This window comes from Haemorhous mexicanus, chromosome 4, assembly GCF_027477595.1.
Source record: "Haemorhous mexicanus isolate bHaeMex1 chromosome 4, bHaeMex1.pri, whole genome shotgun sequence".
NCBI lineage: Eukaryota > Metazoa > Chordata > Aves > Passeriformes > Fringillidae > Haemorhous > Haemorhous mexicanus.
The window spans coordinates 72,891,356-72,963,444 of NC_082344.1; positions in this window are offsets into that span (position 1 = coordinate 72,891,356).

Sequence of the window (72,089 nt, forward strand, 5' to 3'; positions counted from 1 at the left end):
TATTGAGCCACTGCATTTAGAATAGAGAGCATTATTTCAAAATTGGCAAGGGAGGAATGTTTTTGGTGGTTGGGTTGTTCTTTCAGACCAGCTGTGAGGTTTGTGCCTGCAGTTTACTCAGCAAATTTCAGAGCACCTTTAAGGTTTTATTCATGTTCCTCTAAGCCTTGGCCTTGAGATTCAAAATGACCCAGTGTCTTAGGTTGGAAATGGGGGTGTGTATTCTATTCCTGTTAGAGGTAGGGCACTTATCTCTGTTTATTGGGCAGTTTTCTTTATCTCTTCCACAACCAATCCTCCCTCCAGGAGATCTCTGCTGCTCATGGGCCATTAATTATTAATTATCTTCTGTTCATGGCCACTGAGTGTCCCTGCATGGCTGATCAAATTCCAGCATCCCATGGGGAGATGCTCCGCCCAGGGGAGGAGCCAAGCATTCCTACCTGGATACAATCTGAGGTTTGGAACAGCCCAGCAGCCTTTGCCCACTGCATTCCCAGAGGAGCAGCTTTCTCCTGCCCTGCATTCCCAGAGGGAGAGCAGGCCCATCTCCAGCAGCCCTGGAGCTCCAGAGGAAAACTCCCCCCTTGTGCAGGATCCCTGCTCCAGCAGAAGCACAGCTGGCACTGCAGGAGGGCTGAGCCAGCCTGGGATGGGACTGTGCCACCACCCTGAGCCACCCTGGGATGGGACTGTGCCACCACCCTGAGCCACCCTGGGATAGGACTGTGCCACCACCCTGAGCCCCCCTGGGATGGGACTGTGCCACCACCCTGACACACAGGGGGCCAGGGCCTGCTCTGACTCTGGCAGGGTTGCTCTGTATCACTGCATTGTTTATTTTATTTTATTTTTATTTTTCCTTAATAAAGATCCATTATTCCTACTCCCATTTCTTTGCCTGAGAGCCCCTTAATTTCTAAATTATCAGAATTCAGAGGGAGGGGGTTTACATTCCCTATTTCAGGGGAGGTTCTTGCCTTCCTTAGCACACACCTGTCTTTCCAAACCAAAACACCCAATGTGTGTAGGCCAGGTTGGATGGGGCCCTGAGCAACTTGATCTGGTGGGTGATGTTGGAACCAGATCTTCCTTAAGATCCCTTCCAACCCAGACCATTCTATGGTTCCATGATACACTTCCAGTTTAGCACAGTCTCAGAACTAACTGGATAACTCTGTATAATCCCAAATACTCCAAGTGGTGCTCTAGGGAACCAAGTGAATAATTTTAAAGCCTCAAAGCCTCACACCACATCCCAGTATGGACACCAGGCCGTACCAGACCTGCCACTCATCTGCAGGACTGAAGAATTCAGCTGATGTATTTTCAGGCAGGATGTACACACCAATTCCACAGGTTAAAGAAGATCTATCTCAATCTGCCCTCTTCCAGTTTAAAACCATTATCCCTCACAAAACCATTGTCCCATCACTACATTCCCTTATAAAATCCCTCTCCAGCTCTCCTGTAGCCCCTTTAGGTACTGGAATGTGCTAAGAACACCTCCTTGGAGCCTGGCTTGACAACCCCAGCTCTCTCAGCCTGCCTTCAAATATCCACAGCATGGATTGGTGCCTGTCCCACATCTTTCTTATTCAAGAACACAGGCCAATTCATATTTTTAGTTCTGTTAAAAAGGGCTGCATCCAAGCATATTCAGGAAAGTTTGGAGGAGGTCTAGAGCATCCGGTTTACATGGCTGAAGAATGTAGGCAGTGTTTCTTTGGGGGTTTGAGATTTCTTTTTAGTTTCTGGTTTTATTACCATGCCATCTTCCTTCCTATTCTGGCTTCCCTGTAGTGGAACTCACCAAACTAATTTAAAATGCTCAGGATTCACTATTGCTCATTTATAAATTGAGAAGGTTCCATTCATTTCTTGCACAGGCATGGGCAGAGATCACTCGCTTGTTTTACAAGTGTTATGTAGCATTCAATCCCTTTGTTCCAGAAGTTAAGACCTCAGTTACAGACATTTTACTTTGGATTAAAAATTGGCATGCACTGCTTCCTTCAGAAACATAATTCTTTTGGCAAAATGCCCTTCTATACTTCAACAAGTCTTCCTTCTTGAACATGGATTTTTACTCTCTGCTTTTTTCACTATTAAAAAGCCCTTTTAAAAATTTAATACACTTGGACATATACATATACTTTCTACTTCATAGCAAGGCCTCTGCTTTATTCTTGCTTAATGTATGGTCAAGGGAAAATTATTCTCCTTGATTTTAGTCATTATCAAACTGTGTAGTTTTTTTTCTCTTTTCATCTTCAAATGTATGATTGACATACATCCCTCTTTGTATCTGAATAAAAAAATTAATTTTAAAATAATATTTAATAAGACACAAAATATGTGTGTCATTGCTAGGCTGTATTATAAAAACATTCATGAAATGAGGAGCAGAAACACATCAAGAAAACAAAACAAGTAATGGTGGGATAAGTGATGGTTTTCCTCTTTTCCTGACAATAAATACCTTCCAGTTCAGAGTCCAAAGACAACTATACGTACTCTGAATTACCCAGAAACAGTTTGTAGAGGGTGAAGGGAGAAAGTAATCTAACCCAGACTCATCTAAAAGTTAGATGAGTTCATCTGAACTACTTAGCACATTTATAACCACTAGAAAAAAAAAAAAAAATCCCCTTTATAACTATTGGGGAAAAAAATAAAATAAACAATCCTCAGAGGGAAATTCATCCAGTCTGTGTAAAAGATCCCTGCCAGTGTGTGATGGGCCTTTCACTGGGACAACCCAATTCCTAGCAGGCACTCAGACATCTAACATTTAAACAACAACAGAGATGAGTCCTATCCTGGATTAAAGCTTTATACAGCTTTTTTTCCCCCATAATTCTGCTCCCCAAGTATATTTATACAGAAGAATGGACAGATTGCCCTCTTAGCCTATGTATGCTGCTTGACTTGTCAAAAAATGCCATTTTCATTTTACACAAGGCTAGCTGATAAAATTTGACAATTTTGCATGGGGTGTGAAATTATTCATATAACTCTGGATTTTCCTGCTTTTCAATGCCATTTTTAATTGAACCACCTTTACATATTTATTAGCTTACTCAGCTGGTTACAGGAATCAAAGGATAGAAATCATTGCAGAACTGGAGATTCATGTCACAAAACACTTAATGAAGTTCAGACCAAAATAATTTTATTAGTGTCCAAACATCAAATCACTGTTTAAAGCAAGGAGAAATGGAAAGACAGTCAGACCTAGGCCATTACCTGTGACCATGAAATTTGTGTGAATATTTAAAAGAAAATTTCCTTCAATATAGAAATTACTCAGCTTTCATACATCACCCAAAAAGGTCTTTCTTAAACTATTTCTTTAATGATCTGTTCCCATTTCTTTTACCTCTATTGCAGACTGTAACTTTACCTGCTGCAGCTTTTGTACCACACATGTTTGTTTTCATGTGTGCTGAGAAAAGACCAGCCCTGTAAAGCATGCTCAGGGACACAAATATCTCTCTCTCTCTCTCTCTCTCTCTCTCTCTCTATATATATATATATATATATATATATAAAATATATTCTCCTTCCCATGTGACTCTCTAACCAAATGAGACAGCTGCTATACTAGGCAGGAAGCCAGGCTGGGATTTAAAGGCAAAAGGAGACTTTACACTAAAATAATTATTTTAAAACAATATACAGCAGCTGTAGTCACCAGTATAACCTGAAGTTCAGTGTTATTTCACTGCAGCATCACACTCCAGTGCTAGACTCTTCATGTAATGAGAGAAATCAACCTGCACTGAGCATAACTTAATTATTTTTGCTGAAATTTGGTCTTACAAATGTCCAGAAGCTTTTGCTTGTTAATTGTGTGTAAAGTTAATGACATGTAAACTGCTTTTTAAATCTTCTTTTGTTCTTTGTGTTTCAAAACTCCTGTCTGTCAGAATTCAGAGAGCTGGTGGAAGAGGATTTAAGCAAATAGTGTAGCATGAGAAAATGTTATAAATGCATGAAACAGGCACAAGATGAGTTAAAGACATTGATCCTTCATGTCCTTAAGCACAATCTAAGACCATTGAATTTACACCAGAAATCAAACTTGCCCAAACATGAGAGCTCATCTCTCCTTTCTTCCTTCTTCTTCCTCCATGAGAACAGTAAGCCAAACACAAAACTTCTGTACTCATAAATAAAATTCCCATCTAAGCAAGATTTCAAACGTGGAGATGAGTTTAGCCAAGTTCTATCTGCTCTACCTGTTATCACTATTGTTTGGATTTCTGGATGTCCAACAGTCACAGGTGCACTTTGCAGCAGTTTCTGACCTGTCTTATGAGTCCTCTCTGAGACACTGGAATATCAGCTTACTTTGACCATGGCTGCTCTTGCCTGCAAAAGCTAAATGAAAAATACTCAAATTAAAGGAGCTTGTCAGCAGATGAACCAGAAAGAGCTGGACAACCTATAGCTCAGAAAGATACTCAGAAAATTACTCCAAGGCTTACAAATACATATTGAAATCCAAATCTGACGAGAACTGTTAGTGTCAAGAAAAGAGGATGCAGCTTATATACATTCTACCCATTATAATTTTTGCCTAGTTTTAATATTTAATTGCAAAATGCCATTAGTTGAGATTTTGGTGGTGATATTTTTTGGCACATTATTGAATTGGGAGACTATATTTATTTATAAGAGGCTTATGAAGGCCATGACCTAGGATTTCTACTCAGAATGGCATTTAGGAATCTGATTAGATCTCTGGAAATTTAGTAAGTGTATAAAATTAACTTTTCCTGAATCAGGATTAAAAAAAGCTGTTATTTTCTGTTTGAGAAAGCTTCTACTAACTGGCAGGAATAGCTTAAAGAGATAAAAAGGAGCTGTCAGTCTCAAAAAAACCTTGGCTTGAAAGGAGGTTAATCTTGCTAAATCCTAGATTGACAGAGATCTTGTATGGATTCCCAGAGCTGAATATCCATCCAGATAAACAGAAATTCCATTTCAAAAATCTCTCAGAATTAGCCCCAAATTTTCTAAAGTATTAATCCAAAATCCTTCATCTGTTTGTTTATTTATTTATGTAGCCTGCTTTCTGGAGAGGAGCTTATACCCATTTCTGTCCTGAAACCAGCCAGTAAGCTACAAGCCTGTTCAAAATAGATGGTTTAATAAAGGTATAATTGAACTGTGCTTTTGACACAATTAAAACATGCTACTTCTCTGCAATCAGGATCAATTTCAAAGGTTTTCCAGCTTGTACAGTGAAGTCTGCAGGAGCTGTGACTTGTCCAGCCAGGTCTTTCATCCTCAGTGTTTTTCCCTACAACAGTTTCACTGAGGAAGCACCAGACCCTGGTGGATGTCAGTTTTAATCTCACTGTTTCAATCTCACTGCCAGGTTTTCTTCAAGTAAGGTGTCAGAGGAGTTAAATTCTTCTGGACCACTGATTTAACATCACCTTCTTGTCCTGGAAAAGATTTCCAGGCACAGCAAAGAGGACAGTTATGCCAAAGTGTCTGTGCTAGCTCATTGTGTGCTGGGTGGCACGTGGACATGGTGTAGTGCAGGCAACACAGGCAGTTTAACAATGTAGGGGAAAAAAGGCAAAAAGAGAGAATAAATCAGAAAGAAAATAATTATATCAAGGAACTCAAGCCATTTCAGTGTCAGGTGGGGTTTTTTGTTTGAGTGTTTTTAAGCCTTCTAGATTGGCAATTCATGAAGTTGGGATTGGATGCAGAGATTAGAAGGGAAACTAAACAAATCTAACAGGACTGCCAGGACTGTTAATGCCAAGACTCTTACTCCAAACAGCTCTGCCTCGCTTGGCAGCAATCTATTCCATTTGTGAAATGGGACAGAGAAAAAAAATGAACAGAAAAGGACTGAGCCATTCAATGATTATCAGCTGAGATTCAATTTAGGGAACAGCTGAGAGAAGGTCACATCAAATTAGAGGAAAAAACTCAATGATCTTCTGAGCATCTCTGATGTGCTGTGTTGGAATGAAATTCCCTTTGCCTTTCCTTGGAAGAGAAGCAAATCCATTCATGTCAGGGGTACCTGGGATTTCTTTCTTGGAACACCAGTTCCTGGTGCTTGGTGAGGAACACAGGTAGTGATAAAAGCAGTTTGGCTACAATTTAGCAAACAGTTACACTGTTTCCAAGGGGAATGGAAAGCCACAGATCTGAATAATCTAAATTAACAAGGACTTTGGAGCAAAGTTGAAAAAGAGGTTAGCCAAGACCTTTGCTGTTGGAAAACATGGAGTTTATGGTTGTGTATAGGCAGCTGTGTGTGTCTTTAAGCCTTTGTCAGAGAACCTGAAGCCAAAGGTTGATTTGCTGCAAATTTGTATTCCAGGAAAGCAGATTTAAGATGAATATAGTATTTTGTAGCATTCCTGCTTACATTAGCCAAAAGAAAAAAAAATTGATTAAACTTTAGCTCTTACAGAAGTAACAGAACATTTATTCTTGGAAGGGCAGGGGGTTGGAAGGAGGGGAAGAACAGAGAGGAGAGCTGATGGGGAGCATTTGTTGTATGCAAAATGCACTGCAGTACAGGAAGCACTAAACTGTGTGATTACACAAACCATGTGCCACATCTACTGAATCAGTTCTTCTCTGTGCCTGGTAAACACAACAACTAACCCCAGTGTTAAAGTATTTCATCATTTGAACTTGTTCAAATAAACCATTCCTCCTTAGACTGCTTAAGGAAACTACTTGGAGCACCTTGCCAAAGCTAAATCCTGGGTCAAACTAATATTTGTTGTTGCAGCTGAATCAGTTTTTTAATTCCCTTCTCTACCCTCTTTGAGCTCAGTCTGGTGCCCTTTACTTTAAATTGGAATCTGGAATCTTTCCAAAAACGAATAGAAAGTTCTCTGAGACAACATTGTGAGCACTTGTTTGATTATCTAAACAATTTCCCAGCCTCCTCCAAACAGAAGGACTCTTACTAGGAAGGGATTCAAGAGCTGAACACATTTAGACTGGTGAAAGGCAGTGAAGAGGGTATTAAATCACAGTTTACAAGTACTTATGAGGGATTTAAGGCATTGCAAGGATTCACTAGGCATTGCATTTTTCTATTGCAAAATACATGGAGAATTTAATTTGTCATTTTACCTTCAGTCTGCTTGCAAAATGCAGGAATTACTACTTCACAAAATACAGGATTAATGACTACCCAAGCAGTCAGAAGGGGCAGGCCAGGGAAAGCTGCAGTACTCATCACAATCATTTTAAAAGCTTTTCAGGGGCCCATGAAATAAGTATATGTTTGGATAGATAAAATAGCACAGATAGTGATACCAGATTTTTTTTTTTTTTTTTTTTTTTGCCAGGGGAGCTTTTTGAGTTCAACATATCTAATCAAGCTATTGAAATAGAAAGAAAATAACTTACCCCAAACTGTTTTACTTTCTGTTCCAAGCCATTGACACCACAGGAGAAGCAGAAGAAAGTCTCTTTGTCCCTTAAAGGCTGTTCTCACACACCTTAAATAAGCAAACAAATAACGAAAGCAATTCATTTAAAGACATGGGGCATAATTTCAAGAATTCTGTGACACTTGTGTCTAAATCAACAAGTGGTGAAGGAGGTGAAACCTGCATTATGTTTGTGGTGTTACACAAAACACCTGCTGAAAACACCAGACAGTGCTCAGAGTGCTGTGTCCCTCCAGCCTTCCCACCTTCTCTCATCCTTTGCCATCTCTGCTGCAGGATGGATTTATAGCAGCTGCCACAAGAGCTCTCTGCCACAAATGTGTCTGATTTTGAACCAATTCAGTTTCTGACCTTCTGAAAACCCCATTGAATTCCACTTTCTAATCATATACTGGGTAAAAAAAAATATTATTTCTATCAGTTTCAGAGCAGCTTACTTGGTTTTCTGTTTTTGGTTTTATTCTGTTTTCAAAAGTGAATAATGTGAGAATTTTCTCCTGACCATTCCTCTTTCTCCATGCAGCTCATGATTTTGTTGGTCTCTGTTATACTCTCCCTCACTTTTCTCATCTGAATACTTACTTAAAATTGCAAATACTTGCTTAAATTGGCAAAATCGCTCAAAATAATTTATAGAGAAGATTTTTCATCACTTTGCTCTTACCTGTCTATTTTTTTTGCTTCTATCTCCTTTTCCAAGTCAATAAAAGAATTTATAAGCAGGCCCAAAGTCAAGTATTCATCTTCATTTTTTTCCCTTAATAATTTTGGTTTTTAATCTCTGCCATTTTTAACAGCAGTGCCCTATTTGCCTTCATGAAAGCTCTTTATTACTGAGCAGGATTTCTGAAGAGACCAGAAGCAGTGACTCTGATCCTTTTCAGACTGGCAAAAGTTAATTTAGCAGTTGCCTCTCTCGATGTACAGTGAGAATTTCTGTCCTGTTTACCCCTTTGCATTTAACAAGAACTGTCTTCCATCAGCAATTGCAGCTCTTTATCACCCAGCTTCAGGAAAACCTGCTGCAATTTCTTCCATGTCTTTCAGTTTAAAATGTCCTGAATCATTTTCTGTCATCTGCAGATTTTGTCACTTCTCTACTTGTTCCCTTTTTTGGATCCCTTATGAATATTTCAAACAACACAAGTCTTGCACAGATTTCTTTAGTGACAACTGTAAAAACTGAGCTTTTTTTTCTCTAATCTTGAAAGGGTTGTAATTCTGTCTCTCTTATTCCTTTTTTTTTTTTTTATAATACCCTCAAGTAAGTAGTTGGGTTTTTTAAATTCCAGCTGTACTTTAGAAACCACAAGAGATTTTGAATTTTGTTTGTTTGTGAGAGGGTTTGTGGTTGATTGGGGGTTTTGGCTAGTGATGCACTAGACAAGACCTGTAGGATGTGAGAAATAACTTTTGCCTGCAAAATCTTTTTAAACTGTTCCACTGTGTCTTAATTGCACACATGACTTCGAATTCTGCTGACAATTCTAGGATATATTGGGTTAAGCAAGTTCTCTTCAAGATTACTTCCTGATCTCTTAAAATATTTTGGTTTTGTTTCATTTTCTGGGCTGAGGTGATATGGAGATTGATGGCTCACTGTGGAGACCATTCCTATGGAAATGTAAGTTCATGAGAACTGTCAAGAGCAGCCACTTCCTTCCTGTTTCAAAAGGAAAACTCCTACTGGGCTGAAATATTCATATTAGTTTTTTGTTCCTAATTAAAGACAAGTTTGATTGTCACATCACCAAGTCAAAGGGTTAGAAGAAGTGTGGAATTTTTGTCTTATAAAAATCAGTGAATGCAAAGAACCACTGTAGAATTGTACTCCTGGAGGAGAATTCTGGTGTTCCTCAGCTGTGCTCTTCCTTTGTTTCAGCTCCTGAGGACCTCAACCAGCATTTTTGCTTTCACTGAGAGTGAATTTTGATTTCAAGCAACAGAGCAGTTTGCTTTTGTGATCACCTGAATTTTTCACATCTTAAAATAGATCAGTTTTAGTACTTACCTGTTAAATCAGTGCTGAAACAGGCAGCACAGCATCACTGAGAGCCAGAGAGGAGCCACACCAGCCTCCATCTCCCTTCCCAAGTGACTGAACCAAGTTATAAATAAACTCACATTTGAATTGACTGACTGGTCCTCCCATTCCTAATTTGGTTACTGTGTGAATTGATTTATTTTGGTGCAGAGTAAAGATGAATTTATGACAATTTAAGAATCAGAAAAGCAAGATGGCTCTGGCACTTGATAAATGAAACTGGGTAATGTTTTCACCATGTAGCATATCTGAAGGAGTAAATGAAAATTAAATTTATTGAGATGAAGACTCTAATGTGTTGGTCATTGGTGTGGGAGAAAATGGGATGTCAAATCCCAGGTGCTTAGGGGTGATACAGAGAGAAGTAAATCATTGTAGGTTTCAAGATATTTGGGAAATCATGACCAAAATGTGGACAGAGATTTTCAGCATTTCCTCCCAAGATCAGGTATTTGAACAGTTTTTTTCAAAGCAATGTTTGCTTTTCTACCTGCATGCTTCCTTTCTCTCTTTCTCTTTAATTCAACTCCAGGTATCAAATGTGAACCTAGAATTTTTTTTTTCCAAAATATTGCTTAGGGTAATTCCTCCAACAAATTCCTAATTTTCCAAGTTCTTCATGTCCTTTCTAATAATTTTTAGTTTTTTTTCCAAGGAGTAGGAAAGTACTGGTAAACCAAGAGCTGAGAATCCAAATGGGATTTTTCTTTTCCATTAACAGGTCATAATGATAATAACATTTACTTAAACAACACTGTTATCAGTAATGCTAAAAAGTTAAGTTGTCATGACTTTATATAAACATTGTAAGAACAGAAGTAGCCGACAAACAAGAACCAACAATATAATCTCATTTAATTTCCTGGGCATGCAATTCTAAAGGAAAAAAGTTACTTTCATCAGAAGGAGCAGAGCCTGAACTGCTGGAATTTGAATTTCCCTGTGTTTCTCTTCCCACCAACCACTGTCACATCATTGCATAAGGGGAAGCAAAGGCACAGCTGCAGCTTGGTTGCAACATGAAACAACCCTTTGTTAAGTGGAAAGGCTGACACTTGAGCTCTGCCTCCTTTTTGCCAAACTGATTAATCTTTCCCTCCCTAGCCACCTGCCCATCTTTGTGAGGCTTTGCAGTACTCAGTTATCTGCAAAACTCCTGTCCTTCTTTCAAGCCTGATGAAATTGGTCAGCAGATCAGATGCCAGCACCCAAGGACAGACTGGTAAATGAACAGCCAACACAATCATGTCAGCAAAAACTTCTCCAAGAGACTGAGCCACAAGCAGTAAAAAGCTGCAAGCAACAGATTAATGGAAATAAATTTAGCCACCAAAATGGGAGACCATGACAAGTCTTCTTGCTGAAGCTACTCCAGCTTTAATGAAAGAATTAAAGATTCATCAGGCTACAGGGAAGGAGCAAAAAGAATCATGACTCTGTCTGGTGGTTAGGGCACATGCCTGGCTGAGGAAGGATGTGAGCTGTAATTGCTTGGAAAGCACCAGTGCTCAGAAGATGAGTGATGAGAGTTGCTCTCACCAGGTACTTTTCATACCTGGCTGGCTGCAGCATTCATCTGTGGTGTCTGGTTTGTCCCTGCAGGTGAGGAGGAAACTAGATATTAATAATTTTTTTAATCTTCAGTAACACTTTCCTCATGTAATTGCTGCTGCTGAAGCAGAGCCCAAAGTTCTGTGTGTTGGGCATCCTCCCTGGGAAGCTCCTGCATCAATCCCTGCAGGGGAGGTAAAAGGAGGGAAAGGCACCTGGGACTGTAGGCAGGACTTCAGCAAGATCCCAAAACCCTGCAAAGATGAGGAATTTTCAGGCTTTCTCAGGAGGAAAGAAACACACTGCAACAAAACCCCTTGCTGATTGTCAGCCATGGGGTGGAAATCTTCATTGCTCATATCTGTATCTGGAGTGAACCAAGTGAAATGATTTTAGTCTTTTGGGAATAACAGAAGGTTTGGGTTGGAAGGAACCTTGAGTATCACCCAGTGCCACCCCCTGCCCTGTGCAGGGACACCTTTCACTATCCCAAGTTTCCCTGAGCCCTGTCTAACCTGGCCTTGGACACTTCCAGGGATCCTTGGGCAGCCACAGCTTCTCTGGGCACCCTGTGCCAGGGCCTGACCACCCTCACAGGAAAGAATTTCTTCCCTATATCCAATCTAACCCTGTCCTCTGGCAGCTTAAAACCATTCCCTCTTGTCCTAATATACATTCCTAAGTTGGATGAGCTGTGGAAAACCTCATCAGCTGTAGGATCCCAAACTTTTCTCCAAGAAATCCTCCCCCTGGACTGTTGTATCTATCAAATAATAACTGTACAAATACTAATTTCTACTTATATGTAGACTACTAATGATTATTTTATCACTGATTTGGATTGGGTTTGCACCAGAAGCAAACCAGGAATGACAATTTATTGCTTCCCAGAAAAATAAAAAAACTACCTTGCATCAATTTAACCACCATTTTCATTTTAATTACAGATGATGCTTGCATGATATATGGAAGTAACATTTTTGGCTATGGAGATAGCCAGAAATGAAAATTAGCTGAAAATGGTGTATTTGGGTAAAACAGAGTGAGATTTATATTAGATAATATCTAATCTAGGAATATATGGTAACTCAGAAATCATTGTAGCCTGTTAGCACAGAATTAATCACATGCTGTTGGCAGGGCAGTGGGAAATTCCTGGATAACCCACCTATGTTAACCCCATTAGTTACACAACCATTTAACACCACATGGATTTGTATCACCAAGCATTACAGAATATCATTTATGATTGGTTGATACTGTTGAGCACTTCTGAAGGATCCTCACTCTCCCCACCCAGTGATCAGGGCCAAAATCAGCCTGCACAGGTCAGCGAGGAGTGCAAAGAGGGACTCAGTAAATGCCAAAAACCATCCTGGGCCTGCCTCCCACCCTCCTGTGCAGCAAGACAGCAGGGAATCAAATTCACAGGGACTATGTGCTTCAAAGTTGGTTTAGCTTCACTTTCTCTTTCTTAGAATTTACCCTGTGTGGAATTTAGGAGGGGATACAGTGCTCTGTGCCCATGGCAGAGTCCTCAGCAGTCATGGGACAGGAGCAAGGCGTTGCTCTTTTAGCTGCTTTCACATCACCAGCTCTGGGTGTCAGGAGGCTGCTGAGGGATAGGTTAGGAGAATTCCAGAGAGCCAGGGAGATTAAAAATGTGTGTAAAAAAAAAGTTGTTAAATAATCAAACGAGCACTGTATGGTGCACTCAAAAAAAAAAAGAAAAGGAATTAAAAAAGAGACTATAAAAAATAAGGGAAAGGAAAGGAAGGGAAGGGAAGGGAAGGGAAGGGAAGGGAAGGGAAGGGAAGGGAAGGGAAGGGAAGGGAAGGGAAGGGAAGGGAAGGGAAGGGAAGGGAAGGGAAGGGAAGGGAAGGGAAGGGAAGGGAAGGGAAGGGAAGGGAAGGGAAGGGAAGGGAAGGGAAGGGAAGGGAAGGGAAGGGAAGGGAAGGGAAGGGAAGGGAAGGGAAGGGAAGGGAAGGGAAGGGAAGGGAAGGGAAGGGAAGGGAAGGGAAGGGAAAGGAAAAAAGAAGAAAAGGAAAGAAAAAAGCAGTCCTGACTTCAACACATGCCAACTCAGGTCGCACATCATAGTGAACATTTAGCAGGAGATGGATGTTAGATGAAGCAAATCCCCTCAAAAGTTTTGCTAGAGCAACTGCCTGCGTGATAAAATTTCATCAGGGAGAGGAGTATGACCCTCTGGTCCCTTTTTATCCAGGGCAGCAGCTCTGCAAGGGGATGGCATTTCTCAGGAGAGCAATGTCAGCTGGTGAGTCTGTCCCAGCATCATGTGCCTGTCAGCTGCTGGAACAGAGCAGCCCAGCTCTGATCTGCAAGAAGCTGGCTGGGAGCACTGGCTGCTCATCTCATTTTAATTTTGCAGAATTACAGCAGGTAGCTCCAATTTCACACCCTGCTTCCCTCACAACATCGCTTCCCAGTGAAGGTCACAGCCTGCTCTGGGTGCACAGGATGGATTTCTCCTCCAGTCTTGCCATCAGCAGCAAAAGCAAGATGGAACAGGTGCTTTCTGTGAAAAGTCTGTCCTGTGCTCAGGTGTGTGGCTGGGGTTTGCAAGATGCCCAGGCTAGCTTTAAATTAGCTGGCTTAAATACCCAAAATATTACAGAGAGTGGAGTGTGCAGCTGAGGTTACAAAACTCTCCTGCCATCCTCAAACTGAATTCAGGAGCTGCCTTGTGCTGAGCTCCTGTAGTTCCATCCCTACCAACATTTATCCAGCAGGGCTTTCTAAATGGATTCCCATGGATGTTCCAAGTCCAGCCCTGAATGGTGTATGCTTGCCACAAATCCCCTGCAAGTGCCCTGCCAATAAACTTTCTCTATTTTTTTTTCCTCTCTACCCCACTGTATGGTGGTAATGCCTTGTCATCACTACAAATAAGAAAGTCACACCTTGAGATATCACCTTGGGATGGGAGAAACAACTTTTTACACCTAATGGACTTTATTGATCAGGGATAAGAGTCAAGAGCTTGAATATAGTTACCTACCATCATTTTAGGCTGTGTGGAGCATCCTGACTGCTGCTTCAGCTGCTGCTCAGCAGTGGCAATGGGCCAAGGTGCACTTTTAACTACAATTACATTAAATATTAAAATTCAACCAAGACTAGCTACCACAACAGTTTTCTTAAAGGCAGTCACTGATGGAATTCCCTGCCTAACTTTCAAGGTCTCTAGCAGGAAGACAAGCCAATAAATTCTGAGGCAATAATTGAAAACAACCACCATAACAGCCAATTCAATTATATTTTCTCAAAGGATGAAGGATTCAATTCTTTGGATCAGTGGGTGAATTTTTCCATGTACTTTTTGTGTTTTCCAGGGGCACATAGAGAGCAATATTTGCTGGCAATATTTAACCAGCACACCAGAGTGGGCAGATGAGCAATCAGAGCTGTCCCAAACATTAATTTTTTACGAGTGGCAGAATGCTCAGCTCAGTAAAGAAAACCTTTAGCATGATCATGGCTCCCTTCAGGGGGAAGGTGGACACATTCTCAGTGTGATGAGAGAAGGACAAGTCAGTTTAGAACAGGCCATGCACTGTGAGTGAGGGTTATTTAATCCAAAAGAGGGTAAAGTGAGGGTAATTACTATAATTGCTATGAATACAAGAACACTTTTCCCCATAAAAGCAATACTTGTGAATTTACTCTCTGTACACTGAATTTGCAATCCCAGATAAGGAGTCTCCCAGAAAACCCTAGAGAGATGTAGAGTAAGACTTGATCTTAGAGTGCACAGATGAGATGCACTCAAACATCTACAAGAGGAGATGGTTACCATCTCTGAATTATTCAGAGTAACATCACCTGTGAGTGGAACAATGCATCTTTCTGTTAAAAAAAAAATCACCATGAGCATGTACTCTGAAGAGATCTCTCTGAAGTGTTCATTTCAAAAATATTTTAATAATATCATGGTGGGGAGGCTGAAGCATGTCATCCATGAGGTGAAACTGAGGCAACTGGATTTGTGAAGCTTGAAGAAGGGAAATATGTGGGGACACCTGATAGAGGTTGAGTCAGTGAGAAGATACATGTCTGGGTGGGTAAGAGACAACAGTACAAACTGAGAGATGTAGACTAGATACAAGTTTTTTTTTGTTGTGTGAACAGTCATGTAGAGGTCCAGGTTGTCCAAGGAGCTTTTGCAACCTCCACCCTCAATCCTGACTAAAAGAGGACCTTAGAACTGACCTCAGAGTTGAGCTGCCTTTGAGCAGAATGTTGGATTAGGCAGCTCTTGAGATCCTCTCCATCATAAGTGATTCCATGGGTCTACAATTCTGTGTCAAAACCAAAATTTATGTTGTTGGTGGTCTCCCTCCTTCAGGCAGATTGCTTACCAGATTTCCAGAACCTGCTGCCAGATTTGAAAAATGGCTGGTGAAGCCAATCTGAGAATAAAAAAGCAAACCAAGTGTGAGGCATTTCAGAGAAAGAACATGCTCAGAGTCAAGAGGAGACATTTTGGGATGATCAAAGCCTTCATACCAAACCTAGCAGAATGATAGTGTTCTTTAGTGGTTAAAAATAAATATAATGTGACACCATTGATTTTTTTTTTTATTGTTGCACAGTAATAGATTTTTAAGTCATGTACAACACAAAAAGAGAGAAAAGCATAAAAAAGGATCAACCCCCAAGTTTCCTAAATAATACCCCAGGTAATAATACTATCTTTTTCATTTTTGCATTAAATTTTGGAAATATGTAAGAAACATTTCCTGATATTTTCTGGAAATATGGCTTAGCATTTCAAACATATCTAAGAAGTACATATGGGAGAGAGAATTTTTTCTCAGGTGAAGGATGTGTTCAGAAACCATGTCTGCCTTAAATTGATGCATCACTCTATGGGATGCAAGCTATTTATTTACTAATTGCTTTTTTTCCAAAAGAATTCATCACCCTATATATCAAATTTTTGAAGAATTGACACAGAACTTGTGCTGACATTGTGATTAAAAATAGAACTACCAATGAAATGTTAAAGAAAATTTTGTTTTTTTTAAAGAAATCCTAAGATCCAGTATATTTTCAGATCTTTCATTATAAGGTAGTAGTCATAATTGTTTCCATCTAGTATATATTCAGCTTTTGAGTACTTAGGGTTTTTAATACCCCATTAAAAAATATTTGTTGCAATTTACAAAACACATTTTAAATCTCTGGTACAATTGAATGCACCACACAAGAAAGTGTTCTTATACTTAAGTAAAAGTCAGTAAGCTATTTTAAGTCTAATAGCATCCAAATTTTAATGTTTAATAAGAAAGCACTGAGGTCCTAACATCTGCTTAAATATTTTTTTTTTTTTAAATAAAGTTTAATGATATTGTACATTTTTGGGAAAATATATAGCATTTCCTCCTCCTCATGTTACATTTTCCTGCATATACTTCATTGAAAAAAATTTAAGTTTTAAATTTTTTTTTTCTGGAACAGTTCTGGATATCTATGGCTCTGGAAGACATCTCAATATAGCTGTGTTCAATTCAATGTCCACATTCATTCAAAATTGATGAAAATATGTCACTTCAAACATAAAATCATTCCAACACCTTCTGCTTTTGTAGTGGGGCTTAGCAGCTTCTGTGCCAAGTGAAGAACAAAAGACAATCCTGCCTTGAAAGAGAAAAATGAAAAATCCTAAACCATCTCAAATACAGCTGACATTTCCCAATAATTAACAGGGAATGACTCTTCATGGAAAAGATTATTACTCTCTGAAAAAAAAAATCGAGGATGTCTGCCAATAAAAACCAAAAGAATATATTCCAAAAGAGCCCTTGCCATATCCTCTCCTGGCAAAATTAAAATCAGGTGGACTCAAGTGAAAAGAGATTATCCTGATTGTGTAGAGGGGATGACTACACTTAGATATTTCTCTTGGAAAACCTAGAACTTCCACAGTGTGGTAACAGTGCATCCTAAAGCAGTTTTCAGGGCAGTTCTAATTTTTTAGGAACTGAGGCTATGACATAAAGTCGAACATTACAAAAGCAGGCTCAGTTTCAGATTTAGCAGGTTTTTTCTGCTCAAGCTTGCAATCACTGTGATACAGTGTGTTGTGTTCTTGGTAGCCTTGGGTCAGGCATTTTTTTTTTGGTTTTTAGAAATCCTGAACTTGTTTAAGATTACTGAATGCAGTATTGCACTTCAGTTGTCACACCTAATTGAGGAAGAGTCAGATATCTGGCGGGATTTTGCAAAAATGAATTCATTATTCAAGGAAAAATTTATTGAGCAAATTGGCCATCAACAAAGTTCACCTTTTTTGTTGATTTGTCTGTTTGTTTTTCTTGGAGGACACGCTGGAATAGGATTCAGCTGCTCTCCACAAATGCAGAGCAAGACAGAACAACTGTTGGGAAGAGGCATGAAGAAGAAATAGTGTACAGAGCTAACAGGGTGCTTAGGGGGTAATTAATCATGCTGGATTTTTTTTTTATGGGGGGAAGACAAAGCAAAAATTATTCTTTGAGACTGGCATAGGATTGTTAATAATGGTAACTTACCAATATCTTGATTTTATATCTCAATGAGGCTCATCCATGCAAAAAATTGTATGCATATTAAGCAGTATTATAATAAAGAAAAAAACATTAAAAATCAAGTCTAGAAATTAGCCAAAAGTATTAGCTGGATTTATAGCATGGAAATCAGTTCCAGGTTGCTCCTCACCTTTATTAACTTTGGGCCAGAAAGCTCAGTGCACTCATTCCATTAAATATCTACATCAGGAACACTGTTCTAGGCACCTCCCTTAGGGAAAGTCAAGGGTAAGCATGTCAATATAAACACTTTTCTTGGGGTTTGAAAACCAAAACTCTGACTTTCCATGAACCTCTGCTGACAAAAATGTTAAAAACTGCTTGACCTGACCAGTTCTTCTCTGTTCTCTACAGAGGTGATTGGTAGATCAGTATTACCAAAATGCTAAATTTATGAGCATTTTCAGTCTTAGGAGCCCCATTTAAATACTTTTTTACAAAAAAAAAAAAGTCACCTTTATATCTGTTGGTTGTACAGTCCTTGATGCCAAAAAATTGTGCATTTTGCATGCAATGTGGAGATGCATCATGTTTGGTAAGGGTTGCAAAGAACAATCTCCAGATGAGATTCCAAACAGGAATTGTGCTGGTCCTTCCTGCTGCATTTTATTGCTGTCTCACAGGTTCTTAGTGTAGGGATGGGTTAAATGGAAACTAGCCACTTATGAAAGCATTTAAACAATTAGAGTTCATCAGAAGCATTCCTTGGCATCAGGAACCAATTTTAAAAAGTGTTCACTGCCTCTGCAGCCAGCTGCTCTCCCCTTCAAAGCAGGGTGGCTGCACTCAACCAGGCTACTCAGAGTGAATCCTGGAATTTCCTGTGTGCCAGACTCCAATGGGAATGATTCCTGAAAGTTTTCAGTTTAAAAAGATTGACTCAATCCCAGGGGAGATCCTGACTATGTCAGGGAAGTGTTCCCAGGTGTGTTTGAGTTTACACAATGGATTTGGGATCACAATCAGCAGAGGTGACTGTAAATCTGGTCTGAGACAGATCTCCTGGGTGGTCCCATCTGCCTTTTCTGTCACGGCTGAAAACTCTCTGAAGTGGGCTGGCTGAAACATCTATTCATGTATTCTGTAAACATCTCTTCAGTGATTGTTGTTCTTGGTCTCTGATCTCAGCTGACTCTCTCTGTCTGTGGCTGAATACAGTGTCATTCACACAAAGCTACTCATCAAACACCCAGTACAGTGCAGGTTTCACAATACACTGAATTCTGTGAATATTCAGTATATCTTTCATTTGTATGATAGCTACATCCAGACACATCTTTTTTTATTTTAATTTTTTTTTTTCCTTAAGACTATAGGATTGTGCTCTCTGTTGATGGAGTGACAAAACTATTTTTTGTCCCCTTAAAAAGAAAATAAGCCCAGAAATTTCTCTCCTCAATTAGGTGAAAAGACACCTCATAGGACTTGGGGGACTTCACCTCAAACTTAAGGATAGCTAATTGGACAGGAGCCAAAAAGTCCTGCCTGGACAATTCACTAGGAAAAGAAGAGAACAAAGAAAACACTCACTTTTGTGAGGTGTTTTACCAGGGGCAGGAGGCCCTCTTGCACCTGGATCAGTTTTTCTCAGTAAAGAGTTTTGTTATTTTGCCTTTTATTAAAACCTTTTTGTTTCCAACACTACCACAGAAGCCATCCTGCTGAATTTATGCCTTCTAAGGTAGCTGAGCTATCTTGGGTGTGACATAGAACTCCAAAAGCTTGTGAGACCTGGCTCAAGGACACCCATATTTCACAACAACTGCAAATTTTTCACGTAAATGCCAGTATTTTTTTTAGCTGACATAATATGGGGGTTTTTCTAAATATATAGAAACAATTTTAAGGTTTAAACATGAGTTTTCATTTATATACACATACTATTCTTTAGTCTACTGTCAGTTCTTAGGGGACTGACATATTTAAATTCAGCATGCAGAGGCCTGGCTTCTTAATCTTACCATAAAGGCTTCTTTTACATAAAAATGAGGAGGTAAATTCTGCTGTCAGATATGCTGATGGAAGCTTGTTGACATCAGTGGGATGGCACCAGAAGGGCCTGGCACCACTTTTGTTCCCTGAATTCAACAGCCCCTAGGAATGTGCAGCTCTTTTCAATATGAGGGTGGTTTTCTCTGTCATATTCAATAATTCAGATGATTTGAACTTAACTGAAAGCATGTAGGGAATTTACTGTAGATGCTTAGACTACTGGAAGGAACCCTCTGGCACAAAAGTTCCTTTTGCTGTACATTTTATTAGCAGTCTGTAGGTTGGAGGACAATTTTTGTTGGTGTTCTTCTTTGTCAGCTACTCATGGACCCAAAGGTGTATTTCTTTATTGGGTCACAGGGCTAATGATTTTTTGCTGCCTTTGTATTTCTATTTCATGAAAATGAAAACTTCCAGTCAGGACAAAAAAACTGGACAAAGAACTAAGCAAGTCTCAGTATTTTGGTACTGGAATGTCCTTAGACAGTATTTCCCCCATTTTTATAATAGAAATACAATTAAAATTACTCCTAGTGAGTTTGCATATGTATTTGCAAAGGGTTGTGTAGACTGGGGCAATCTTTTCTCAACTGTTTTCCTTCAATGTGTCTCGTTTGAGTTCATTTATGTCAATATCCAACAATTTTGCACAGGTGTTGTAGCATTCCTGCCTTTCTGGACTACTTAGGTGACCCTGTGACCTGATAGACAGAGATCCACCAGAAATATAGAAGTTGGAGTGCTGTGTTGGTATAAAGCATTAAGGAAAGCTTGGAGAATTGGAAATAATAATTAAAATTTATCTTCCAACTACTTCTTTAATTGCAAGGCCTGCAATCCAATTTCCAATCTGACAAAGGGGATGCTGGGGGTTTTAGCACAGGGGCTGGGGACCAATTATTCAGTCAGCTTTTTATTACTCAATTTGTGACAGCCTGGAAGAGCCCCATTTGCCAGGCAGACTCCTGCTGTGCTGGGAAACTTTTTCCTTTGGAAAACAAACTGGAGCTGATGGGTAAACTGGGACAAGTGAACTACTAACCCAATTGCATGTGGAATTGCTGCTCCCAGAATTAACAGGAGATATTCCACCTATCAAGTTTGCACATTTTAGGAGACTGCAATTTCTACTTAAGAAGGTTCCTTTATAACTGAGCCCTAAGAATTTGCCTGCCTGAGCTTCAAGTTGATAATGCAAATACCATTCAAAACCTGACAGGTTTAGCTTAATGGCATTTTAATTTAATATACAGATGTCTAAATACAGGTAAACTGAGAAACCCTTTGCTCCAAAATATTTGGATGCTGAGTGCATGCATAAAATTAAAAAAAAAAGGAACAATTAATGAAAGAAAATCTATCACAGAATGTCTTTGCAACACAGATTGCTGAAAATTGGAGTGTTTGGGGAGAGTTTCTCTGGACAGTTACTTTGTTCTTACATTTGTCTTCAGGCATCTGCCACTGGCCCTTTTACGGAATTGTATGAAATGGACCAATGCCATATCACAGAATCACAGCTTGGGAAAGAACTCCAAGATGATCACATTCAAATTTTGACCAAACACACCCTGTCAGCTAAACCATGGCACTGAATGCTACATCCAATCATTTCTTAAACACCTCAAGGGGTCAGTGACTCCACCACCTCCCTGGGCAGCCCATTCCAATGCTTAGCAACCCTTTCCATGAAGAAATTCTTCCTGCTGTATTGTATTTGCAGAACACCCCCATGGCAGGGAGGAATCTGACTCCATGTTCTCAGAAGGCTAATTTATTACTTCATTATACTATATTATATTAAAGAATACTATACTATACTAAAGAATACAGAAAGGATACTTACAGAATGCTAAAAAGATAATAATGAAAACTCCTGACTCTCTCCAGAGTCCTGACACAGCTTGGCCCTGATTGGCCAAAGAGTGAAAACAACTCCCAGCAGAATGCAATGGAACAATCACCTGTGGGTGAACAATCTCCAAACACATTCCACATGAGCACAACACAGGAGAAGCCAATGAGATAAGAATTGTTTTCCTTTTCTCTGATGCTTCTCAGCTTCCCAGGAGAAAAATCCTGGGTGAAGGGATTTTATCAGAGAATGTGAATGCCACGCTGGTGTCCAACCTGAATGCCCTCTGATAGAAGAATGTAGGAGGTGTCATAGTCTCTTCCAAAAATGAGTTCTGAACTGGGCCCACTGTACAGCTCTCCAAGGTTTGAAAGCAGCATTGCTCCCTTCATCCAGCACTAATATTTGATCAAACAAGCTCCCAAGGGGAAATTGGAGGTCCTTGCATGTCCATCCACCTATTTCTTAGAAATTATGTAATCTGTGCAAGGTTCAGCATTATATCAGTTCTGGGCACTTCAGTTAGTTAGGCTATATTAAACCACCACTCATGCACCTATTTAGAAATTAAACAAGCAGAACAAGCCTGTGTGCATTGTGCACAACTGCCCTTCTCTAATATTTTTATCTTAAATCTGCAGAACAGACTTTTTTTCTTTCATTTTAAATAAACTGCCATCATATCTATTACTGTTATGGATGACTTCTCTTTAAAAACAAATTGAATCCAAGAGTTCAAGCTAGAAAATTGTATTTTGGCTGAATGGAAGGGTCTTGTTCTTTAGAGGCAGAACATTAAGTTGGTGATGGCTTGGGGATGTATCTGTAAAAGTTGTATTGATTTTTAATAAATATAATGTACCAGTCACTTTGTAATAGCAAAGACACATGCAGCACAGTGCAGGCCTTCTGCTCTTTCTAAATGCATTCATATATATGTACTGACATATATATTTTTATAAACCAATAAGAGTACCTTGCACAAAGCAAAAAGGGCATGAGAAATATATATACCCATTGACACATATATTAAAAAATGTACTTATATATGAAAGGCCTTCTTGCCATTTCTTTTCTCTCCCTGTTTTTTAGAACTACTTTTAAACACCATGTTCTTTTCTTTCTGAGAGGGAGATGCTTTCAGGAGTGTTGATATATCAGATATTTCAGAAGATAGTGGAATAAAAGGGGAGCAAGGACAGTGTTGCAAAAATCTCAGTAACTCCGAATAAGTTTTTCTATGCCATGGCTTTAACTTACAAAATTGAGGATCACTGAACAAACAAATAAACTGCCTGTAAGCCAATCACCCCTGAAAACCAAAAGCCAGTTTACATATTTATTTCACTAGCACATCTATGTCCAAAAATCCATAAAAATGGGGTTCAGGGATCAAAATAAATTTTATGGCCTGTGCAGAGCACAGGCTAGGGAAGTTTGGAAGGAATTTAAATCATAAAATGTCTTACATTGCTCAGAATAATGTTTTAACTAATAATGATATTTTAATACAGATCCTGGTGCTACTGAGTGGACAGAAAGTAATTATATTAGTTTTGAAAATAAAAAGGTTTGATGCAGGGAAAGATATTGCTGGCTTGGGCTTGTTTTCAACTTCAGACATTATTGCTTTGGGAGAGAAAATGGAGAGAGGGGAGTGAGTTGCAAACCACTGGAGGAGCCACCAGACAGCAGTGAGAGGTCTATAAGTTAAAACTGCTCCTGCAAATGTCTTGGGTTGAGTGAAATGAATCTTTCCAGAACTTGGAGGATAAAGTATCCTAATCTCTTTTAGTAGCTGGATACCACTTCTTATGGATATTTTCCATGAACAAACCAGAATTACCTAAAAGCTTTTATTTGGTCCAGTAGTCCACATTTCTTTTAGGAATAAAAATAACAAAAAAAACTAGGAAGAAACATGTCATGTTCAGCTACCATCTCATGTGGTGGTCATCAGCCTTCATGACCTAATGAAAGTGAAAAGGAGAAGGGAGGAAAGAGAGAGAGAGAGAGAGAGAGATTTGCTGTGAGTTTACTTCAGTTTGTAATAATCCAAAGGAGTATACTTTAATTACTTCACACTGTGAGCAATCATTATGTCCCATATGATGTTGCCTTGATTCAGCATAGCTGATAATGACAATATGTCTGTAATAAATAAGGTAAAGGTGGCATATTATTCTCTAAGAGATTAGTATTCATTTTGCAAACTGCATTCTATATGGAAAAGACTGTGTCATTTAAGATAAAGCACCTTTTTGTTTGTTACCATAACAGATGTTTCTAAAACCTATTAAAAAGAATCATAGTGCTGTTTTTGTCTAATAGCAAAAAAAAAAAAAAAAAAAGAAGAAAAAAATCAGTACCTTATCACTACAATTTACCCTTAGAAACTTTCATTAAAGTACTCTAAATCCACTTTTATTTTCTCCTAACTACTCATTTTAATTTTTTTTCAGAACTTCCATCCACAGATTATTTGGATTATCAATGCCATTGGCAACAGGTTTCCTTGACTGCTCTTCCAATGTGAGAATATTTTTGCCTGTGGGTTCCTGTGTTAAAAGAGCTGTTCTCCCAGAAGACCTCTCCTGAGATATGTGTGTCCCCGTTCTCACTGCTGAGCTGCAGAGAAGCCACAAAAAAAGAGCAATGTTAATGGTTTTCCATGTGAGGGGAAATGTTAAAAATGTCAAGGAAGCTTGCAGCTGGTAATTTCCAGTCACTTGCTCATTTATGAGTGTGCACTAAGTATCCAGGTCTGCAAATATATTGAGTACTCACACACGTCTTTGAATGTCTTGGTTTATTATTTTGGCACTGCTGAGATCAAGTCCATGATAACTAGAATTCTCACTGGTCTTCAGCCAAAAACCTTCATGCTGATGGTGGCACCCTGCTCTCACAGCAATGACTCTGGCCCTACTGCAAACTGGAGGTGTGGAGTCTGTGTCTTGAATTCCTTGGGCAAAACAATTTGAATTCAGCTCTGCTTTATGCAGCGCCCTGCACTGGGCAGCCCATGGGCACAGATATCTTATCAAAGCAAGTCAGGGCTGTACAAGGAGCTGTGTCTCACATGGACATTAGGTTACTTGGCCACATGGCTCTCCTGTCCCCCACAGTTGTGCCTACTAGACTCTTTCTAAGTACAATTCCTCATGCTTATTTTCCTAAATGAAAGCATGGATTTGCCAACCCCCTATCAACTATTTTTATAATTTTTTTTTGGTCATCATCAATGTCCTGCTAAATCTTCTTGAGGCTTATGGTATGTTATTTGGCAAATAAGGTAAGTATAAATGTTGGCTAAGGGTTCTAGGGCTGTGATGTGGAAGGATGATTAGTTGGAAAACAAATTTCTGGTTTGATGGCTCTAAAAGCATTTGAGGTTGTAGCTCTCAGAAGGAAGAAAAGCTTGAATTGTTTGATGCCAGAACACAGGTAAGTGGTTTGAGAAATTGAGAAGAATAAAAAGCATTGAAACCCACCATTCTGCTTTTTGTAAAGTATTAATGAATTTTTTTTAGATGCAGGCATCAGTTGGAACAGAAATTTGGCTAACAAACATTCAATTTTTCACATCATCCTTCCAGAACATTAGTATTAAAAAAAAAAAAAAAAAAAAAAAAGAAATAAGTGGTAATGCTCTAATATGGAGAAGTAGGCTATATGAAAAAGACTTAAAGACTTAATCCTTCAAATTGCTGAACAGTCTGGCTAAATTCCACTTAAATTTCCATTAAATCCTTGAAGTCTGAATTAAAAGATTTAGCACATATGAGCCAAAGTATGTAGGACACTTCAGGCATAAAAGGATCAAATAACAAGAAATAGCAGGAAAAGACAAGTTCTGAAACAGAAAATCATGCTTTGACTGTAGTCTTCCAAACTCTATTCACAAATAACTTAAGACTCATTTAAAGCCTCATTAAAGCTTAGAGCAACTCTCAGAGCTTTCCAGAGCTTTTCTGAACCATGTCCCTCAGCCTGAAGACCTAGCAGGAGCAGGGATGCAATGTATTTTCTGACTGGAAAAAGGAATTACTTCACTTTGGCTAAAGATTCTCTTTAGAACATCACTCATTTAGAAATCTACTTTTGAGACCAAAGCAGTGTAAGTCTGCATGCTTATTTATTAAGATTTTAAACAATTAGGTTAAAAAAAACCCCAAAACATAGATTCCACTTGGGAAAAGAGGGAAGAAAAAAGGAAATATATTTATTTTTAATTTTACTTATTAGAGGAATTTCAAGATTTTCACCAAACCCAAATGAAGACACTGACAGACTTTAGAACTCTGAAATGCCAGATGAGAAAATGACAAACCCCCACCCCAACTTGGGGGTGTGGAATTCCTTTCTAAATCCATTTCCTGCCAGCTGTCTGTCACCTGAACGTGTCACACTCTGCCTGCTGCTCAGATTGATGCCAAATGATCTGCAATTACAGTGTGCTTAACCTGGAATCTGCTAACACCTCTGAGCTTTGCAGAAGGCAGCTTTCAGATCCAGCAAATCCTTTACCTTCCAGGAAGACATTGACACCAGAGGAGGATCACTGGGCTGCAGATGTACAAAATTCACACCCATTTAGCCAGGGCACTGTGCCATATTGTCCCTCTCTCTGAGCTGCCCTGGAGTAGGAAAATGTGGGAAAGGAAATCCCATTTCTTTGTCCTGAGAGGACACCAGGAGCCTTCCCTCCCCCTTGGTGACATGGGGGTGTCAGTTGTGTGTTTAGAACTCTTATCCAAAGCACAGGAAAAAATCTGGATTTATTGGGAGTCTTCATAAACAAGCTGAGTGAAAAGCTGCAGAAATGAGCTAGGAGGAAAATGTAGAGGACAGCAGAGACTTGCTGCCTAACTGAATGAACCAAACAAGGACATTCCCCATGGAATACATCGACACTTTTCTGTTCCAGAAGAATTTGTCACAGAATTGTTTTCTTATCTGACATTTTCCCCTTTGTAAAACAGCTATATGGCTTTTTCACAGTGCAAAGATAGAAATTCTTCATGATGAACTGACATTTTAGATGCAGCTTAAACTACTGCAGTGCCAGGGACTTCCAGGAATAGCAGATCTGCAGACCTGTGGGTGCTCACATTTTGCAAAATTTCCTCAGAAGGCTCAGTGTTTTCATCCTGCAGATGAATTTATCTAATTATCTTTCTTAAATTATTGTTTGCTTTTCTTTGGTTTTGCTCTGTTCTCATTTGTGCTCAAAGGAATGAGTAATACTTAAATAAAAAAAAAAACAAAACAAAAATCAGCCACAATTGGACAGGTTTAATTCTAAATCTACCTAGGATAAATATGTGAATTTCAAGGAATTCTTTAGACTTTTATTTCCTTAATCCTTAAGAAAACCCACAGCAACTTTCATGTTGCTGTGGGTTTTCTTAAGGATTAAGGCAATAAAAGTCTTCAAAGTGTTCTGAGGTAGACCTTCACATCTATTTGCCCAGGGGAGAGTAGAATACATATGATGTTGCTCTGATATCTGGGATGAAATCTTCACAGGGAAATATTAAAGGATGAAAAACAAATGTTATTTTAACTGTCAGATTGATCTTCTCAATAGCTGTAATTAATCACAGTTACTGCTGTAAAGGCACTGAGAGCTCTCTCTTAAAGAGGTCAGATGGTAATGAAACAAAGTTATTCTCTCATGTTCCTTTCAGGAATTGCCAGCAAACATAAATGTGTATGAGCTGTCATCCAGATGAGCTTTTCAGGACTTAATAACCCATTTAAAACTATCAGTGCTGGCAAAGCAAAATCATAAAAGACCTTTGAACTTTGCAAGGACGTTTCCTCTTGGAGCAATTTAGCCTTTGCATATGGATGGCTCAGAGCCATATGCACAAACTAACATTTCACCACAGGATGTCATCTTAGATACGAGGAGAATGAAAGAATTCTGAGTCTGTACTGTTTGTTTGGATTGCTGCAAGAGATGTAACACGATACTTTAAAAAACTGTAGGCAGAGGGCAGTATGGCACATCAATAAAGGAGATTTTCATGAGTGGATTGCTGGTAGAAAACCACCGGCATGACGGAGTTTTAGTTCTTGGGTGTGGCAAAGCAAATCCAAGTAATCCCTCTTACAGTCCAAAAATATTAAAATGTTTCAACCTTTACCTGGCATGAAGTTCAGTTCAGAAGCTTTTTACTGTGTCTTGCAATATGAACAATTGCTAGAATCACTAGAGCTGGTCGTTTCTGGGACTTAGTAATAATGCCCAGATTCAGCACGTTAGGTTATTGCCCGGCATAAATTAAGGTTATTACCCAAAATACTCATCTGTCAACCTAAATCCTTTGCATCTTGTTCATGGTGATTATCAGAATAACCCCAAGAAATTCTTAGGAGTAAAGATGAAGGCAATCTTCGTGTCAGGAAAACAAAGGGATTATAAGGATTCAAGAAATACTGGAGTTAGTTTTACTCTTCCCTTTTAGTCTCTGGTGGGTAATTGATCACTGACATAACTGAAATTACCTAAATAACTGAAATAACAAATTACAACTATATTTCTTTAAGCATTGACACATGTACATTTCTTAATCCTTATTTGTATGGAAACACACAGACTTGATGTTGTAAAGTTGATCTTTTCCCCCCCAGAACTATTAAATTTGTCAGATGTACTTTTTACCTTGATTTATCTCCCATTTATAGGAAATTATCTGCTGGGAAAAGGAGCAGATGTCACATTAAATAACAGACTAGCCATAGCACCAAAAGATGCCTTTCTCAACCCTGTAAGTACAGCATGGCCATTGTTGATTGCTACAATCATATTGGAAAAGTTTTCCAAGTTAGCAGTTGCTCCTGGAGATTACAATCTCTCCATGTTTCTGAAGTCTTATTTAAAGGGTAGAATAAGGGGAATATTCTTTTTTCCTTAGGGAAAATACGTATTAATCTGTGAGCAAGAGTGCGTAATATTTTAATAATTTAATGTTTGCTTTCAAGAGTAACAGCAGCCTAGGAATTTGCCAGATCCTGTTTTTTCCTTTGGAAGTTCTTCCCATTAAACTACACACGCATAAAAATCATAGGTTGCCTCTTGCTGACAGTGCAATGCTACCTTTTCATTTTAAAAGACAAAGGTCAGATCTACATGTTTGTTACACCCAGGCAGAATTTCTCTGCTCTATTCTGCTTTCTAAATTCCTGCTGTCAAGAGAACAGGACAGGTTTCACTTTTTTTTTTTTTGTGTTTGTGTATGCTGAAAATCACTGCTTTATATATATCTAGAATGACTTCTTGTGAAAGGAGACAAGGTATAGAACTATTTTTCTCCACAGATCTGACAAGGCCAGCATTTCATAGGTTTACAAGCACAAAAGTTTTTCTAAAAAAAAAAGCAGCCTATAAAAGTAATATATAATAGAAAGAGTGAAGGAAACAATATTGCAAAGCTGGAAGTACATCAAAATTGTAGTAAAAAATGCTTTTGACAGACTACAAAAAGTGCTGTTGGCAGATTACAGAGTGATTTGTGTCATAAAAAATAAAGTTGATCAATGGCAGGTAGAGGATCTGTGGATGATAGCATGAAATAATTTTTTTCAAACAAAATTAGTCTCACAGAATACAAAGCCCTGTACTGGCCAGCCAAGTTAATACCTATATCCTCCTCTCCCCATTTGAACCCTGGGATAAAATGTGCTACGTCATGGAATACAGGAGAGCCTGCACTAACTTGTTATCCAGGTTGGAACTGGATCTAATTCCAGTCTATCTCCATGTTCTTCCATCCACCTCCATCCTGCAGTTGCAAAATGAGAGTCTCCATGAAATTCATGAAAGACAATTCAAAATGTGGCTGTGTGGTTGGTGCCTGGAGAATGAGGAATGATCAGGACTTTTGGATGGAGAGGATAGGGACAGTCATGTGCCTGTTTGAGTACCTGTAACCCTCAACCTGTTTCTTGGGAAAGAGGGAAGAGCTGGAATCACCAGGAGTCCAATTTTAGGCATTTTGAGTGGTGTGTAGGGCTAATAAGGGAACTGTGGAGAGCAAGCAGCACCTCTCTGAAGGAAAGAGATTACGGATTGCATTTCTCCTGCCTCTCATAATTTGTATAAAGTCTTTGCTTACTTTTAGGTAATGAGGGTTCACTATGCTTACTGGGATTCTTTTTCCTTTTTGTTTTTATTTAATGCAGTTACAGCTGAGTGAGTCCCTTTCCCAGATCAGTCAGCTCGTGGGCCTCTCTCAAAACCTGAAATCACAGTTGGAGGGTAACCTAGCAGCAATCCAGGTAGGATTGCATTGGAATTGTGTCTAGGATTCAATGGACAGTCATAGGAAGCTGCTGCCTCTCCAGTTATCTCACATCCTCAACCACAGCTGAATCCAGTGGCAGCCAGAGATAAAACAACTTCATTGTTGTGTGACTATCAGCTGAACTTTACTTCTGGAGTTGGAGGCAAATCTTTGGGTGTGTTGTTTCTTGATTTTTTTTTAAAAATATTTTCTGATATTTGGCCTAGCCATGCTAGTTTTAAAGACTCTGATTCAAATTTTGATTCTCTGGGTAATTGTGTACTTTTAGGCAAAGTGTAATATTCTGCTCTAGAAGCACTTTGCATTTACTTTTCACTGATGTGAATACAAATTGAAAGCCTCTGCATTTGATGTTTGCAAGCTGTTGATTATAGATTAGAGACAGAAAGGAGGAAATCTGTTTCCTAAGCAATGAAATTCAGAGAACACCTATTCATGTATGAAAACAAAAAGGACATAAAGCTTGTAAGAGTAACCATCTTCCTTATGTAATTTTTAAGAAAACATTTGCAGTCAGATGACATGAATAGATGAGGGGACAAGCCAATCATCCTAAATATAATTGTCCATGGTATAATGCAATAAATCTGTATTCCAAGGAAAGCTTTGGAATGAGATCACTAAATGTATTTCAGAGTTCTGAAATTATTATTGATTCAAGGATGTTTTTTCTGAATTGTGCATATGCAAAGAACAGTTCACACTGGAAAGGTCCTGAGTGTGAGATAATAATCTGCAGAATGTCATCAATAACAGCCTTGGAGGCCACCCTCCCTTAATTGAGAAGATGTGTCACATTTGCAGACAGACTATTTATTATGCAGACAGACATATTGCTTCCCTTTTTTAGCTGGATGAAGGGGACCTTCCCTTCCTGTTAGACGTCTGGTGATAAATGCTGCTGTGATGTCATTCTTTATACCTCCATGTCACTGCACTTTGTGTGCATTTGGCTTCACACAGAAGTATTAGAGCAGGCCTTTAAATCCAGAATCATCAGCTGGGATGGGTATTTCCTAGAACAAGCACCAATGTGGATTGTCTTAATTTCTTGTTGAGCTCTTCTCCTAACCTCATACCTGTTTGTGGCACTTAGTTCAGGGTAAATATGCCTTGATTTGAAAAGACAGGTGTCTGCTAAGGAAGGCAGGAGCCTCCCTTGAAATAGGGAATGTAAACCCCCTCCCTCTGAATTATTATAATTTTGAAATTAAGGGGCTCTCAGGCAAAGATGTGGGAGTAGGAATAACAATTCTTTATTAGGGAAGAAAATAAAAATGAAATAAAAAATGCAGTAATACAAAACAAACTGCCAGAGTCAGAACAGGCCCTGACCCCCTGTGTGTCAGGGTGGTGGCACAGTCCCATCCCAGAGGGGCTCAGGGTGGTGGCACAGTCCCATCCCAGGGGGGCTCAGCCCTCCTGCAGTGCCAGCTGTGGTTCTGCTGGAGCAGGGATCCTGCACAAGGGGGGAGTTTTCCTCTGCAGCTCCAGGGCTGCTGGAGATGGGCCTGCTCTCCCTCTGGGAATGCAGGGCAGCAGAAAGCTGCTCCTCTGGGAATGCAGTGGGTAAAGGCTGCTGTGCTGTTCCAAACCTCAGATTGTACCCAGGTAGGAATGCTTGGCTCCTCCCCTGGGTGGAGCATCTCCCCAAGGGATGATGGAATTTTATCAGCCATGCAGGGACACTCAGTGGCCATGAACAGAAGATAATTAATAATTAATGGCCCATGAACAGAAGATATCTTCTGGAGGGAAGATTGGTTGTGGAAGAAATAAAGAAAACTGCCCCAGCTGGTTTTAATTGGTGGCCCAATGAACAGAAGGTAACAGCCCCACCTCTGACAGATGGCATTAGATCACACATCCCCAGCCACATTTTGCATTTCCTACCTAAGACAGGTGTATGTGACTTTCAGTCAGAGATCCAAGACCCAAAATAATCATCATTATCCCTGTAGTTATTCCAAGTGCTTGTCACTTTTCCACATTTTACAAGGTCTGTCCATTCCTGTTCCCTTGGGCCTCCCTTTCTGTCCCCTGGGATTTTTTCTCTCTTGTTTTAAGAAGCACTCCTTGGTCCTTGGAGTGTATTTTACCACTGCCCATTATGTGTTAGATCAATCCCCCCAACTCAGCTCACCCAGGCAATCAATCAACAATCCAATGGCAATAACGTCTCATCACTGCTGACCCAAACTACATCACAAATGGTTATTTTGTGATGCTTCAGGACTTCTTACTGACATCCTGAAATATGCAGCCTTCTTGAAATTGTTGTGTGCATCACTGTGAAGGTAATTTCTTTTTCACCATGGTTATATATGCCACAATTCTTGTAAAGAAAAAGTTACCTCTGGAACTGGACAGAAATTATCTTAGAATGATGTGCATCGAAGAAGGAAATTTTCCATTTAAATAGTTGATAACAGCTAAAAACATTTGAGAAAATGTCACTGCAATCACATTATAACATAACCCCCAACTACTTCATTGAGTTGTGTCTGTGGTGGGTGAATGCTTTCTGCCAAATTGATTAAAGTACTTCGGTTTGACTTAATAGCACAGTTTATGTCCCAAACTAGTCTGTGAGTTTTTCTTTTCACTAAACTCTATCATCTCCCACATTTCTAGTTTGGTATGGGAAGAACTGTGTAATCTTCTCAAAGGAAGGATTTTCAAGGTGAAAATCTGAAACTGTGTGGAATTAGAGAAAAAAAAAACAAACCTAAGCAACATTAATTTTTCCCAAAAGGAAATTAATTAGAGATCATCTTGTTTAATTCCACTGCAGATGTGATTACCACAGCATCTTGTTTGGTCTCCCTACATTGATATGGTCTTCTCAACTGCTCAAGGATTCTATGTCCTGTAACAATGTGGTTTTAGTGAATCTTTGAGTTGCTTTTTGCTTACACCTTTCTCAGCCAGAACACCTTCCTCTACCTTCCACTGATCCTTCCTTTCTGTGTCTTTTACATTTCTCTACTTTTAAATGTTACCTATAATTTTACAGTATAGAGCCAAATGGTATATCTCTTGCTTTAAGGATTTATAAATATATAAAACAAATAACTATTTTGTTTTGATTATAAGAACAAGTGCTGCTCTGACAAAAGCATATACTCTGTAATGCTGTGATTTATTCTGTGATATGATGAAAAAGGGAAAGCAAAACCCAGAGTGTACATAAATAAACCAACCACTAACTTGTAATTATTATAGCTATTATAGTTTGGCAATAGATTGAATATAAGAAATACACAAACAGAAAAACATAACATAAAAACATTACATAAAAATGTACATAAAAATGTGTAGCAATTAATGGAAGATCATTTGGGTGGGGATCAGCCTTTCAGAATTAAAATCCAGTGTAAGTGGGCAATGCAGAACTGCCACCAGCAAACTACAAAAATCCCATTTGTGCTTCATTGGCTTCAGATGTATTTGAAATGACAGGAATTGGCTGCCTCCTGGCTTAACGAGCCGAACAACAAATTACATGCCAGCTCATTTTTGACAAAGGAAAGGGCATCTTTACCTTAAAGAGGGAGATTAAAAGTTTCCAAGTACACTACAGACAACTGCCTGCTGCCTGAAAGAGGAGTGGGTGTTTATTGTTAAATGTTTTATTTGCCACGTTGCTGTGCCAGTGAGGACTGGCAGTGCTGGCTCTGGGTGGGTTATGCAGAGCAGCTCCCAGCTCATGGTCATTTATGTGAATGCAAAATCAGAGCATGATGGAAGCAATCACCATTTCCTGAGCTTTTGCTTTCCAAACCAGCTACTGTTTGTATTTCAATGATGAGCATGTTTTGCTGGAATTTTTGCTTTCTTGCCAAGGGATTTTAGATAAATGGTAAATTTGATGTAAATCACTGCGGTTTGCCAAACACTGAAGAAAGTTATCACTCATGGAAGTGGAAAATAAATTATGGGAAGTTTTTTAGTTTCCATGATCTGTGGAGCTGAGGGCTTTCTCTGATATGATAAAAGACTTTTTTGGAACAGATCTTATTTCAGAGGAATCATTTAATATCTTGTGAATGAGTTGGATTTCCTACACAGGGCTGGTAGATATTCCAGTCTATATAGCACCTATAACCAAGGAAAACCAAGATGTTTCATGCCAGCAATGTCAGAAAAGAGTCAGGAAAGCAGGAAGAAATTCTTTACTTTGAGAGTTTAATCTTTCCTAAGTCTCATTTTTCTTGAAGCAGTCTCTCATCAGTAATGTAATAGAAATAATAACAGTGTATTCTTCTGTGTATATATAAATACAGTGGGACAGAAAATGTAGGTGTTTATGTGGCTGCAGGATTTTAATTTTATGTTTTCATTCTTCAAATCTTCCTTTATTTTCTCACTAAGAAAGTATTTACATTGTATCTTCATTGCTAATATAGTGCTCTTGAAAACAACTCCTTTTCCATTTTTTCCAATGTTTTTACTTACAAAACCAAACCTGTCATATTGAAAAAAACCAATGAAAACTTGTTCTCAAAATATTTTCAACCACGTTATGAGAGAAAGATGAGGGAATTATCCTTTCCTTTTTCTTTTCCATTTTCTTTTCCTTTTTCTTTTCCTTTTTCCTTTCCTTTTTCTTTTCCTTTTTCCTTTCCTCTTTCCTTTCCTCTTTCCTTTCCTCTTTCCTTTCCTCTTTCCTTTCCTCTTCCCTTCCCTTCCCTTCCCTTCCCTTCCCTTCCCTTCCCTTCCCTTCCCTTCCCTTCCCTTCCCTTCCCTTCCCTTCCCTTCCCTTCCCTTCCCTTCCCTTCCCTTCCCTTCCCTTCCCTTCCCTTCCCTTCCCTTCCCTTCCCTTCCCTTCCCTTCCCTTCCCTTCCCTTCCCTTCCCTTCCCTTCCCTTCCCTTCCCCTTCCCCTTCCCCTTCCCCTTCCCCTTCCCCTTCCCCTTCCCCTTCCCCTTCCCCTTCCCCTTCCCCTTCCCCTTCCCCTTCCCCTTCCCCTTCCCCTTTCCTTCTTTTCTTTTGTCTTCTTTTGCCTTTTTTGTCTTTTTTTCTTTTCTTTTTCTCTTCTCTCTTCTCCCAAAGCACAAATTGCTGATTTTTTTTTTCTACCCTCTTACTCAAAGACTTATTCTACTTATCACTCAGTGATCCACAAAAGTATTGTTGAGGTGAATTACCAACCAAACTGCATTTGGGCAGGAGGTAAAATGGGAAGGAACTAAGACAGGAAAACACCTGCAAGAGAGAACTGTGGCACCATGGACCCATCCCTTATTCCAGGTGGTGCCCAGGATTTAGTCTTCTGGGAAAAGCATCACCCTTGGATTCCCATGGCCTGGTAAGCACATTGCACCTCTCAAGAAGAGTACAAAAGGACCTGATAGCAAAGGATGTAGTGATGGGCCACAGGAAAAATTACAGGAGGAAAAACCACAAAGGCTGGCACTCCATCAATTTCTGCATTTTAGTGAATCGTTCTCCCAAGACATATAAGAAGAATATTTGTGATTTTATCCTGTAAATATTCAACAAATTATAGTGTTGTAAAATTTTGGGGCTATATCTAATGCCTCAATTGCACTGTGAATTCTTTCTTTGGTAACTAAAGCAGATAAATATGTTTTAGGTTATGTGCCTCCAATTGCTATGATATTTATGGAAGCTGTACATTGAAAAATCTGAACCTGTCCTCCTAGAAGTTTATTTTCATAACATTTAGAGCAATCTTAGAAATTTTTATGTTATCTTTTCATGTCTGATTGTAAGTTTTCCTGAATATATTAATCCTGTTGTGATTGAATCACTTGTAACAAGAACCAAGTACCTAAATTTCAGTACAGAGGAGGAAAAGCCAAAGTGAACACACACATATGCTCCTTCAAATAAAATTATTGATTGATGTTTTCATGTGCAGAAGCTTCAGTGACAGCTTGTGTCAGAGAAAACCATGCTCACACCAGTACAAAATGTGTTTGTTAATGACTATTAACTCTTCTTATGTCTATGTGCTCTCTAGAGGTAACAAAATATGTTTGTGGTTAAAATATCTAATCAAAGAACAAATGCTGCCACATGATTTTCAGGGACTATGTTTGACATTGGATTAATGCTAAACAACAAACCACTTTTACTCAATCCATCCTTTGAAGAGCTGATCATCATTTCAAAGCCTACACCGTGTTAATTCAAAAGGGCTGTTGATGAGCATGTTTTGAATAAGTGTTTTAAAATGTTCACAAGGGATTAATTCCACAGGAAAGCAGTGATCAATCAGACATCAATTCCCCTACCCCACATTTTTCCTACAGATGGTGACAAACAATCCTCTAGAGATTACTAATACAATCAGTGAATATGAACCTTGAATTCCAGGTATTGATAAAATTATTTATAACAGATTCATCAGCCATTAGGTTACACAGGGGAAATCAATAGTATTCAATAATCCTCAACTTCATACTTTTGCCAGGGGTAGTGAAAATGTGCTGGAGTGGAGTACAATCATCAGGGAAAATTCAGTGGAAGAGGCAGATTTTGCTTTTCCAGTTCTTTCTGCTCCCATATATAGTCCTGCTCCAAAAACATGGACATTTCAGCAGGTCAGTTTGGCAGAGTATGGATTCATCACATCAATCCTATCCATTAGGATAGGATTTAGAATCCCATTAAGAATGGGAATCCCATTAAGAGAACTGGAATTAACACATTATTGTAGATACAGAGAAAATGACCCATCCCTGGGGTGTCCAAAGCCAGGCTGGATGGGGCTTGAAGAAACCTGGGGTAGTGGAAGGTGTCCTTGCCCATGGCAAGGGGTGGGATGAGATGATCTTAAGGTGTCTTCCATCCCAAACCATTCTGTAGTTCCTTGGTTTGGAGTTATCAGGAATGATCTATTAGAAACAGTTTTACTTTTCCATTATCAAATCCCTCTCATGCCTGTTTGTATTAAGCAGACCAGGCTGAAGGTTTTACAACTCTACTTAGTAGAGTTGTGTCTAGTTCCTTTACAGAAAATAAATATTTAAGCAGAAATACTACTGATGTAAAATTGAAAGGTACACTATGCCATCAACTCACAGATGAAGACGTTAAATATGATGTGTGTACATAACACTTGATTCTGTGAACTGCAATCACAAAGCCAGGATTGAACTTCACCATCTCTGTGGTGAAAACAAGTCAGCTTTAAGAGAGGATGTTGTGACAGTTTCTAAGTCCACAGGATGCCTTGTCAAGGCTGACCTAGAACAGAGGTTAGACAGAGCTAAAGAATAAAGCAGGGATTTATTAAAAGGCCTCATGGACCCACCTTGGGCAGCACAAGAGCTCAGCCAGGGCTGCACCCAAGATCAACCAAAATGGTCACAAAATGCATGACCGGTCACGGGGTCTCTCACTTTTATAAGTTCTGCTCCATTTGCATCTTGGAGTTCATTGTCCAATTCCAGCTTTAGCCCAGGCAGTCCCATCCTGCTTGTTTTTCTCTCTCCAGCCCACGGGGTTTGTGCTCTTGAGCCTGGGATTTGGATCATTTGTCCTTGGTGCCCAGCTAGAGCAGGAATTTTTTTGTCTCCCTACTCTGAAGAGAGCTCACCATCCCCTGATATGAAGCTCAGAAGTGCACACTAAAGCAGCACAGAATCTGAAAAATATAAAAGCTAAAACCTGAGGCATCACACAGTGAACCACTCCATCACCTGGGAACAAAATTCCCTGCTGAAATCACAATAAAAGTATCAGTGACCACAAAATAACTCTCAGAAACACCAAGAGCTGTCTTTTTGAGGATCTCAGCTCTTTCATGTGACCATGGGACGCAGGAATGTGAATATTTTTACCTTGAGTTCCTTTGAAGATCCATTTTTAATGAGAAAGAAGTGGTAACATATGTAAATGACACGAAACAACTCTGCTTAATCTTGTCTGAGAGGGACTGAGCATTCTTCAGACAGCACTGACTGCCATGATTTGCTTCAAACATCTGCCCAAACTCCAGCAGCCTTTCAGGATGGGCTGAGATGAAGAATGTCTCCTCCTGCCTGTGCTAGGCAGAACCTCAGCTGTTTAATTAACTCAGACAGACACTCTCTGTGCTTTGGGCTGAGATGGTGTGGCTGCTCAAAACAACTGTTTATTTTTAGACTGCTGCTTTATTCTAATGCCTATTATTTAAAGAAACTAAGTTAAAGCACAACTTAGTTTTCTTCTTGACTTATAAAAAATCCCTTTTTAACTGGTCCTTTTACCTCTTCCCAAGACCTTCTCAGGGGAGGGTAAGGATCACAGACAGTATAAAACTTCTGAGACAAGAATTCACTTCATCTAAAAGCAAATTTTTTTTCAGGAATAAATTTAACAGCCACAAAGCTGCATATCAGAGATCTGGAGTTTGAGAACAATACTTCCAATCAGCTTAATTATATGCTACTAAAATACAGACTTCTTATGAAGGCATCTTGCAACCTTTTCTGGGTAATGATACTTTGGAGTAACCTTTCAAACATATTGACTGCATTATAAAGAAGGAGAAAAAAAAAAACAGCGTCAAGGAAAGCATGAAAAAAAATCACTAAAAAATAGAAATTAATTCATTTAAAGCAGAACTAATTCTGTACATTTGTTCAGAGTTAAATGGTTATACCCAAATACTCATTTTGGCAAAGTAGCTTTAATTACTAGGTTAATTTTTGAGTAATTTTACAGTAAAATATAGAACTCCTGGCTGTCTCAGATTCAAAATTTATGTTAAAAAGAAAAGGCTTTTCAACAAAGCTTCACTGTATCACTGTTTTAATTCAGCAAAGTTATCTTAGAAATTAAAATGCTCCTTTTATTAAAAATTAAAATGCTCCTTCTAATAGTTTGATTCAAATGGAAAGAGAAATCCATTTTAATATGTCATAGTTGGAAGCAGAGAAATAAATGAAATGGTAAGACAAATAATTCTCTTCTGTGTATGTTTCCTTTGGCTTTCTGCATGAAATAAAGAAAAGCTGAACATCTACAAAACAAAATAGTGACTTATAAAATCAATGTGCTATCTCACCAGGTCATACATCACCTTTTTAATCAGAAAAAGATCTTTGCAGTCCATCCTTCTCCCTACATCCCAGAATACCAGCTTATTTAAGACCACATTCATCCTCTTCTCTTGAGTATTTTAAACATGAAGAAAAGCAGCATTTTTTGTAAATTTTATTCTCCTTGTTTTTTTTCATTTTCTGAGACCCTGTTCACTTAAAGCTGGCTCAGGATTTCTCAGAGGTGTGTGCAAAAATCAGTTCTGACCCCTCTGCAAGCAGGCTGGCAGGGTTTGGCAGAGAGGGCAGCTGCTCCCAGGGGTGCATCCATGCAGCCCCCCCAATGCTGCCCCCATTCTGCTGCCTCCCCTTCCCTCCCCAGCAGCAGCAGCTGGTCCCAGCTTGGCTCTCCTTAGCTCTGGTGTGGATAAAATGGCAACAGGGATGGGGCTCTTTCATCCTTCCCCACCTCAAGCAATCCTTTGCCCTCTGCAGCTGCCAGCTTTGCCCATGTCTACAGTTTTGATTTGCCTAAATTCTGTATTTATCTCCAGTTAATGCCCAGAGTCAAAGAGGATTCACCAGGCTTTGGCTGAAGTCTCTGTGTTACACTGGGCTCTACAGCCCTGCACTGCTGAAATCCAAGGATTTCCAAGGCTGTGAGATCCCCCTCACTGCAGGGAACGTTTTCCCATCCCCACAAATGTGAACTCCTTGGAAAAAAAAATAAAAAAACTGTGGTATTTTTGGGGTCTCCCACGGCAGGAAGAAAATTATAAATCTGACTCCATGTTCTTAGAAGGCTAATTTATTTTTTTAAGATATTATATGAAAGAATGCTATAGTAAAACTATACTAAAGATTAGAGAAAGGATACTTACAGAAGGCTTAACAAGATACTAATGAAGAACTCGTGACCCTCTCCTCAGAGCCCGACACAACCTGACAGTGATTGGTCATTAAGTCAAACAATTCACATGTTGGATAAACACTCTCCAACCACATTCCAAAGCAGCAAGACACAGGAGAAGCACATGAGATAATATTTTTTTCATTTTTCTCTGAGGCTTCTCAGCTTCCCAGGAGAAGAAATCCTGGTGAAGGGATTTTTCAGAAAATATGACAGTGGCAAAAAAGGGTTATTTAATATCAGTTATACCTCAGTGTTCACCCCTGTCTCCCTTTGGAAAGCAGCTCTCTTGGGATCAAGTGGTGTGTAATGTAAAGATTGATTAGGGGTTTGGAAATTCTGGCTGGATGTTGTATCTGGCTCACCTGGTATTGCTATGCCATGTGTATCATTCCAGGATGGGTTAAGGTTCATCTTTTCAACCAACACCTTCTTCTGAAGTTTCAGAACCAACCTCCAGATGCCTTGTTGCACATCAATAATTTCTGTTCAGTGTATCTTAAAGACAACCTTTGTTTTCTAATTTATAAGCAGAGCTGTCCTTGGTCCCAGTGCATGGGAAGACAAAGAGCCATTCCCAGCAAAGTCAGTGACCACCTTCCAAGGATCCCAAACACCTCCTCATCTGAGCACAACAAGTATGTGCCTTGCACAGTGCAAGGAGGCTGCAGCAGAGTGCCCAGGGCATTGCAGAGCAGCAGAAAGCAGAGCTGCTGAACAGAGACCCAAACTCTGCCTAGCAAAAACCACAATTTTTTTTGTTTGTTTTTGTCCACTTGGTCATTTAGCCTAATTTATCCTAATTCTCCCATTCCACATGTGTGGCATTCACATTCTCTGGAAAAATCTCTTCGCCCAGGATTTTTCTCCTGGGAAGCTAAGAAGCCTCAGAGCAAAGGAAAACAATTCTTATCTCATTTGCTTCTCCTGTGTTGTGCTCATGTGGAATGTGTTTGGAGATTGTTCACCCACAGGTGATTGTTCCATTGCATTCTGCTGGGAGTTGTTTTCACTCTTTGGCCAATCAGGGCCAAGCTGTGTCAGGACTCTGGAGAGAATCAGGAGTTTTCATTATTATCTTTTTAGCCTTCTGTAAGTATCCTTTCTGTATTCTTTAGTATAGTATAGCATTCTTTAATATAATATAGCATCATAAAGTAATAAATTTGCCTTCTGAGAGCATGGAGTCAGATTCATCATTCCTGCCTTCATTGGGCCTTCCCTGCAAATACAATACATGTGTCCTTCAACCTCCTACTGTCACTGTAATTTCTTTATGTGTGTGCAGCCTTTACACGTCCTAAACAGGTTTCTACTTTCTATACAAGTCAGAGATGTGAATTCTTCCTTCCCCACTTGCTTTAACAGAAATCTCCACTTATTTTGTGAAAGGCATGGAAAAACTTGTTGCTGAATCTTGGTTTTAGTGTGAATGTTTCCTTTCCCTGTGCCCCTTGTGCAGCACAAAAATCAGGTTCAAGACCAGAGTCGTTAATGTGAAAATAAGATTTCAGTCAGTTTGGCCATTTTAAAATTAATTCTTTTCTCCTTTTGTGAATGATTCCCTAACTTCCTTGCTGAACAATTGTTCACTGGGATATTTATTTTTTCCATTTTTTATATTTTTAACAATTCTGACTTTGGCAGAGTAGTGGCTGTGTGAGAGCATGACACTGTGTAGCTGAGAATACTTTAGGAAAAATTAAAGTTACAATAGAACCCAATATACTACATTGATATCACAGGAGGCATAGTTTGGTTCTAAATAACCACAGTTTGGCTCTGTTGCCAAAAGAAATCCAGTTACTCTCTGTCTCCACACACTAGAATATTTTCTACAACTACTATATTTACTTTATGCTAATAAATGCTGTTGCCAAGGAAACAGCCCCTTTTCCCACTAATCAAGCTGTGTTTAAAAAGCAGTAACTTGCAGAGATTCTAGTGGTTAGAAACTTGTCCTTGTGGATAGGAGACCCTAACTTCCTCAGGCCATCTGACTTGTTTGATGCTCAGGTGGGGTTCCAGGCCTCTTAAAGAATTCCTCAGGATTTTTCCTTTTTTCCCAAGGAAATATTTAATCCATCTTTTTTTCCAATGGAAAAACAATTTAATTTATCTCTTGCTAAATATCTAGCTTGATTAAACTGTGCCTTGGTATACAAGCAGCAGGGTTCTTTCTGCAAAACCTGTGTGGCTTGACTGATGACTCCCCCATCTCAAAGGCATGTACCACACACAATGATTTCTGTGGATTCTTTCACAGGCAGAAAGAAACCCAAAAAGTTCTAGGAACCTTCCCTGAGAATAAAAAATCTGAGAGTTATAAAAAAGTGGAAGACTTTTTCTTAGCTGCTGAGGTGGCCAAGCTCACCTCCTTCTTTGTGTTTTCCTCATGGCTAGGTCACAGATTTCATTGTTTAACTGAATATTACTATTATTGTTAATATTATTATTATCATCCAAGGGTTCTTTAGCTGGGGTCACTGACTGTACTCCCCAAGGGGAACCTTAGGAGCTCATTCAAGGCTGGGAGTTCAGTAGAAAGCTGGGCAAACAACGTGATGTTTAGCAGGGAGCAAACTGAGCACTTGTGACAATCGGGCTCTAATTGGAGCTGACAATCTTTATTTTCTGGAAGAAAACTTCAGATGACAAGAGTGGCTCCATTTGTACCTCACTGAAATCAAATCTTCCTCCTAGGACTGTGTTTGCCCTGTGTGTTGTAATACAACAATTGCTTCTTCCATGCATTCTCTTTGTGGACAGAGCAGCTGTCAGGAATAAGGAAGTAGTTAAAGCATGAAATGTTAAAATTCTTCATCTTAGTCTCTGTTTTCTAAAGCCCTTTTGCATTTGTTTTACAGTCAGTTCTTATGAATATTCATAGTAAGAAAGAATACTCACATCGCTGCTTGTACAGGCACGCAAAACCATTTCTAGGAAGAGATTAATTCTTATTGACTTTCATCTGTGTTGTCAGTCCTTAAATTAGGCAAAAAAGAATTAAATTAATTTAAATAAATGGCATGGAGAGAAAATACTACATAATTGGATTAGTTCTCAGTTTTAGAAGATTCTGATAAGTACATAGTGTTTTCTCTCTCTTTTTCAAAGGTCTGTATGCATACTTCATATTCAAGGTGAACTGAAGGAAAGTTTTAAGTTCTAGTGGTTTAGATACATGTACAGCAGGTGCATGTTTGGGGCATGGAAGGATACATTTGCTAAGAATATGGTGAGCCTTTGTCACCTTCTGATTAGATCTGATGAATTCAGAGAGATATACTGGTACATTTTAATAATGTTAAAAAGGGAAGATGAGATAATTGTGACAGCCAGGATTCCTAACATTAAACCTGGGGTGAATGTGACAGTCAGAAAGACCTGGAATTCCATTTTCCTGGACAAAATCGACTACTGCCTCTACAGCTGCAGAAGCACAGAGCCTGGGTTTGACTCAGAAGTCACTGAAATAATAATTTTGTGCAGGACAGAGAGGATGATCTCCCAGCTGGGGACTGCCAGACGTGGAACCCTGGGCCATTCCCAGCTCTAGAGCAGCTCCCTCTGAGGGTTCTGCTGCAGCAAAGCTTCCCTTCTCACTTTCTAAAGTGAGCTGCTGTGCCTGTGCCCAAAAATAACCTTGTGCTCACTCCACTTGTTCCTAATGCAACCATTAAACCTTGTCTTAGCAGAATTAGGCAGCCTTTAGCAGGGAGCTGGATAATTAACAGCAAATCCTTTATGTGCCTCCACAGCAGGACTATCAAGGACACAGAAGCAGACTAAACATGCTAATTTTTAATGGACTTCTCTGTGTGTTCAAGCCTCACAGGGCCTGGGTGAATGATTCCACTAGTGAAAAGTACAATAAAAGTATTGCTGTGCTGTCAGTGTTAGTAAGATTTATGCAGATTTTAATGTGCAAAATTCTGGCTCGAGTCTGGGCAGCAGTTCAGGAGAGTTTAAATCAGGGCAAAGCTTGCAGACAGGTCCAGAGCAGACTAACTAACATCACATCCTACCTTCAAACCTGCTGACAAGGTAGCAATATATGTCCATAATATTCTGTAGCTCCTCCAATGTGCTGCCACATTAATACAGTGACTGCTAATAAAATAATATTTTAATTAACAATATCATCAGATAAAATGCCTATGTACTGATTTGAAACCTAAAACACAGAATAATACAGTTTTTTTTTTTTTTTTAAATAGCCACGCTTTTATTTACATATATAAAAAATTCCAGCTCCTTCAAATGCCTCATGACACACCAAAGTGTTTTCTCTGGTGCTCTGATAACACTGCTAGGTTAACACAGCAACCATGAACTGTGGAAATTAGAACATTTTTACACTATGTTAGAAAATAAAGTGCCTCCCTGCTGTTGACAGAGGCAAAATCCCTGTACTCAGTATTCAGATTTTTCCATAAGGTACCTCCAGGTTATTTAATATTTCTCTACAGTTCATATCCTTCACTTACTCATGCAGCAGAAGATTTGCCTCTCATTCTCAAGGAAAGAGAAAATAAGATTAAATAAATATTTACATTTAATATTTCAGGGTATTTCATATTGTCCTTGCCCATTAAATATTTGTACCTTCAGTTTTACCCTAAATGGCAGATTTCCAGTTTCCCAAGGAGTGTCTTCATGTTAGTTGTAATTTACTTGGCACTAATATATATTATGTAAGTCATAGCATGTAAGTTTTCATTACACAGCTGTAAGTGAGTTTATTTCTTACTGCTTTTTATGTGGATCTGACAGTTTTGATCAATTAATTCTAGTTTACATGTAAGACATCCAAGTTCACTTCAAGTCTGTCAGAAAAAAGGAAATGTTAAGTATTGCATGCCATATCCTTGCCATATGAAAAGCAAAAGAAAAGCTTCTCAAAACAATATTTAGCTAAAGCTTTACGCAAAGCAACAGCCCCTCATCCTTCTATTGTTCTTTAATGATAAAGATGTGAAAAATGCCAATCACTTGTTTTTAAAATTTTAAAAGTTTAACAGTAATAAAATGGTCATAAAAATAGTAATAAAATCAGAGTAATAAAAATTTGGACAATTAGGGTTAGGACAATATGAGACAATAAGAACACAGTTACAGACAGTCCAGGTACCTCTTTCTGGCCAAAATAAGCACGAAAAAAGACCTACATTAACAGAGGATTAACCCTTAAAAGCAACAGCCTGTTGTAGATTCATACATCTCATACATGATGCATAAATTCTATTCAAGCACAGGATTCTGTCTGGGCAGTGTCAACTTCTTCCCCTTAATCCTGACAGTGTCTTCAGGGCTGAGCGAGGCAGCAAGAAGTTCATTTCTTCTGATAAGGGGGCAACAAATTCTTTTTCTCTGAAAGATTCAGGCGTCCTGTGGCTGCTATCACGGTGTGAGTCCCTCATTCCTCTCTTTAGAAAAAATATCTTACATAGCATAGTGTCTATTTTAACTTTATGTTATAACCTAAAATTATATTTAACACACTACTTAAGAAAATTAATGCAGCATAACTTTCTAACATAACACATAATATTATTTTATATTTGTGAAAAGACAATCGTAAAATATGCATTTTTCACAAAGAGAACACACAGATTTTTTGGACACAGAAAAAAAAATTAAAAGGCAAAATTTAGAATGGACAATTTGTCCCATAGGAAAACACTCCCTCGGCATCTGTCTTTGTTGAATGAGACCCTGACAACAGTGACAAAAATCTGCTCCTCTGTGAAGCTGACTGTGCTGTTGAAGAGGTTTTCACAGTGAGGTGAAGCAGTGTAGAACCATCAAACCATCAAAGATATAACCTGGTCATGCCCAGGAAGTGGAGAGAGCTGAATGCACTCCCCAGCAGTGACCACCAGTTGTTTTTCCTTTGCCAATCCCTGCACAGGTGGGATCACAGCTCAGGATGGCTCATTTGTGCCTTAGGGATTACCAGTTGTATTTGCAGGGACCCCCATGGCAGGGAGGACTCTGACTCCATGTTCTCAGAAGGCTAATTTATATTATTTTATTACACTATATTATATTAAAGAATACAGAAAGGATGCTTACAGAAGGCTAAAAAGATAATAATGAAAACTCTTGACTCTTTCCAGAGTCCTGACACAGCTTGGCCCTGATTGGCCAAAGAGTGAAAACAACTCCCAGCAGAATGCAGTGGAACAATCACCTGTGGGTGAACAATCTCCAAACACATTCCACATGAGCACAGCACAGGAGAAGCCAATGAGATAAGAATTGTTTTCCTTTTCTCTGAGGCTTCTCAGCTTCCCAGGAGAAAAATCCTGGGTGAAGGGATTTTATCAGAGAATGTGAATGCTACAATTACATGGAATGGTTAAAACAGGGGTGAAATTGGCTGTCATCCCCAGAAGATGCTGGGTGACATATTTGAGCCTTTTAAGCAGGATTCACCATTGCTTATATTTATATTGACAACCTCCCAGTGTAAAATTTGGCTTTAGTTGAAAAGTACTGAGTTTGCAGAGTCAGGACTGATATATGGCTGCAGGAGTTAGACCTAGAGAAGACAATTTAAATCCTTTAACGTTTGTAGCTTGGCTCCAAAGAAAGACCTTAAACACATGGGGATGGACACACAGCATCAAAATATAGCAGAGATCAAAATATATATGTTTTCAGGAACAGTGTACTGATACTGCTTTTAGTTTCCTAAAAGGGGGATTGCTCATTCATTCACTTGCTTAATTGTGTTACTTGGAGCATCCTCAGAACTTTTTGAACAATTTCTTATTATGGATTTGGAAGTGCTCAAGTGCTTTTGACAGATAATTGTGTTTTAAAATTTAAATACTTTTATGATGAATTTTTGAGGCAGGTGGTGGTTTGATTAAAATTTTAAGAGCTCTGATTATGCAAAAATGTGAAAAGTATTGCATACATTTGTAAGTGATTCTCAATAAAATTTAAACACTATTTTCTTTGAAAAGAATGCATTGAGACTGAGAGTAACTTCCACTTTCTTTTCAAAGATTTTGATGTGTTTATATGTCTATTTACAACTATATCTCTCTATGACTAATATCTGAAAACAATTTTTGTCTGAATACAGAGTTTTGGAAATCTTGAAGGTGTTTTTGGTTTGGTTGGTGTTGTAGCATTATATTTTTTTATGGTATGCTGTTTTGTTGTTGTTTTTCTTTGGCAACATGAATGATTTAATTATCCAGATTCTCTGAATCTGTAGTAAACTTAATGTTATTCAGACAGTATGGCAGCGCAAAAAACTCATATACTCAAATATCAGCAAACCTGATTAAATGTAAATCATCATAAATTTAAATATCTCAGTGGAAAGATGTAGTGAAAGAAATGCATCCCAAGCAGCTGTTTCATATGGAGTACTGAGGAGTCAACATCACCAAGCTCCAAAACTACCCTGGCACTATGTAAAGCTTGAAATCAAGTTCTTGTTCTGCTGATAAGCTGTGATAAATATAAACCAGACATTATATTCCTATTTTTTTTTCTCTGTTCTTGTGGGATTTGGCTTGTTTCAAACTATCTAGAGATGATTTTTATATAAAATAATCAAAGATCTGAGGTGGGAGGCAAGTGGATGGGATTCATGAGCAATTTAAGGGTTCAAAGGCCAGTCAGAGCTCGTATTTTGTAGATCTCTACAGTAAGTGGAAAAAAAAAAAAAACAACAAAAAAGATACTTTAAAAATGTATTTCCTCCCATTCCTTTATTGATAAAATAGAGAATACACTGTCACTTGGAACTGATCACTCCAGAGGGAGCTTCTGAAACAGCTCCCTTTTCACAGTGTGAGAACCCAGGTTTCTTGACACAGTGAAGGAGAATTAGGAGACTCCCAGGCAGAGATCCCACGCCTGGGAGATCAAAAGGTTTTTTGATGTAGGAATTTCCTTGAGTCAACCAAATTGTTCTAGGCTCAGAAGAATCCCTGGAGAGGGTTAGGAAAATAGTCCCACTGCCCAATGGTGTTGAGAGTCCCCCCAATGGTGTTGGAGTGATGTGCTTCTGTCACTATGACACCAACTCTGGGACAAAATGCTGGCCCTTTTTCTGAGCACATCTGGCTCTATAATATGAATGTCATTGCAAATGCAGCAGAGAAAATACACCAGCCATGAAATCAGCCATGTGTTCATGGAGCTGCTGCCTCAAACAGCAAAGGAGCTTGCTCTGTGAGGGTTGCTTAGAGACTGCTTCCATGTCTAGGTACTTAGAGCACTCAGACCTGGATGAATGAAGCTCAGGTTCCAGTGCTGCCTGGGCTGAAAGAGGAGATGATAAATTGCTGACCCAGAACTGCACAAAGTGAGTTTCTGAGCCTGAGCCTCCAGGCTCACCCCTGGCAAGTGCACTGGCAGGATACACAGTGCTGAGTGAGATAACTGCCATGAGATTTACACTTCCACTCTGTTTTGGTTATGCATTTTTTGCTGTTCATCTTGATGTCTCCATTCTGAGCACATGATTCAAGCTGCTGGGTGGGTTAAAGTCATCCAAGAAACAGCTACAGGGAGCTGTGTGTCCTTGTGTGGAGGATGAGCTCTATTCTGTATATCCCAGTAAATGTCATTCATCAGGGTGTCAGATATCCCAGAAATCCTCATTGCTTGAAAACCAATACAGTGCCAAGAGAAGAGTCAGAGAAAAGGGCAACACAATTTGTTGCTGGGGGTGCAAGAAAGGAAACAACACTAAAACCAAACAAAGCCTACAAAACCAGCTGCTCTGACCATGGCTGTACTCTTATTCTAAGACAACTGCAAAGCATTGAGGTAAAATTGCCAAAGTTCAGAGGAATCCCAAAATGTGGACAAAAAAAATGGCTGGCACAGCACAGTATTGACATTAGGAACCAGAATAGCAAGTGGTAATAGGAAGTGAAAATACATACAAGCTGTTCCTATGAATGACAAAATACCCTGGATAACTCTGCTAGAAGAAAAATTAAGAAAAAAACCCTTTTATTTTCTATTAACCACTCTTGTATCACAAAAACTTAGTCTTCCTCTTTTTTTTTCCTTTTTTTCCCCCCAATAAATGTCTTCAGCTAATATGTTTTGTGTAGAATACGAAGTGCTAAACCTCTTGGCAAAATATTTTACACTACAGTACAAAATACATTTATATTTATGAAACCTCATCAATAGATATATTATTCACACAGATATTTAACATGCCCACAGAAAAGCAGATCAAAAGGACTCTGGGTTGGAAAATAATCCACCCAGACACTTTGGAATGGAGGAAACTGGTTTTGTCCAGCAACCAGGGATTGGCACCCTCATGTTTTTTCCATCAGAAGGTAGAATTTTATCACAAAATTGAATTTATTTTTTTTTTTTTCTAACATGGTTCTGACTAATTCAGGGCTGAATGTCACAGAATGGTTTGAGACTGAAGGGACCTTTAAAGGTCATCTAGTCCAGCCTCTCTGCTATGGGCAGGGGTATCTTTCAGTAGAACAGTTTGCTCCAAGTCCTGTCCAATGTGACACATCCTGGGATGGGGCATGAACAATTTCTGTGCAAAAATCTGTTCCAGTGTCTCACCACCCTCAGAGTAAAGAATTTCTTCCTTAGGTCAAATCAAAATTTCCCATTTTAAAGTTTAAAACAATTGTCACTTTTCCTATTGCTAGAGTTCCTGGTAAAAAGTCCCTCTTGACATTTTAAATCCTGATTAGGCATCAAAACACTGCTCTGAGGTGTCCCCAGAGCTTTCTGCTCCCCAGACTGAGCAGCTCAGTCTCTCAAACTTCACAGGAAAGGTGCTCCAGCCCTCAAAGTGTCTTTGTGGATCTGCTCAAACAAGGAGATGTCTTTCTGCTCCTGGAGGCCCCAGAGCTGGACACTGACACAGGTGCACTCCCACAAGAGCAGGTCATGCCCAGTTTTCATCCACCTCTACCCCCAGGTGCTTCTTGGCAGGGCTGCTCTCAGTCCCCTCATCACCCACTCGTTACTGATGCTGGGGCTGCCCCCACTCAGGCACTGGACCTTGCACTGGCCATGTGGAACTTGATGAGTTTCTCCAGGGACCAATTATTGAAATGTGGAATGAAAATGACTTGCTGCAGTCCTATAACAGCCTACTTTTTTTTTTTTTTTTTTAACTTGATAACAGATGTATCAATGCCTTATTTATTGGTTGCTGTTCAAAGCCTGTTTTCCAAACAGAATTGTTCATTTCTAGAGCTATATGTAAGGCTATCATTAGAACATTATTCTTTTGAGAAATGCTGTCCTAAAGAAGCTTCTTTGTGTGTACAATTTTATTGAAAAGATTGAAACAATTTCAATGTTGGGCTTTTTTCAGTTCACTGACAAAGTCACTAACAGCATAGAATCAATAAGTTTATTGCTTTTTGAGATCAGTTAACTCAATTTATCAATTGATGTCACTCAGTAGGAGGTCACTTAAAGACAACCAAAAGAAAGAGTGGAAGAAATAGATTGGAATCCTTAATTTTGGTGCCAAAACTTCTTCCAGAGAGCTCTTTCCAAAGATGGCTTGTGAAACAGGTTAGATTTCAAAAGGCAAGATGTCAGTCCATGGGACTTGCTATAATATTTCAATGAATAGGAAGAAATAGTTTGAACTCTTTCCTCTGCCTAGCTAAATACTGCATTTCTTTCTATCAGACTGTTCACATTGCTACCACAATTGCAGCTCTTGACAATGTAAAATAAAAACAGCCTGAAACTGTGGTGCTAGAGAGAGAAGGACATACACATCATGATCTCAACTGTTCTGATGCACACACCAGGACAGACCTGCCAGCATCTCTGTAAATACAGAGAATATTTTCTGCGTGGCACAGAATTGACCATTTGAGATTGTCTGGCATCCTTGGAAGTGCAAAAATTGTCACTCTGTAAGACCAAACTCATTCCCCAGTGGGAGACAATGTCATCAGGAACACCAACAAATGTCTCAGTGACTTCAAGTGCATTATTGTTGAGGTTGAATTCTCTTCACTAGACACACAGGCAATAAAGGAAGAGAATCTTTAGCCATATATGTTGTCTTTGTGTTCAAAGATGGCACAGACATCCCTACTTGGTAATTCCTCCCTTCCTAAAATATTTAACTTACCTTTTAGGGATGCCTGCACTTGAGATGAGAAACTAGATTTAAAGTATGAAAGAGTAAAGCATTTTTCCCTTTCTCAGCTGAAGCAAATGGATGTTTAAAACTCCCTTTCAGCAAAGAAAACCTATGCAATGAAACATGAGTCAGACACATGGCGTGGGAAAAATGAGCACAAAAGCCTCTTCAGTCCAATTTATTACTATTTGATGTTAGAACTAATGAAAAGACTCTCTTGTAATGTGACACACCAAGGAAACTTCAAAACAGATAATGCTGTCATCCTGGAATTCTGTGTTTGCTGTTTGATCAACAGATGGTGGTGATATAATTGCCAATGACACAGAAAAGAGACCAAAACTTCAGGAACTAAGAATTTACAAACTGCAGACTTCAGTACACGTTCAGGTTCTTTTTCTTCATCCTTCAAAAAGTGGGTTGTAATATTTCTGAAATATGCATTACAAGATTGTAGTGGAAACCTGCTGAATATTTCATTTTCAATCATCTGAAGTAGTAAAGTTACAAAAGAATGCCTTTAAGCTGAAAAATGTAGTTTTACAAGCAGAACAACCCAATTTGGGAAATGACCAATGCTTTTCTTCCACTTTTGTGTTTCCAAAGTGGACACTTTCAGCAGCTGGCTCTGCAGTTTTTATTTTTTAATGTTCTGTAAGATTCTGTTTGCTGAGCAATGCTTCCAGTTGCTGGTCACACCATCTGAAGAGCAGATATTTTACTGCTGGGTAGCAGAATAGGCTTTCTCAGAGAAATTCTGGCTGCAGACAACTTTGCTGCTGCTTTGGAATCATCCATAGAAGGTCAGGTATGCAATGGATTGATTCCAGGGCTGTCTAGAACGGAACAAACTGGTTAGTTGTGATATTCCTTCTCATGCCATTCAGGCCTGAGTATAACTCAAATACAGTCTAATTTATCTAAGTTTTAGCTACTGCTGAGGGAAGAGATTTGACAGCCTAACTCTGGAGTTGCCTCCTGCCAGTAACCACAGAGGGGAATACAAATGTTTGGGTTTGGGTAGAAACTTTAAGAAAAATGAAACCCGATGAGATCCATCATGCAGTAGATACAGAAATCATCAATGGCAAAATCACTTTGCCTTGGACTCAAAAGTGCATTGTTCTGAAAACTTAGATACCTAACTATTAAAGTGGTTTTTTTTTCCTTTTGCCTGAATTTTGGCAAATCCCAATAGTTTCACTGCCTATCTTTTGGTGCTGTGGGCATTGCCTTTAGCAAATGAATTAGACTTTTTTGTAAATCAAAAATTCTAGGGTTTGATCCCCCATTAAATACCATATCAATGAGTGTGGCAGTGTGATTATGTCACATGCAAGAACTTATGTTCATGTTATTGGTTTCATACTAATTTCTTTTCTATTTAAACATATACCCTCGAGCGATGAAAAAGTAAATAAGGACTTCTTCATTTACCTTCTCTGTGACATTCATTACCCTGCACAGTTCTGTCACATCTTGTATTAATCACCTCAAAACTGAGCATTCTTTCCATGCCTTAGAGAACCTCATCAGGCTTCTTTGGATCCCTTCCATTTGTGCTATACATTTTTGAGATGAGATAATGGAGAAGGAACAATGCTATGAAAGGCTAAGCCAGGAAAGAATGTGATGATTATTACTATAGTTCCAAATTTGGTTTCTAGACCTTCTCTAAATGTCCTTATGTTTTGTTTGTTCAGTTTTAGCTACACAAAGAACTACCTGTAAAGACTACAAAGACTTTTTCTATAATGATTTGCACTCAAAGTAGGTCCCAGTGTATGTTTGCTACCTTATTATTGTTTGTTACCTTTGCCTCCACAGTTGAATGTTCATGTGCTGTTATGCCACATTTACCTTAAAGTATTCTAAAACCTCTATTTTAGTTCAACCATAAATTAATAGAGTTAATGTAGTAGAGAAAAACACATGATCTGCAGAAAAGAAGTGTGGATGGACATGAGGGCACCATTGGAAGTCAGCTCCCAAACAGCACCAACTAGACCTAAATCTTCACTGAAAAATGTTTTTCTAAATGTTTTTTATTTTTGTTTTTTCTTTTGAAATTCCAGTTAAGAATGCTGCAATATTTTTGCACAGGCTTGCCTGGTGCTTAATCTCTGTTAATATTAAGGCAGAAGCTGAAGCTCACTGGTACTTGTTTCAATGTAGTGAGTAGGTATTTTTGTGGATCTTTATAAAAAACAATCTGAGCAACTTTGCATTCCTTCAGTCTGTTCTTTTTCTTGACAAAGACCACTGTATTATGTCAACCTTCCATCACAGAAAAACATGGTAGATGATCACAGCAGTCCTGGTGATAGTAATCAGTAATTTTATTGGATCTCTCTGAAAGATCTCACACACCTATCTGGCCTTTCCTGACTCAGAAAGTCTCTGTGCTGTTGAAAATGTTCCAGCTTCATGCATAACACTGATAATTTACAGTCACACCACATTGAAACAAACATACCTACAAATGTTTGTGCCCTAAGCAAGTAGAGAACAAGGTTTTTAAATGCATGGCATATTTGGGATATGCCCCTATAATGGATTCACAAAGTTAAGTTGCCTGATCCTGTTTTTTCCCTCCTTATTACAAAACATCAGATTTTAAGGGAGAAATTGCAATGCCTTAAAATCTAGGAACCTTCATAACTTAGGGAATACTTGCAGATTCTGAGGTTATTCTGAGGAACTCACAAGTATAAGGGCCTAAACCAACAATAGTTTTATTATTGCATTTCTCAGTTTTCTGTAATTTGTGATGTGAAGAAAATTTCCTCAGTTTTAGAGGAACTGAATGTTCTTGCTGCTTTGAGAATTCACTTGTGCAGCTGAACATTGGAAAAACAAGCAGCAACTGACAGGAAGAGAAAATATCTCAAATCATAGCCTTCAGGATTTTGGGAAAGGGAAAGGAAATATTCCCTAAGTTTCTAAGCAAGTTAGAAAAAGCAATTGGATTAAAAAGATTACCTGTATGAGATGATCACAATTACAGTCTGAAAGACACAGCAGTCTTGAAATGCCCTTTTGCCATTCAAGTGCTTCTGATTGAGGGTGATAAATCCATACTTATTTGCATTTACATGAGAAAATAGACATTGGCTTCCAGTAGCTTAATTACTAATCCAACCTTTATGCTCTTTTATGTCTCATAATTATAGGAAAAGGCAAATATTCACCCATGACACAGGACAGCAATTACTTTTATTCAGGCTGATGATATTAGCTAGAATGTTTTCTTATACACAAGGGAAAAACTGAGCTTCAGAAAAGCTTCTAGGTTGGGTTTAATAATTACATTATCTCAGCATAGAGACTATCTTGCTTTGCTCATTCATTTATAAGTACCCAAAAAAGGCAAACTGATCTTTCTTTTCATAGGTAGAAATTTATAACAATATGCTAGAATTAAAGCCAACATGTTTCTGTTTAATCTTAGGCTATTCTTTGGCAGAGATGGGGAAGTACAGAGAGAGAGAACACAAGAAATAACACCTGTTAATGAATAGAAATTAAGGCTCCTTTCAGATGACTGCACAACAGAAATCATGGAATTCACACCATGAGAAGGAGATGCACAGGATTCTGCATTACTACAGGAAATATCACTGTGTGTTCTAGACAGAGACCTCGAATTGCATATGGTCTGCAATGAAAAACATTAGGAGACAGGAAAAATTGCAGCTTCCCATGCATTATTATTGTCCTTTCCACTCATGGTGAAAATGTGATACTGTAAAGTATCACATTTTAGAGTAGTGTAAAGATTAAGTATATAAGCTGAGTCTAAAAGTAAATGGGGCTGATTCCTCCATTTCTAATTTACAGAGGATCCCAGAAAAAAAATCCCTTGTCTCAGTTCTCTCTGAGGCTCACAGGCTTCTGTCCAGCATCAGGATTTAATGCTTTGAGCTCATCCCTAATTTAAACTCTGCCAGTGATAGTTTGTGAGCTCAGCATATGCCCAGCTTCCTGATATCAAAAACAAGCCCTTGATTTCTTCTAAACTATTTATGCATTCTCAGAGCAGGCAGGAAAGTTTATCCTAACAATGTGGACCCCTTGTCACACCTGTGCTCCATAGGGCAGGAGCTCCTGAAGCAAAGGATCCATTTTAGTGCAGTTTTGTAGAAAGAAATGAGCAAATTTTAAGCAGTTTCCTTCTGCTGCCATAAGGTGGGAGGAAATTTGCCCCAACAGGAACCTCCTGCCAATAATGTTTATACTTTTTCCTTTTTCTTCACATTAAAGCCTTATCTAAGGGCTTCACCTGAGATGGGAGCCCCCTGTGCAGAAACTGCACAAATAGAACAGATGAACAAAGCTCTCCTGCTGATAGAGACAGCAGCACAGGAGCACGACTTCTGCATGTAATGAAATCCACATTGGCCTGGGGTCATGATAATCTCAGGCTTAGCTGTCACCTTCTATACACCCTGAAAATTCACTCTTGCAAAGGAAAAATCACTTCCCCAGCACTCTATAACTGATTTTATAAAAATAGCAGGACCATGACATTAACTTTACAGAGAGGAAATTGGAACACAGAGATTTATTAATTTGTAGAATGCCTGTAGAATGAGTGCATGTCACAGTACCATAATTCTTGAGCTATTTTACAACAGTAAATAAAATAGCACTAACTGCATTCTCTGGCCCCATGGTAGAAAGCATGGAAAAGTTTAATGGTGGCTGAATTCTCTTCTCCCAGAGAACAGGGCCCAAAACTGAGCACCAGGATTTGAGATTTGAGGTGCAGCCTCACCAGTGCCCAGCACAGGGAGACAATCACTGCCCTGGTCCTGCTGGCCAAACTATTGCTAATAAAGGCATGGGGGCATTGGCCTTCTTGGCCATCTGGGCACATTTTGGATGAAGTTCAGCCACTTTCAGCAGCACCCCCAGGTCCTTTTCTGTCATGCAGCTGCTCCAGACACTCAACCCATGGCCTGGAGTTCTGCAAGAGGTTGATGTAGCCAAGGTGCAGACCCAACACCTGCCTTTGTTGAACCTCAGACCTTTGGCCTTGGTCCATCCATCCATCCATCCATCCATCCATCCATCCATCCATCCATCCATCCATCCACATCCATCCAACCATCCATCCATCCATCCATCCATCCATCCATCCATCCATCCATCCATATCCATCCATCCATCCATCCATCCATCCATCCATCCATCCATCCATCCATCCATCCATCTATCCATCCATCCATCCAGTCCAGATCCCCTGCAGATCCTTCCTGCCCTCCTGCAGACCCACAATTCCACCCAGCTTGGTGTCATCTCCGAACTGACTGAGGGTACCTTCCTCAATAAAGAGATTAAACAGATCTGGTCTCAGAGGTGTTCCCCTGGAGAACACCAGTTGTGACACTCCCCCAGCTGGATGTGGCTCCATTCCCCACTGCTCCCTGGGCCTGGCCATCCAGCCAGTTTTTCACCCAGAAAACTGTGAACCCATCCCAGCCATGAGCAGCCAATTTCTCTGGGAGAACATGGTGGGAAAAGCTTTCCTAAAGTCCAAGTAGACCAGATCCACAGCTTTCCCCTCATTTCACCATGTGAGGCACCTTGTCACAGAAGATCAGGGTGGCCAGCAGGACCTGCTTCTCCCAAGCCCATGCTGAGTTTGTCCTGTACCTGCAGTGTGACCTGATCTGTACCCAAGGTGATCTGATCCATGACCTTTCCTGGGAACAGCCTTTAAGATTTCCCGCTTGAAAAAAGTCCAGCCATCCTGGACTCTTTTGCCCTCCAGGAATGTCTCAGCAGGGATTCTCCCTCCCAAGGGATTCTCTCAACCAATCTTCTAACCAGGCCAAACACTGCCCTCTGGAAGTGTGAGGCAGAAGTTCTCTGGCAGCAGAGGTTCTTCTGGCAGAAGTTCTGCTGGCAGCTAGAACTTCCTTATGTCTCCAGAAATCCCAAACTCTTCAAACTCTTATAATTTTGTGATTGCTGTGCCCCAAGAGGGCCTCTGACCATCGTATCACCCACGAGTCCTTCTTTGGTAGAAAACAGCAAATTCTGCACACTCCAGGAAGACTGTTTCTTCTCTGCTGGGTTGCATTTGCAGCAGACATCTGGAGTTGGAGTTCCCCATGGGAACAACAAAATATTTAAGAGACATCCTAAGTGTGCCCTCTCCACTTTTTATCCAGTATCATGTTGTACTGCCAGACTAGGAAAATTTAATTTGAATCTTAACTCTCATTTAGTAAAATTTCTTGTCTGAGGAACGTAACAGATCTTGGGAGAGGTACTTGGACATTCAAATCCCCCAGTATTGCCATGAAGTCTTAGCTGGCAAAACATGAAGCTAATGAATTGATTAATGCTGTTATCAGAGTGGGCTTACCCTTAGAAAATTCAACAGATCAGGGCACTAATTTTATGTCTTCTCTGCTAAATGAGGTGTGCAAGCTGTTAAAAATTCCCCCATCACGCAGAGTTTCGTATCAGCCAGAAACAGATGGGCTTGTAGAATAATCAAACATTTAAGCAGATGCTAAGAAAATTCATCAGCAGTGAACCAAAACATTGGGATAAATTGTTACCTTTTGTTTAGTTTGTCTATTGGGAGGTCTCTTAATCATCAATTGGTTGTTCCCCATACCTTTCCAAAAATACTCAAGAGGCAGCCGCTCTGAATTTGTGTTGTTTGCAAATTATTTGACATTTGGCAGCCTCACATTTTCACCCAGATAGCATCCTTCATAATTATACTATTCAAATATGTAAATCAAGGCCCTGATCCTGCAGATAGAGCGACATGACTGGAAGGATATAACATGCACATGAATGACAGCAATAGTTCCAAACTGGCAGTCTTTATGAAATATTGATGCTGTAGATGGATGAAGCTGAGCAATTCTCAAAACAAAAGCAGTGACATTGAGACAAAGGTGATTATTAGTCTCGTTTATGCTCCTCTCAATCAACAACAGATTCCCTGCAAAAATATAGAGAACTGTTAGGGCAGGGAACACAGGATTTACACTTATTGCTGCATCATGTGAGTTCATTTCCCAGATCTGAAAATCTTTCAACAGATCCAGGATAAGTCATTCGTGGTTAACAGTCAACAAGACATTTTTGTGTTTAAGGTTGCTGGTTTAGGGTTTGGCACATGGGCTTGAACTGACTTCATGGTGACACAGTCATACTGCATCTGCTCCTGGAAACAGAAATTTTCATGACCATATTTCTGGTGGCTCAGGTTCTTTCTCATGCTGCTGGGTAGTAGCATGTCATTCCATTGAGCTGTAATATCAAGCAGAAAAGTAGCTCTACTGTATTTTGGATGACTAACAAGACATGAAATATAGCTAAATCTTTCACTGCAGCTATTTAATTTTCAGCAATATACTATATTTTACTACTCAGGAAACTACCCAGCCGCTGTGAGAAAATTTAGCTGATGATTAAAATATCTGTAGAAATACCAATTAAACAGTGTCAAGGAAAAAAACATACATATATAGATACATGTACACATGCATATGGTCTCTAAGAGACCCAGTTCTGTTGAAAATTATGGAAATGTAAAAAACTGTAAAATTTGGCTCTGTGAATTCTCCAAGATTGTATTAAATTAGATTAATGTCATGTATAGTTCAAATTATTCTTTGCCTACCAAAGGTTGTAGGCAATGATCATAAAAATGTGGGTCATCATCAAAATACCACAAGGAGATTTTGTGACTAAAATAACAAAATTTGTTCTATATTGCTCTAGGACAAACCTTTCAATTTTTACTCTCTACCCAAAGAGAAATCCTGCCAAGTTTTTTCTTTTTCAAACATCACAATTTTTTTTTTATTTCAATTTAATTTAGTTTTGTTCCAATACGTTGTAGAGAAATTAGAAGAATCAAGAACTTCATCTCAATTTTATTGCAGTAAAATGTTGCAAGAGACAGGGTAGCAAATGGAGGAAAATAAAGATGAATACCTGCTCTTTCAGGAAATATTCATGAAAGATTCACAGATACTTTGGGTTATTATGAAATTGTAGTTATTGGCACACAGGTAAAAATAAATGGAAACTAAAAGCAAAGAAAATATCAAGGAAGATCAGGTCATCAGGATAATAAACCTGAAGCCAAGTTTTGAAAGGAGATTTGGCACCTTTCAAGGCACATTGGTAATGAAAGAGTCAAAAAAGAAAAGAGTAAGTAAATTTTAGGTAGCTTTCAGAAAATGTAAGACCCATCATCTTTCAGATTCAACTATTTTCTCCCTCTCCTATTTTTTTTATTCTGTGGAAGTATGCTGCATTGAGAATATCTATTTTCTTTCACTTCTTTTTCTGTATGTTTCCTTCCTTGAGGTTTTCCTGTCCTCAATATTTTTTGATGCTAAATATTTGAACTCACTTTAAAATTTCACAGGAGTTTTTTCTGTTTTTATTCTCTTCTTGCTTCATTTGCCTATTTAGTATTATCACATTAAAAAGAATTTTTTTGGGGATGAGGAGTTGATAGTCAAAAAGAAAAAGTGATGGGAAAAAAATAGAAAAAAAAAATAAAAACTTGTGTGTAACAGAATGGATCTGTTGTGCAACATCTCCTCTGCAATGTCCAGGGAAACTGGCTGTGAAAATGGCTGTGTTCCTTCTGTCTCTTTTCCTAAGTGCATGATTCAGAAAATTTTAAAGAAACACAGTAAAAAATGATCTTTCAACAGATAAATTTAGTCCTTTCCACTGTGTGAAAATCACTTGTCAAGATAGGTCAATTATTTTCAGTTGTTTGGCTGCAGTGATTTAGCTGAACTAAATCTTGACCATGCAGAAGAACAATGACTTCACTGTCTTTCTGCCATAGGAATTGCTTCCTATGGCATGTTCTGCATGTTTTTATCAGTTTTATATAAAAACATACTTGCATTAAAAGTTTGTGTTGGAGGAACCCTGTCCACCAATATTAAAGTGGCAAAAAACTAAAGGCACAGGGATATCCTTTTTATAACAATGCTCAGTCCAACACAGGGAATGGGAAATGAGACCTAAGCTGCACTTTTTGCCAGCTTCCCAAACCCTCCATCACCCAGGGCTAATCCAGCTAATTCCATATGGCATGAATTAGGGCACAGGAAAATAGGTAGTTGTGGACTCTATCCATCCATCCATCCATCCATCCATCCATCCATCCATCCATCCATCCATCCATCCATCCCTGTTTCACTGCCCTCTTATGTTGTGATTGGATTATGAGGGAGGCAAAGTTCTGCGTCCTGATCCCTGAATTTTCAGCTTTCATATTTTTCCATACTGCATTATAGATAACTCTGAACTTCATATAAAGTGTTAGCAAGGTCTCCTCACAGTTCAGTCAGACAAAACAATCTTTTTCCAGCCCCAGAACCAAGGACACCATTGCAGCTTCAGGCCCAAAAAGTGCAAACAACGGAGAATTGAGGAGAGCAATCTGGGAAGATGGGACTTGATAACCTGGAGCAGTAATTGGATAATTAACTCCAATATGTTAATGGACAAAACTTATGCAAGTGTGAAAACTCATGAGTTCATCTTGGGTGCAGCCATGGCCAGGTTCTTGCACTGCCCAAGGTGTATCCTTTGAAAGCCTTTTAATAAATACCTCCTTTATTCCTTCACCACTCTCTAGCCTCTGCTCTAGACAGCCTTTCAGGCATCAATATACCTTTTAAAATGGGACTACATTCTGTGTTGAATTTTCAGGCAGAGATCAGAACTGTTCCCTGTTTGTGAGCTGGAAACCAGACACATTCAATCCAGAAGTTTTTTACGCTCTTAAACAATGAAGAAAAATAAACACAATGAGCACAACCTACCTCAGGGTCAGGAGAGCTTCTCTACTTTCCATCATTGCCACATAAGTGATTTACTAAATTAAATTTTAGAAAATGTTGGTCAAAGACAGATTTTCAATTCTCTAAAGGGAATTCTCTGGCCAGTGCTATGCAGGAGCTGAGAGGGTGGGCAATGGCAGCAGCCCCTTAGATGGCCCTGTTCTGTTCACCTAGGAAAAACCAGTCATCAGACCCATTGAAAAGGTTGGATTTTTAGGATTTTAGGTAAGTCAAGCCACACACATTTGGTTTTTTTAAATGTTCACCCCATTTACCCCTTTCCTCCTTTTATGTGTTAATGTTGTGTTCAGCAGAGCTGGATTTGTTACTCTTCTCCATGCCATATTCCTGTTTCCCTAAGAGGCTCCTGCCTTCATGCTGGATAATCCAGTTGGACTTCTCAGGCATCCTACTTCCACAATGGTTAACTCTTAAAACACACAACTCAGTAAGTAGAAGACAAAACCAGAAAAAGACCTGGGGTACTTGACTCTTTGCTTTAATGGTACATTAGAAATTTGAATTTTAAATTCCTGGGAAAGTTATCTTTGCTGTTTTGCTTGAGTGTTGCTTCCAGATTAACATCTAATTTAAGAGCAGCTATCATTTTCCCTTTGTTGAATTTTTTTTCATAATAACAGCCTTCAAAGTAGCTAAAAATATTCTTGTGATACAGAGCAATAAATGTTTGCAGATATGAATCCCATTATAGTTTATAGTGATTAGAACATGAAATAGGACTTGGTATTTGGTCTTTGAGTTCTCTGCTGTAATTTGAAGCAGACAGACCTAAGAGCAAAGAGTTGTATTTATATCCTTTTTACCTCAGGGCTTCAAACTGTGATGGGGATAACTATCATTTTTCCAAAAGGATACTTAGAAGATATCAGATATTAGATTTGCTGTTATCCTCCTCTTTACTGTGGGCTTCATTAACTATTCTGACCACTGCACTAGCAAAGAAGAGGCTGAGATAGTGAATGCTGATCTGTTTCCAGAGAAGAGAAAACTGAGGACATCTGCCTTTCACAGGGTATCTATATTTTTTTCCCTGCAGCAGCATAAACACAAAAGCATTAAATGTATTGCTTAAATTATAAAGACTGCAACATGGACCAGACTCTTATAAATCAGATTTCTTGGTTAATTTTTTGGTCTTGTTTGTTTGATTTGTTGTGGTTTTGGGTTTTTTTAATGTTTTTTTTTTTTTGTTGTTTGTTGGAGGCTTTTTTGTTTGGTTGTTTTTTGCTGTTGTTTTTTTGGAGTTTTTTAAGGGAAAAAATCCATATACATACCTCCAAGAAGAACCCAAAGGATCTGTGCCAGCCGAGATCTCAAGACAGCCCTAAGCATGCCCATCAATCTGTACCTACCCCAGGCTGTAATCAGCTATGAAATACACTGTACAGGGAACACCTTCCTCTCACTAAGCCATTCTTAAACACTCCCACAGAAGCCTAATCAAAAGCTAACACAGCTTTCTTCTTCATATGTTCCAAGATATAAAGTGATTTCATTATTCATCTATGCAACTTTTACTTCGTGCTGAGATGGACTAAAACACCTTGCACAGACAGACAATTAAATGTGATTATCCTGAAATTCTTGATTAATGCCTTCCAGATTTTTCATGTGTTTGCAACTGTGGAAATTTATGTCCTGGATAACAGGTCGATTTTGAACATCTATTTAGTATTTGGTGGAACAAACCATAATTTCAGGCAGAGGGGTTCAGTTGTTTTGCCAAGTGGATGCACCTGAACTTGTCCTTTTCCACAGTGTAGTGATAAATGGATATGGGCTGTATGCAGAGGAATTAAATAAAAAATAAAAATAGAAAAATAAAAACCTTTGCTAGCTGCAGAGTCACCACATGAAGCAGCTTCTTGTGCTGAGGGCTCCAAGCCATGAATCCAGCTCACTGGAAGGAGGCGGGAGTTTTTCAGGCACTGCCAGACAGCGTTGGCGTGGCCCCAACACCCCACACTTGTGGTGCTTAAAAATACTTTGAGAGGATTGTGGCAGGAGCTTTTTCAGGCTCAGTCCAACCAACTCAAGCTGTGAGAAGGGAGTCAGTTATTTCCTTCATCCAAATGCATGCTCAGGATAAAGAGGGAGATACAACCCTGGGATGTTAAAGTGGCAAAGTTTTAATTCTCCATGAAACACTGTTCAGTGTCTCACAGAGAGCTCCAGTCAATGCTAGCACTTACCTGTTACTTCCCACCTATTTTTATTGTTACATAAAATTGATACCAACATTTTAATACAAATTTCAAACATAAAGTTATTGATCATTTAAATATAATCAAAGGAAATATGTTGGTTTGGGGTTTTTTGTTGGTTTGGGTTTTTTTTGAATGATGCCAACATGGATTTGAAGAAATTTACAGTAATGCTGAATTTCTCTGAAATTTTTGATTATAACATGCATTGTCATCTCAATGAAATTTCTTTTTCCAAAAGATAACTGTGTACCTAAAGGAAAGCAAACAACTTACTATCTAAAATGTGAGCATATGTGACATTTAAGGACTTTGTTTTTTAGTGAACATGACAGTGCTGGGTTAATGGATGGACTCAATGATTTAAAAGATCTTTTCCAGCCTTAAAGATTTCTGGTTTTGTATCTTTGGCCAAGTAAGATACTGCAATGAGAGAGTACAGAGTATTACACTCTATTTCTTCCTGTGCTCTCAGAAATTTGTTAATGTAATCTTCAGCTTTTTTTCTTTCCTCTCAGTTTTCTCAAGGGTTGTCACATTGACAGTAGTGTTTATTTTAATGAACCTCACACAGAACAAAACTGGCCCAAGTTCTCTGGCTATGGCTTATCAATGCATTCAAAACCATTGGAGGCAATGGCCTCTAAAAGGAAAAATAAAAATTCCCATTCATTTAAGAGTCTCTGTTCATCATTACAGTGAGAAAAATAGCTACAATATCAGCTTTCAAAGTGCACTCATTAGAAACAGGTAAACTGCATTTTGATTGGTGGGTTTCTTTTAGGGTAACTGGTCAACAAATCAAAATCCTACAAGATGAAGCTGTTTTTCCATGTGCCAGTTTTGGCTGCAGAACGCTGATGTCTGGAAAGTTTTCTATGGGATTTGTGGGAAATTTTTTCTCTCAGGAGGTCCTCTTGCAACTAATCTGGAATCTGGTTTGGGAAATTGAGTTATTTTTAAAATATAACTTTTTCATGGGTGTTGTCTTTGTTGGGTTTTACTTTTTTGTTGTTGATTCTATTTTTTTTGGGGGGGGGGGTGTATTTATTTCTGATAACATTTCATCCAAGCAATTGCAGCAGACAGTGATCAGTATGCACAATTATTATTAGAACTGCAGTTCTTGCTACCAGGCCAGATCTTCTCCTATACAAAAATCCCACTAAATTTTAGTGAGGGAGTATGCCATATTTTTTGGTAAGGTAGATTCACTCCTTCCCCACAGAAGCAAATGATTTTTATTGTAAACTAATTAGTTCAAGTCTGAGTGCATTGAGTGATTTTAGGATGCATCACTGTGGTTCTCTGTGCTATCAGATCCATTGTGGGAAAGGCTGTGTGTAGGTAAAAAAATCAAGGAAGAAGTAGAGTTTTTATTATAAATGTCTGCTGTTTACACTTCATTGACACATTGAAGGGAATATCTGCAAGAACTGAGTTTAACAATATTTCAGTGTATGATTCTGGCTCATTCACACCCTGCCATGTTCAATACTGCAGTTTCAGAAGTTCAGTGTCAGAAACAGATAAACTCCAAGTTGAATCTATACACCCTTGCTTATTGGCTCACAAACAAAAGCCTATTGTTAAATCCAGAACTAACATTATTGCCAAAAGTGAAAGTGAATAATCTGAGATGGAGAAGACAAAGAATTCTGAAAGTTAAGGTTCCTATGGCAACACTGACTTGGACAACCTGCCACAAAAATTAATTGTTTCTCTGTTCCTTAATGGTAGGAGGTGCAGGTAGGGAGAACACTGCTGGAATAAACATGGGTCAAACACCCACAGCCTTTTTGATTAAGTATGTTTTAATATCAAACAAGCCTGTCAAGCCTAGATGTTTAAATATGTTCAGAGAAAATGTGAGTAAGAAGCACAGAGTTCAGTACTAATGCACAGATGTAGTGTGCTACCCTCTCATGGAGTATAAATCTGTTGATACACACACCCCATCCAGCTCAATACATTTACTTACCATCCAATTCTTACACTGATTTTTTTTTCAATTTAAGAGATACTTTTGCAATCAGATACAGAGTTTTGTTCTCTTCTTTTTAATCTCATTTGCTTTGTTTCTCGGGGGAATTCTTTCCTGGAAATCAGCACTGAGAAAGTATTTGAGAGGAGTTTACCTGCCTGTAATTAATTACTTCCTGTATCTGAGGTGTGTTGCAGTGTAAACCAAGAAGAAAAGCCTCTTCACCAGGTATTTTAATCAAGGTCTGCAGGACTGACTTGTCTCCAGCAAGAAAACATTTGTCTCCACGATCCCAGAGTTCTGCTAAGGTTCTTTGAGAGAATCCAGTATGCTCAGTGTAAGACAGGCATGGGAAATATTTAACAAGTGTGATCAAAAGCATCTGAATGACAAATATTTTACAGCTGTAATTTTGAGGCACACAGTGTAAGTCTTGTCACCTGTACACCTCTACTTAAATCTTCCCTCAGGATTTTCTTTGTGCATGTCACCAAGACAGTTCCAGAATTATAATTTTAAAACATTTTCCATTCAAATTGCATGGTTCTTGACAAATATCTGAAAGCCTGTAGGATCTGAAAACCTCCTCATTTGCCAGCATGCTTTGTATCCCAGGATGGTCTAATTCTATAAAATTTGGGGAATATTTTGACCTTAAAATTTAAGATGAAATCTCACAGCCCATATTAGATCTTCATACCAAGACACAGATGTGATATTAATTCACACAATTTTAACTGACCCATTATGATGTGCATCCAAATATTAATATTGTAAGATCCCTTTTCCAAAGGCACCTTTTCTCCCAGAGCCAGTATTCTCCACTTCAACTATTCAAACAGCAGGATACTTTCTCCCAGTAGAAAATCATCTCTGCTGGATTTTATCACAATTCTTTAATTTGAGACTAGTGAGAAACTGTAATCCAACAGGAAAATGAGTTGTGAAACATCATACCTGGGATTGTTACACCTTCTCCAAAGGATTATTTCTGCAGGATTAAATTTAGGTTGCCAAAGTACAGCAGGACTGAATCTTGAGTTCTGGTGTCAGCTGAGGACCTGGCTCCTTTCCCTGAAGCTTTCACTCTCCTTCCCAGAAGAGTCAGCTCAAACCAGATGACAATTCCAAGGGCACCATTGACTTTTCAGCAAATGAGCAATAGCCCAGCTGTAACTCCTGCCAGTGACTGCCAAGAAGGGGAACATGGTTTTCTTGTGTTTCAGTAAATCCTGAGATCTGTGGGCAGCTGACCTTCAGCATCTATAGAAACTGTCCCTGCATGGATGGAAGATCTGTGTTTACCTCCTCGATATTTCTGGATGTGAGAGTGTCAGTTTAAGAGCACACTAACCTTCCTTCACTGCTTTTCTGCAATGGCCCTTGTGGTCTCTTCTAGTGCAGATCTCAGACCGTTTGCCAAGAGGGGGGGAAATATTAAAATTTTAAAAGTGTAATGCATTTGAGAGTGTCCTCAGAACAGTATGCATATTATCTCAACATAACCCATCTTTTGCAAACAGCGTTCTTTCTTGATAGGCCACAAAAATCATCCTGACACAAGCACACAGGATTTGTGGGCAGGTGGAACTCAAGCACTTTGAGCTGCACGAGGAGGCAGGTTTGGATGTACAGGGCTATAAAGTTGTTCTCAGAACAAGGCAAAACCACAAGCACTACTTCCAAAACATCACTTCAGGGAAGAAAAGTAAATTCTATACCTGTTTTCGAATTACTTTCTTGCACAGAAGAGCTCATTTCCCTTGCTCTAAAGGATTACAAGCTGCAAGGCAAAGTTTAAAGAGACAATACTTTAAAACACCATGTGCTTGAGAGAATCAACACATGAAATACAAAACAAGGAGGAAGAAAGCACCTCCTTCTTGGTGAGACAAGTGGTTTTCAGAACAGCAAATGACAGATTTCAAAGCATTTTCTTGTCTGAAGTGTCTTTTAGATTGTTCAAATGATAAAATCACCTACCACTCCTTTAAATGTTAGAGGTACCAAGCCTTAGATATCAGATCCAGCTACCTTACTCTTCTAGCAGTGTCAGATGTTGAAACAACTTTTGCCTTTAATATGTTAATATTCTTCAGCAACATGAGCATGGATATAATCCCACTTTCCTTTATATACTCTCCTCTCCTCTCTTCCTGTGCTTTATTGGATTCATGTGTTTTGGGATGAGAATGTAATACTAATAATCATCTCAAAGAAAATCTGCTAGGGCCACTTCCTCCTAATGCAGAGGTGGTTTGAGGGACAATGTGTGGCTTCAAAAGTAATCTGTGTTGTAGGAAAAGACCTTTCAGAGAGACCTGCAAACCCAGCTTTGGAATTGCCCTGCAATGTCATTTAGATTCTCAGTATCTCTCCAAGTCCTTGCAGAAATACAAGGATGATCAAAGGTACAGGATGGTATCAGCATGATGAGTGTATAATAGACCAGCTCTTTGCAGCCTGGAAAAAAAAAAATAGATGAGTGAAGAAGTACATGACAGATGCCATCAGTGGCACATAAAAGAGAAAAAGATAACATGTCGTTCATTGTCTCTTTCAATGAAATGAAATATAAAGCAGGCAGATCCAAACTAAGCATGCATTTTCAAAGTGGAGAGTTAAAAAGAGTACTTCTTGCCACAGGCAGTTGTGCAAACTTTTAAGAGTATTGAAAAAGCAACTGATGAAGTTGAAGGTGATAATAAAATAAATAATTCACTGTGGGCTATTATGTAAAGGCACTTCTGCTGGTTAGAGGGACTCTAAACAGAAATTTCATCAAACTGGGAGAAAACACTCCAGAAAAGGATCATAGCTGATTTCTCCTATTTTTTTTCCATTAACCAAATATTGGCCATGTTGTGTGACAGAATAAGAGGGCAGATGCACATTTCCTCTGATGCACTACAGCCATTCCCTTAGTGTAATTGTGTGGAAAAGCACCAGATCCTGCCAGGAAAATATAAGGGAAAAATCCCATATATTCGTGACAGGAATAGACTTTTCTGAATGATTTGCAAACTCATTTGAATTATGAAATATTACTAAAGCATGCTCATTGATAAAGAAGTGTGCACACTCCTTTTCCCATTTTGTCCTTGTGCAGATTCTGATTGAAACAACCTGACCAGAAACTTTGTACAGTTAAGACCATTCAGGACTTGGAAACACAGCCTCTTAATTTAGGAAAGAGATTATTTCAAAATCTTGGTGATAGCCTTATTGTAAACAGGTCAGGAGTTTCTTTTCTGTATTAATGATATGCAATCACTAATCCCAGAGGATTGCAGAACCACCATTAACTTCCTAATTTCTACTTTTAAACCAGAGAGGTGTTTGTAAAGGACCAGAGATCCCCACCAAGGGGATCCACCAGGTGTTACCATAACATTTAACAGGTTTATTGTCCCACACTACTGGTACCACTCAGAAATCAGAACAGCAAATTGAGTGAATACTTTTGGTCCTGCCACCAAGCCTTGCTTAAAAAGAGTTGCAAAGGAACTCCCAATATAAGATGGAAGAGGTATGATGCTAAAAACTGAAAGCACAGAATGAAACACCATCCCTAATTACTCCAGTGTGTCACTATTTTCAAAAGAAATAGAATACACTTGGAAATTCAATTTGAATTTGCTAGTATTAAACAAAGTTACTGTTAAATGAGATCGAGTAAATCTCATTTCTCAGTGAAAAGAACCCATGATCTTGTATTTCTCCTTTATAGAAATCTAGAATTTTTTAGACCTCCCTCAGGACTGTCAAAATTATGTGAGGTGAAAAGTACAGGGCAATATCAGTACCTATTGTCCTTTTTGTTTGTTCTTTTCCCAGTTCTCTAAGTGGCTTTATCTAGAGTAAGTCAATATTGGGTTAGACTACGCATAAGTAATTAAAAAAAAATTATTAATAAATAATTTTTTTCTTCAGATTTCCTGGCCTGGCAACTGCTCATGTTATTTGGTTTCTTGCAAGGCAGGTCAAATTTAAAAAATGGCTAAGCTGGAGGCACAGTCTTGGTGGTCATGGTAATAAGTCTTTTCTTGTGAAAATTAAATCACTTCTATTATACATAACAAACTCTGCTGGTAGAGACATTTCTTAGTGATTGAACTGAATGTTTTCTAAGTGGTTAATCTTTAAAATAAATTCTTCAGCATTCAAAATACATAACTGGTGAAATTGTATTTATTTTGTAAATAAAATTGAGTCAGAAGTCATAGTATTCCTTACATTTTAAAAAGTCCTTTACTTATATGGTAACTGTGCACAGAGTAGATTTATCCTGCTGAAAAAAGGGTATAAGGACCCTGAAAACTTTAGCTCTGTTATTACAGAATACAGCAGTGCTGATACCAAAATTAATATGTCCTCTTATATAAAAATATCAGAGGAAAAATGTCCCCAAATGGGACAAAAAAATAATTTCACATACCTCTGTTTTTCTGTGGAGGAGGTTGTTCAAATAGTTGTCCTGCTACAGAAAGTGCTAACAAATTATTTAACAAATTGCTGTGACTCTACATCTGAGGTTTTCCCAATACTCAGCTCATGAACCAGTAAGTGATAAAATTATTGGACCTAATAAAGAAGCATCAGTTGGATTTCCATGAGCCAAACTTCACAGAATGATGAATCATCATCAGGTACCCTTTGGCTTGAAGAACATCTTTAAATTTATGAATGGTCTTGCTATCAACTCAAAGCTGGCTCTTTAGGGTTCCATAAATTGGATCTTGGAAATTATAGACCTGCTCTTTAAAAAAGTCTCTGTGTTTACATGTGCCTGGCTTAAAACACCTCAAAGAATTCTGATGAGAAGGAGGGATTTCATTCTTCTCAATACCTTGTATTGTAAGAAGAGAACTCAGGCCCAAGTGGCTGCCTGCAACATTTTTCAGCATTACAGTAATGACAGAAACTACCAGACTCTAACTTGGTGTTACTATGAAGGCAAAAAACTTCAGAGTCCTTGGAATAACTTCTCATATCTCTACTCCCTCTTCTTTCTCAATTTTTGTACCATTTCTCCTCTTGCTCTTTAAATGAATCTTTATTTAGTAGTTGAGGAGTGAGCAGGGCCCCATTCAAAGTTTAAGTTTCTGCATAAAAATAAAAAAAAAAAATACAAAATAAAGTCATATGACCAGTCCTGTGCTCCCTGAAAAAAGCCCAAAAAAACAACCTTCAACCTAGTGTGTCCCTGGACAAAAACTTGATCTTTTCATGTTCATACATTGTGCATGGATCAGTCTTATTTATTAGCAGACAGGTAGATTCCTGCATTACAGCTAAAGTGAGAACTCCATTAGCATTCAGAGCAGATAATTCTGGAATTGGCTGACAACAGAGTTCATGTTGATATGCATGGGATGCATTTACACTTATAACTATGTCATGATCTACAACATCAGCTAATGTGAAAATTATGCATTTAGGTTTAACACTGTGTAAATGCCAGATAGGTGGAATGGAAAAGTCCATTTAGCTTTTTAAGTGCAGCCTCCAAAGGCAGTTTAGAATTTTTAGTTAGCAGCTACATTAATAATTTTTTTGTTCTTTTATTATAGAAATAGGTAGAAAAAGCCATTTGACACTTTGAATACAATGAACAATTCCACCTGCTCTCCACTCTTTGCTTTTATTGCAAAAGGCTGTGCTTTTATTGCAAAGCTATTTACTACAAATAGCCTTACTATAACATCCTGTGTTAGTATCTTTGCTATAATAACCAAGGATGTTCATGTCACTACATTAACCACCATTCTCTGACCCTGAAGGGCTGAAAGTCTTTCCAAGACAAAGTATTTTTATTTGTACAGAAATTATAAGTATAGTACTGCCTTTTAAGAAAGAAAAACATTCCTCTTGGCTAATTTGCCTGATCATAGTATCCTAAAGAACACACCAGCCAAGCAGTTTCTATCCTGATCTTAAAACATAATTGGCTATAGGAATTTATCTGTAGGAGAATTGTCAGAGCATGGGTTTAAATAATTTTTTTAAAACAATGCAGTCAGCTGTAGAAGCACAAAAACACTGCCAGGTTTGGCAGCTGCAAACAAACCTGTGGGATTTCCATTACTCAGGTGAGTACCTGCACAGAGAACCCACTGTCACCGTCATATTTTCTGAAAAATCCCTTTGCTGGGATTTCTTCTCCTGGGAAGCTGAGAAGCCTCAGAGAAAAATGAAAACAATATTATCTGATTGCTTCTCCTGTGTTTTGCTGCTTTGGAATGTGGTTTGGACATTGTTTACCAACAGGTGATTGTTAAATTGGTTTCATGTGAATTGAGTTTTAACTTAATGACCAATCACAGTCAGGCTGTGTCAGACTCTGAGGAGGGAGTCATGAGTTTTTCATTATGATGTTTGAGCCTTCTGTCTGTATCCTTTCTCTATTCTTGAGTATAGTTTTAGTATAGCATTCTTTATTATAATATAGATAATAAAATAATAAATTAGCCTTCTAAGAACATGGAGTCAGATTCATTCCTTCCTCCTCCATCCAGGGACCCTGAAAATACCACAAACCACAATTGTGGTGCATCTCCTCTCACTCATTAAAATCCGTGTGCAAAGGAAACAAAACGTCCATGTCTAAACCAGTCCATAAGCCACAGTTTAAAATGGACATTGTGAGAATATTTCTGAAATAAAAATAAGGTACAGTAGAAGGGGCTACTGCAGGATTAGTAGTAAAGAGTCTAGTCCTCCAGTCCACTAGGGTAAAGGCTCTATTGGACCTGAGTGAAGCAGCAATGTGAGTGAAAATGTTTCTAGGAAGGGAAAGAAGTAAGAAGCATTCTGGCTTATGCACCTCAGACAAAAAGGAAGGGTCAGAGGAAGCTAATCTGCCACCTGTGATAGTTCAGCCATAATGCCGACTAGTCACCAGCAGAGTAAGATTGTTTTACTCTTAAATAAGTCGTAGTTTGGTAATACTGAATAATTTTTGTATCAATATACAAAATATTTTAATGCAGAATATCTTGGTATTTCACCATTATTCCCTCTAGTGAGCACATCCCTTTAGGGACCCTACAGTAATCTACTGCCATCACCACCAGTTTTACTTCTACCATTTATGGAAGAAAAAGTGGGTTTGGGTTATTTGGGCAAAAATCATGATTGTATAATTTAAGTGTTAAATTTCTCATCTGGAGGGGAAAGTCCAGCCC